The sequence below is a fragment of the Zingiber officinale genome, chromosome 1A (assembly GCF_018446385.1).
Source record: "Zingiber officinale cultivar Zhangliang chromosome 1A, Zo_v1.1, whole genome shotgun sequence".
NCBI classification, from domain to species: Eukaryota; Viridiplantae; Streptophyta; class Magnoliopsida; order Zingiberales; family Zingiberaceae; genus Zingiber; species Zingiber officinale.
The window spans coordinates 32,498,688-32,570,776 of NC_055987.1; the positions used below are offsets into that span (position 1 = coordinate 32,498,688).

The following is a 72,089-nucleotide window of genomic DNA, read 5'->3' on the forward strand; positions in this document are numbered from 1 at the left end:
GAATATCCTCGGCTGCTGGAGCGATAGGGGCAGCCGCTGGCTATGGTCGTCCTGTCCAGGCTAGAACTCCATCAGCGGTGATATCAGCACCGTCTAGTCTACAACTACGGGATCCTAGCTCGTCATAAATAGTAAGAGGAATGACTATCCCCCTGGTCACATCTATACCCTCTATGGTCGAAAAGAAGCGTGTCAAAATATGACAATAGGGCATGTGGATTATCTTGGAAGTGACTGTTCCAGATGCACAAATAATGTTCTGGAACATATGCAAGGCTATATCGATATCTAATCGATGACACAAGGCGTACAAGAAAAATGAGTGTGAAGGCCTCATCTTCGGGACATCCCGAGTTGAGATCGGCAAAATACATGCTGTCAGGACCCTATACATCACGTAGTCCTGAACTCGAAGAGAGACTGACCTGAACTCAGTCAGGCCAAGAGGTCTCTCTTCCCCAAAGAAATACGTATAGATAGTATCTAACGTAATATGGGAGTAAGGATCGCTAAATGGCAGGTCCCTACTGGGGTAGCATAGGAAAGCAGACTCTGAAGCCCTAAGTCCTAGGGTGGTACGTAACAAAGAGGGAGTAAGCTCAATGTCAACACCAGCCACTCTGGTGGAATACCTACTATCATCAACCCTTTCAAGGTTGTGATAGAACTGTGCACATAATTCCTGATTTACTATATCAGTACAGTAAACCAGTTGGTCCAGCTGATAGTGCTCTATCATCTGGATAGATGGCTGACAATACTGGGTAAAAAAGGTCCTATTTACATATCTAGGTTTGATAGGTTCAAAAGTGTAATTAGCAAAGGTATCCCTAAGATGTACAGTAGGGAATCTGATATCTGCTGATGGAAGTCTAGCTGGAGTAGGATCAACGTGACGGCGCTTCCTATTTTCAATGATTTTACCAAAGATTGGCAAAAATAAGCAGAAATCTTATGTAAAATTTGATTGGGAAGGGTTGAGATTATACCTAGGAGGCATTGTTAAGTGTTGAGGAAAGATCAGCGGGTTGAAGGCGCCTTGGTTGCTAGAATTCGCACGCGGAAGACGTGCTCTGCGTCGGTAGAAAATGAACAGAAAGAATCTGTTCATTTCCTAAAGTTGGGGTTTGAAGGCCCCTTAAGCATCTTAAGGCGCCTTAAGAAGTGTTTTGGAGGCGCCTCGGATCGATCCGAGGCGCCTTAGGAAGATGCGGCGGGAAATTTCCCGCTGTGCTTGGAGGCGCCTTCCCGTGTGGGAGGTGCCTCCATGAGGCGTCATGTGTCCTTTATGATTTTTTTATTTAAAATAATTTTGAAATTTAGTTTTAAAATAATTTTGAAATTAAGTTTTTAAAATAATTTTAAAATTTAGTTTTTAAAATAATTTTGAAATTAAGTTTTTAAAATAATTTTGAAATTTAGTTTTTTTTAAAAAATAATTTTGAAATTAAATTTTTTAAAATAATTTTGAAATTTAGTTTTTATAATAATTTTGAAATTTAGTTTTTAAAATAATTTTGAAATTTAGCTTTTATTTAAAATAATTTTGAAGATTTAATTTCTTAGTCATCTCACCCGATCTAAATTGTCAATCAGGGAACCATATAATTGTTGTGAGATGAATTATGGTTGAATTTAAGGGTCTGGTTTAACTTTATGTTAGATTCAGGTTTAGCTTTGGGTTCAACAAGTAAGCATTCTTTGGATAAACTTCTGGGCTATGGTGAGTCACTAGGAGCTCATTAAAGTAACCATGCCTTCGAAGTTTCCCAAATAGTCCTACCCATTGGACTTAATACTAATCCTTGGTCTAACTAGTTAGGATCCATTTAAGGGTAGCTTCGGTCAGTTCCACTTGGCCAAATGCAGTAGGTCGAAGTCATATCTTCCTAGACATGCGATGCCCAAGCTTCCCTAACGTACTATCATCCAAAAACTTCACCAGTACTGTGGGTCAAGTTAAACCTAGCCTGTTTTAATCTAACCTTAATTACCCTGCTGGTTAATCTACTCTTGTTTTACCCATTTCGGGTAGATTAAGTTCAATTACCCTGTCAGGTAGTTCAGTTGGGGGTGCCAGCTAGTCTGGATCCTCCATTTATATTTTGAATTTTAGCTTTTGATTTGTTAATTATAAGTTGATTTCGAATTTCGAATTTTTAATTTGATTTCGGATTTTTAATTTGATTTTTTGAATTTTGAATTATAAGTTAATTTCAAATTTTTAAATTTTTAAGATCATTTTTCTCTTTGCTCCCCCTGGATCATAGCCTCGATATGGTCTATCGAGGTAGTGTATTTGATCCCTCGGGACCCAGTATTGGCCAAGCCCAACTTGATTGATTAATTTGGACTTGGGAACCCATGCTTGGATTGTTTTACTATTTTGTTTGTTTATTAAGGATAAGTAAGATTTATATTTCTTTTTTACTTTTATATCCGAGCCCAGTTCTATTGTAGACGGCTCTTTGTGTCCCAAGAATTAGGTCCAGATTCTTGGAGCCCAAAGAAAACCGTTCTAAGATATTTTTTAAATCTGTTACCTGATTTTTCAAACTAGAATTTTCTTCCTCAAGTTTTTGAACTTGAGTTGAATTTCCAGTCTGAACTTGATCAGGTAAGGAATTAGGGTTAGTCACTTCTTTAAGGACAGCTACTTCCTTTAGAAGTGATTTAATCCTAAGGTTTGACTTAGCCAACTTGTGTAATAAATAATTGACTAAATTATTAAGTCTCGGAATACTTACAGTGGAGTCTGGCCCTTCGGAAACAGATGCGGATTCGTGGCTTCGCTCGGACTCGATCAGTGCGAGTAAACTCGTCTGATCGAGTTCGTCGTCGTCATCCTCCGAAGAAGATTCGTCCCAGGTTGCCTTCAGGGCCTTCTTTCTTCTTTGCTTTTTGGCTTCCTTTTGGTTGGGGCAGTTGGCTTTGATGTGTCCCTTCTGGTTGCACCCATAGCAGGTAACTTCAAACTTTACCTTCGAACTTGGTTGGGCCTCCTTGGATTGTACTGCCTTCTTCAGGTCTTTCTTGTTGAAGCCCTTCTTCTTCTTGTAGAGCTTCTTCACGAGGTTCACTAGTTCGCTGGTCAGTTCGTCTTCTGAATCTTCTGAGTCGGGTTCGTCTTCTGATTCTGGTTCAATTTTTCGCCGTACTCTTGGTTCCCGTGTTCGACAAGTACCTGCAATCAAAGCAATACCCATCTCGGTCGGCTGTGCATTAGTTTGTTCATGAAGTTCAAATTCACTAAACAATTCATCTAATTTTAAGGAAGACAAATCCTTGGAGACTTTGTAGGCATCTACCATTGATGCCCACAATGTGCTCCTAGGAAATGAATTAAGAGCATACCTTATGATATCCCTATTTTCTACCTTCTGCCCGATTCCGTGAAGGGAGTTAAGGATATCTTGGATTCTTGCGTGTAGTGAACTCGCCGTCTCGCCTTCCTGCATTTTTAAATTGTATAGTTTATTAAGTAACAAATCACGCTTACTTACCTTGGTTTCTGAGGTGCCCTCGTGAAGTTCGATCAGTTTCTCCCACAACTCCTTTACGGAAGAGAACGGACCGACTCTGTTGAGTTCTTCCTTGGTAAGACCGCACTGGAGGGTGCAGGTGGCTTTGGCATCGGCTTCCACCTTTTTGATAAGAGATGGTTCCCACTTTTCGCAAGATGTAGGCTTGCCGTCTTCATCAGTTGGTAATTGTAGTCCCGTCTTGACTATCATCCAGGTGTCGAACTGGGTTTTAAGATATATCTCCATTCGCCCCTTCCAATACCCGAAGTCTTCTCCGGAGAATAATGGGGGTCGAACAGTGTTGTATCCTTATTGTTGGGCCATTTAGTTCTGGCAAAAACAAAAAACAAGAAGATCTATTCCAAGACTGAGTCTTGGATTAGTAGTGTAGGAAGAATAAAAAAAACGAGCTCAACTGGTATTGACTAACTTTGAGCAACACCGATTTGAAAAGAATTAGAATTTTAGCTACTAAGCTAATTTCTAATTGATTCCGAAAAACCAAAAAAAAAATACCACAAAAAAAATGTTTTGAATGGTGGTTACACCAATTCAGAACAACCCCGCTCTGATGTCAATTGTTGGATCGAGACGCGCTAGAGGGGGGGTGAATAGCGCTCACGGCTATTTCATTTTTCGAATCGCAAAACTAAACGAAGTAATTAAAACGCAGCGGAATAGAATAAGAACACGCAAACAGAAGGACACAGTGAATTTTACTTCGTTCGGAGCCTTGATCGACTCCTACTCGAAGGCCCGCGATCCTTGATCGCTTTGCGTGGGCAACAACTATAAGCTCGATAAAATGATTACAAGATGAAGTACAAGTAAATGCAAAAATTAATTATACCGACGACAAAAGTAGAATCTCGGAGCTTCGGGTCGTCGTAAACTTGTAGCAGTACTTTCGGGCATCTTTTAGAGCAGCACGTTGGAGACAGAAGACTTGGAAATCGTTGTTGTGAGCTGCTAGTCGAGACCCCTTATAAAGGCTATTCAAGGCGCCTTCTACTGTTCACCAAGGCGCCTTGAATGAGCCGAGTCAGCCGCGGAGATAAGTGCTAAACTGGTCGAACCTTATCAGGTTCAAGGCGCCTCCAACCACTCCAAGGCGCCTTCATGAAGCTGTCCAAGGCGCCTTGGCTTCCTTCAAGGCGCCTCCAATCTTGCTTCGCAGCCAGCTCAGGTTTTGCACCTGAGGCGCCTCCAAGCTCCATGGAGGCGCCTTGGACACTGTTCATCCGAGGTTAACCTTTGTACTTTGGTCCCTGCAAGATACATTAGTCCCAAATATACCCTGCAGCACAAAGTTAGCACATAAAAGATAATAGCTATTATAATGACAGTCTTCGGACTGTCCGAGTCTGACTTCGGATTTCCGACCGGAAACCCTAGGTCGACCCGACGCCTACTGTTCCCTCTACGGGGAACGCGTCCTCACAGCACTCGACGCTTCCGGACTTTCTGCTGGACATCCGCTTCCCGGCTAGTCCAGTCTTTCACCTGGTTCGCGACACCAGGACTTTCCACCTAGGGTTACCACCCCCTAGGAATTTTGCCTGAAGCCATCGACCTGCCAAGACTTTCTGCATAGGGTTACCACCCTCTATGACCTAGGGTTACCACCCCCTAGGGTTTTTCCCTTTGCCTAACCGCAGCTAGGACTTTCCTGAAATACTTAAGCAGACTTGTTAGATCACAAGGTACCTTAACTTTGAATCCTTTGCCATTATCAAAACATGAGTTCGATCGTCGGATGCTTCCCGCATCAACACATGCGAATCAAACAAGTCTAGGTGAAGGAGCTCAAGTATTGAGGTAGTTCTATCTAGGTTGGTTAATTTATGGTTTGACTTGGTTTGTTTACCTTGTTGACAAGCATTACAGGTTGAGTTTTCAATAATTTTTAATTTGGACAAACCTCTAACTAGACCATTTTGACTCATTTTTTAAATGAGTCTAGTGTGAGTGTGACTCAGTCTTCTGTGCCACAACTCAGTTTCCTCTTGTTGTGTTAGAAAACACTTTATTGAGGATGTTCGTAGGTTAATAGTGTAGACATTATCTTTCCTAGTGCCCTTAAGTATAATTTCAAGATTATCAGTACTTTTAACTATACATTCAGATTTGGTAAAGTTAATTGAATAACTACTGTCACATAATTGACTTATACTGAATAGGTTAAAGTTAAAATTTTCAACTAATAATACTTTTCGAATAATAAAGTCGGAATTGAGTTCGATGTTACCTCTTCCGATTACCTTAAATTTGTCGTTGTTGCTGAATGCAACAGATCCTAGATTCTTTAATTTGTGCTTTGTGAACTTCAATTTATCTCCAGTCATATGTCTAGAGCATCCATTATCCAACATCCATTGATCCAATTCTTTATGTTCAGAGGGGTTTGGCCCTTTGGAAACGGATGCGGATTCGTGGCTTCTCTCGGACTCGACTTCCGATTCGTCCTTGCTTCTGGTGTCGTCCCGGGCTGTCAATGCAAGGAATCTTGGCTGTTCGACTTCTTCGTCGTTGGATTCCTCAGAAGAAGATTCATCCCAAGTTGCCTTCAGAGCCTTCTTCCTTCTTGGTTTCTTTGGATCCTTTTGATTCGGGCAGTTCGCCTTGATGTGCCCCTTCTAATTGCACCTGTAGGAAGTCACCTCGAATTTGACCTTTGAGCTTGATTGGGCTTCTTTGGTATGGATGACCTTTTTGACATCCTTTTTGTTGAAACCCTTCTTTTTGTAGAGTTTCTTCATCAGGTTGACGATTTCAGTTGTGAGCTCGTTGTTGTCTTCCGAATCTTGTTCCTCTTCTGATTCTTGTTCGGTTCTACGTTTTGATTTTGACACACATGCTCTTCCTGTACCTGCAATCAAAGCCAACCCTTTCTCGGCCGGATGTGAGTTAGTCTGTTCATGAAGCTCAAACTCAGAAAACAACTCATCTAATTTAATAGTAGAGAGGTCCTTAGAAACCTTGTAGGCATCTACCATGGATGCCCACAAGGTGCTCCTCGGAAAGGCGTTTAAGGAGTACCTTATGATGTCCCGGCTATCTACCTTCTGTCCGATCGCATGGAGTCCATTGAGTAGTTCTTGAATTCGGGCGTGGAGTTGGCTAGCCGTCTCTGTTGGTGCAAGCTGCACCAGAACAAACCTGAGTTTTGATGTTGTCAAAGGTTCACGTTAAGTCTTGTTATGATCTAACAAGTTGACTAAGTGTGCAGGATGTTTTCTCAACCGGGAAAGTCCTAGCTGGAGGCTAGGTGGAGAAATCTTAGCAGGTCGTGGAACCCAGGTGCAAGTCCAAGTGGGTCGAGGCTTGGTAGAGTGATCGAGAGGTCTGGAGGACCGAAGATCGAAGGAAAAGTCCTGGGGAGCCGATCAAGGTTGAGTGAAAAGTCCAAACTAGATCTGGAGGATCAAAGTTTGGCAGGTAGGTTGAGGTAAACAAACTGGAGGAGCGACAGTGAGGTCGGGTTCCCGAAGGGAACAACCTTAGGTCGCTGATCCAACTGAAGAAACCGGGAAGGTTTCCAAGTTGAGATCAAGAACAGTTCTACTATTCTTTTATTTCTCATTATTATACTATTGTGCTAATATCTGTGTTACAGGTTGTTTTGTTGCAGGTTATTTTTAACATTGTCTTGCAGGTTAAGTTGGATCGGTCGACCGAACCAGAGGATCAGTCAGACGAACCAAGTAAGATCAGCACATAAGTCAGTTCAGATCAAAACTGAGCCAGAATCATATCAAAGCCGGATCGGTCGACCGAACCTAGTGACTCAGCAAAGCCAGCTTATCATCACCGATCAGTAGCAATGGAAAGATGGGATGATTGGTCGACCGTACCCAGAGATCGGTCGACCGATCCAATCAACATTAAAGCTACATTAAATCAAGATCACGGCAGACTCTGACGAACAAGGAAAAGGCTTGTTCGGTCGACCGAAAAAGGGGTTCGGTCGACCGAATCATTAAAGATCAGTAAATGCAAAAGATCGAGCCAGCTTCGAACTTCAGCCAGGAAGGAAGGGAGCGGGTTCGGTCGACCGAACAGTGGGATCGGTCGACCGAACCTCCAGTACACCTATAAATTCAGACTTAAAGACAGAGGCCACAATAACAACTTTTCTGATCAAAATTCCAGCTCTGTAATCGTCTCGTCTTCATCTGTGCAGCAAGCTACATCATCCGGAAAGTGCCGACCTAAGCTAAATCTCCATTTTATTTGTTGGTAAAATTTATTTTAAAGCTTGCATTTGTAATTCATTTAAGCAAGATAGTAGGGTGTTACTATCTTGCTCTATTGTACGTTCTGCTTCTTTTCGAAGAATTTCGGAAAGAAGAGTTATAGTGGTTTGCTCACCGGTGTGGTTAAGGGCCGCGAGCCTTCGAGTAGGAGTCGAGCTAGGCTCCGAACGAAGTAAACAATCTGTCTCTTTTTACTTTCCGCTGTGCACGACTTTGATATAAAAGAAAAGATTAATTTTAAAAAAGCGCGATATTCACCCCCCCTCCATCGCTCCAAACGATCTATCAGTCTCACCTTCCTGCATTTTTAAGTTATACAATTTATTGAATAACAAATCTCGCTTACTTTGGTATCAGAGGTCCCTTCGTGAAGCTCGATTAGCTTCTCCCATAGCTCTTTGGCGCTCGAGAATGGACCGACGCGGTTAAGCTCCTCCTTTGTTAGTCCGTACTGGAGGGTACAAGTTGCTCTGGCATTTGCCTCCACCTTCTTGATTAATGCTGGTTCCTAGTCCTCGCAGGGTGTAGGTTTGCCGTCTTTATCAGTTGGTAGTTCCAATCTAGTCTTGACGATCATCCATGTCTCGAACTGGATCTTAAGGAAGTTCTCCAGACTACAACTATGACGGATTCAACCGCCAAATTCCGGGCCAGACGGGGCTCTCACCCTCCTCGGCACACCATTCCAAGGGACTTGGGCCCAATCCGTCGCTGAGGACACTTCCCCAGACTTCGAGAAAAGAGTATGATAACGAAAAGAACTTAATTAGAAAATAGCAATTATGCTAATTTCCAATTGACTCCGAAAAATAGAAAACACCACGAAAAAATTGCGTGATTGGTGGTTGCACCAGATCAACTCTACCCCACTCTGATACCAATTGTTGGATCGAGAAGTGCTAGGGGGAGGGGTGAATAATGCTCGTGGCTTTCACTTGTTTCGGTTTCGTAAAGAAGGTAAGTAATGCAGCGGAAATAAAATAATCAACACGCGAACACAAGTGATTTACTTGGTTCGGAGCCTTGGGCGACTCCTACTCCAAGGCCCGCGATCGTTGATCGCTTTCAGTGGGCAACAACTATATCTCACAAAACTATTACAATCTAAGTATAATTAAAAGCAGTAATAATTATACCGACAACAAGAAATGCTAAATATGAAGCTTCGAGTCGTCGGGATGTTGCTACAGCAGTTCTGGAATGTCTCTTGAGCAGCACACGGAAGAAGGATCGCTTGTTTGTTGATTGTTGAAGGAGTTGCTCGAACTCCTCTTTTATACAGTGCTGGAGGCGCCTCCAATACCATCCAAGGCGCCTCCAATCTTCCCGAGTCAACCGCATGGAACAGCTTCGAACTGGTCGCACCTCATCCACTTGAAGGTGCCTTCAAGCAACTCCAAGGTGCCTCTACGTCGTGGTCCAAGGCGCCTTCAATCCCCATGAAGGCGCCTCCAGCTCCTCTGGACAGCTGGCTTCGGCTTACACCCGAGACGCCTCCAAGCTCCATAGAGGCGCCTCGGACACTGTTCATCCAAGGCTAAACTTGTTCGTTTTGTACCTGCAAGATATGTTAGTCCTAAAACAACATCGTACCTTACAAGACAAAGTTAGAACAGATATAAACATGATAAACTAAATGTTTGACAGTCATCAGACTGTCCGGGTCTGACTTCGGATTTCCGATCGGAAACCCTAGGTCGACCCGATGCCTACTGTTCCCTCTGCAGGGAACACATTCTCACCTACTCCCCTCAGGAGAGATTACCTGGTGCTAGTTCGGTCCTCCAGACCGACTGGACTTTCTGCCTAGGGTTACCACCCCCTAGGACCTAGGGTTACCGTCCCCTAAGATTTTTCTCCACCTAGGGTTACCATGCCCTAGGGTTTTCCTTCACCTAGGGTTACCACCCCCTAGGACCTAGGGTTACCATGCCCTAGGGTTTTCCTTCACCTAGGGTTACCACCCCCAAGGACCTAAGGTTACCGCCCCTTAGGATTTTCCACCTGCCTAACCGTAGTTAGGACTTTCCTGAAGTCTCATTTAAGCACATTAGATAACAAGGAATCTTAACTTTGAATCCCTTTGCCATTATCAAAACTTAGGTTTGATCGTCGGATGCTTCCCGCACCAACAGCGGGTGGTCGCGCGTGGTCGTGGGTGGCCATGTGTGGCCGCTTGTGGCCATGGGTGGCCACGCGTGGTCGCGCGTGGCCGTGTGTAGCCACACGTGGCCGCGTGTGGCCGCGGTTGGCCGCGCGTGGCTGCGATTGGCCGCGCGTGGCCGCGGTTGGCCGTGCGTGGCCGCGGTTGGCTGCGTGCGGGTGGCCGCACGTGGGTGGTCGCCCGTGGGTGGCCACACCTTGCTGTGCTTGGCTGCACGTTGCTGCCCCCGGTGGCCACATAAGCCTGAGGTGGATCACTTCGTGCAGACGTAAGGCCTCTCGCTGCGGCTGCCCCAGCGACAGACCGATGGTTGCGTTGCCCACGGTGGTCGCGACTGCCCCCGGTGATAACGGCTGCCCCCGTTGGCCGCGGTTGCCCCCGGCGGCTGTAGATGTCTATTTTAACTCTTATATAAATTAATTTTATTCTTGATTTATTATGTTAAAGTATTGACTAAATTTGTAATGTTGTTTTTGTAGGTCTCAATTTGTTGTAGATCTTCCCCGTGGCATTCTAGCTTGTACTGGTATTAATCCATTCAAAATTTCATCCAGTAATATTTTATATATATGTGTGTTCCTTTATTTTGGTAAGGTGATCTTTGTTAATTTATCTTCATTAGTAAGATTTATATGTAGTAATTTTTAATAGTAATTAAATATATAAATACAGGCAAAATGCAGAATGAAAGAAGTTGGATATATAATAAGAATTTGCCTAATCGTCAAGGTTTAACTGATGAGTTTATCACTAGCTTGCGGCAATTTTTGAATTTTGCATCTAGTTAAGTTAAGTATATAGATGACAATAAGATAAGGTGTCCGTGTAGAAAGTGTCACAATGGTAAATTTTTAGCCACTGATAAAGTTGAAGAACATCTTTGTAGATTTGGCTTTACCCTGAATTACTATAATTGGACATGCCATGACAAACCGTTCATATCTGATGAGGATTATGGATAGAATATCCAGTTCTCTGTTAGTGAGAATCAGAATTATTATGAACAATTAAATCCATATCAGAGGATGGTAATTGATGCAACAGGTCAGAGTTTTATTCCCGAAACAATTGGTGCAAGTTCAAGTTTCCCTCCAACAGATGGACAATTGTTTACTACTTATACATCACCGTTTAAGGAGTTAGAAGTACCGGATGTTAATGAAACTTATCACAAATTTCAAGAAGTGTTAAGTGCTGTAGATGAACCATTATGGGACGGTTGTGATAGTCAAACTAAATTATCTCTCATCACAAGACTATTAAATATAAAGGCAGATCATAATGTGTTGCAAGATTGCTTTGATGCTTTTGTTCAAGCTTTTAACGACTCATTGTCACATGATCACATTTTGCCTCCTGATTTTTACAGTATGAAAAAACTGGTGAAAGAATTAGGTCTTCTGGTGGAAAGAATTGATGTTTGCAGAGATGGTTGTATGCTATATTAGGGAGATGATGCAGATCTAGATGTTTGTAAATTTTGTAATCAAGATAGGTACAAGCCTACCAGAAGAAGTCAACAGTGACGTAAATCATACAGCTAATTATTTTATTTACCTTTAACTCCTAGGTTACAAAGACTTTATGCATCAAAGGCAACTGCTGAACACATGACTTGGCATGCAACTCATCAAACAGAAGAAGGGCTAATGTGTTATCCATCAGATGTAGATGCATGGAAATATTTTGATAGAACTTATCCAGATTTTGCAAAGGAGATTCAAAATATTAGATTATGTTTGTGTGTTGATGGATTTGCGTCATTTGGTAAATCAGGAAGAGCTTATTCTTGTTGGCCAATTATTTTAACTCTGTATAATCTTCCACCTAGGATGTGCATGAAAATAGCTTATATGTTTTTAACATTGGTTGTGTCTGGCTCACAAAATCCGAAGAAGTTAATAGATATTTATATACAACCCTTGATAGTAGAATTGAAAAACTATGGGATGAAGGTGTTCCTACATTCGATGTTCATACTAATAAGATGTTTGTAATGAAGGTTGTTCTTCTGTGGACCATAAATGACTTTCCAGCTTATGGTATGCTATCAGGTTGGAGTACTGCGGGGATCTTCGGATGCCCTATATGTATGGAGAGATCAAAGTCAATCAGATTGAAACATGGAAAGAAGGCAAGTTATTTGATTGTCATAGATAATTTTTACCAACAAATCATAATTTCAGAAAGAATAAAGATGAATTTACTAAAAATAGGATTGAAAGAACACTTCTGCCATTGAGATTGACAGGTCTAGATATTTGGTACAGAGTGCTTCACTTTCCATCTGTTATTGAAAACTCACATGGTACAACATATGAATATGGGAGTACACATAAATGGACTAAACAGAGTATATTTTGGGATTTGTCATATTGATTTAGTCATTTGATACATCATAATCTCAATGTAATACATATTGAGAAGAATATTTTTGATAATATGATAAATACAATCATGGATATCAATGGAAAAACAAAAGACAATCTCAATGCAAGAAAAGATATACGACTCATTTGTAAAAGACTCACTCTTGATGTTGATGAAAATAGTAGGGGCCAAAGCCAAAGGCAGTTTATATATTAAATAAGGATCAGCGACGCGTCCTATGTGAATGATTGAAATCTTTGAAATTTCCAGATGGGTATGTCTCTAATCTTGGAAAATGTGTCAATATGAAAGAATGCAAGTTAATTGGTATGAGAAGTCATGATTATCATATAATAATGCAAAGACTGATTCCTAATGCTTTTAAAGAACTCTTACCACAATTTGTATGAGGAGCGATTACGGAGTTAAGTATTTTTCCTATATGATATTTGCTCAACAGTTTTGAGACGTTCACACATGGAGAAGTTAGAGAGAGACATTCCAATCATTTTGTGCAATTTGGAAAGGATATTTCCATCCTCTTTTTTGATTCTATGGAGCATCTTTTGGTTTACTTGCCATATGAGGCCAAAGTTGGAGGACCTATCCATTTTCGGTGGATGTATCCATTTGAAAGGCAGAATTTCTTTTTTCTATATTTCAACTCTTTGAATGAAAAAAAAAACTTACTAATTCTAGATTATATATTGATATTTTATATAATTTGTTATATTATCAACGGATTCTTTTATCATTTGAAGAAAAAGTGAAACATAAAGCATGAGTTGAAGCATCTATTGTTAATGCATACATTGTGGAGGAAGTAACAACTTTTGCATCATATTATTTTGAACCTCATGTTCATAGCAAAAGGCGAAGAGCAGATAGAAATGATGAGGGGCCTATTGATCCAAATGTGAACTCTTTTTCAATTTTTAACTACCTTAGTCGACCAAGTGGACCATGTAAACAAAGATACTTAACTGGTAAAGAATGGCGAGCAGCCCAGACCTATATTTTACTAAATTGTCCAAAAGTATCGTCATATTACGAGTAAGTATATATTTTTATTTTATCTTTTTAAATGTCGTAAATTGTTTGTATAATAATATGCTTTTTTGAGTAGGATATTTCAAAACTTATATTCTGGATTGTCGACACAAGAGTTTGATCGATTTTGCAAAGAATAATTTGCTGCATGTTTCAAATCATATGTAAGTAAACAAACTATATTTGGTTGATACATATGCATACTTTTAACAATTAGTGTTTTGACCTTAGGTTTATGGTAATCAAACTCACCTTGAGCAAGAATGGCTAATCCATCTGTCATGGGGTCTAAAATCATTTGTATGCACTTGGCCAGCATATTTCATAAATGGATATAATTTTCATACTCAAGAATATGGAATGGGAAAGAATACCATGAATAGTGGAGTGTGTGTATCGTCATCCAATGAAGGAGGTGCAAGCAATGATTTCTATAGTTTGTTGGATGAAATTATAAAAGTAGAATACCCAGGGCCACAAATGCAAGTTATATTATTTATGTGTCACTAGTTTGACCCTGTCAGAGGGATGAAGGTGCATCCGCATTATAATTTGGTTAAAATAAATCATAAGAGATTTTATAAGAGATATGAACCATTTGTATTGGCACAACAAGCAACTCAAGTATTCTATTCTTTGTATCCTAGTTTGAAACGTGATAAGATTGATTGGTGGGTTGTTTGTAAAACTAAAGCATGAAAAAAAATTGAAGCACGTTGGGAAAACATTACATATTAACAAGAGGAAGTTGCAAACACCTTTCAGATTGAGGAATATATTATTCCAACTTTACAAGATCCTAGCGGTGTAGTGATGTCACGCCCCAAGTAGTCTCTGCCAGAAGAAATTTCGACAACATCTCCCTTGTACGGGTGACAATATGAAACTTCTTACAATGCCCTCAGGACCACATATACCTCGGCCAACACGACCAGAATAATAACAATATATATTAAGCAAGCACCCACGCTTAATAGTAAAAACCAAACATAAGCAACAATAAGGAAAACATCTCAAATATCCTACTCAACTACAGCCATAAAACTTAAATCACCAGCATACATCCAAACAAAAACCCATCGATAATAAGGGATCATACAAAATCCAAGTGCCAAAAGGTACAAGTCTGAAAACGTAGATGATAACATAATAAGAAAACCAAAGAGAATATCCAAAATGAAAATTCTCTCAACCTGGAGGCGGAAACTAGCGACTGGAACTCCTCCGGACAGCCTTAACCTGAAATGGTAATAATGGGAGGTGAGTCCAAACTCAGCGGATACCTAGTTGCATAGTAAATAATAATCAGCAGTAATAAATATGCGTACAATCTCCAGAAGTAATGAAATAATGCAAAACTAAAGATAAGGGAAAAGTTGTACTCACTAGGACCTCCTATCAGGATAACAAGGTCATCAGACAGAAAATACATGTCCTTGTATGCATGTTAATCATATGCATCCATCCAATATGCAGCAAACATAAGCAATAAATACATCATGCATATAATGTCAATGACATGTCCTGGTCACCCCTAACGCCAGTCAGCCATCTCACACACGATGGTGAGACCGAGTGGGTAGGACTGTGACAACCGTGCACTCTGCCGTCACTGCTCCTGATGAGTGACCAAGTGGACGGGATGCTGTCGGAGTACACCTATCCTCCTATCCCAAATCATAAGTGAGGGAGCGCAATGCTCTCATCTCCCTGAGACAATCCAGAGGAGGGATCCCTGCCGGCTACCACGCTACGTTACACTACCCATGAGAGGACCAACGGAGCCAAACAGAGCAACCTGCTGCAACACACCCTGCCTGAATAAAAAACCACTAACCTATGAGTGGTTGTGTGTGCAGATCTATGTAACTGGCGATGTGCTCAACAATAATGGAGTCGACTATCGCACAACATGCAATCATACGAGATGGTGCATGAGACTAAGCAAACAAATCCTGACCATATCTACCTCCATAAAACATGTACCAAAAATAAATGGATCAAATAAACAGATCTAGATACACAGGTCAGATATGGTAAATGACTAGTCTGGTATATCACATGACATGATATGTTACTACCTCCATAACATAAATAATAAACAGGGGCATGAATGTTAAACAGATAACAAACAAAACATGCTTGGAAACAGATAGTGACATAGCGATGCAGATATAAACATAATTATTACTACTTGTTAAAATCTACTAAGAATATCAACATGACATTATCTAAAAGATAAGTCAAGGTACCCGCCTCTAATGTAGATCGAGCTAATCAACCTCTATGTCGAAGTGCTCGTCCTGAATCCGATTCTTGTAATAAATCGTACGGTTTAGCTAAGTTTTATTGTAAACAAATAGCTAAACCAAAAATCCTTATTTATCAGGAACCCTAATTCATTCATTAACCTCGGTTAGCTTCCTAAACAAGTCTAATCCAAGTTTAGTTTAAATTCATTATTTAATCCCTAATTAAATCTAACTCACAAGTTAATTAGGGCTAGCTCCATTAACTCTAACCCTTCCAAATCAACTCCAATAAGAAATGAAATTATCTCTAAAACTCACCTAAATCCTCATCTGTTGACTCACTATCGGAAGTTGCAGCCGCTGGGAATACCAGAAAACACCACAGTTTGGAATTGAGCACACAAATACCCCCACAGATTCCAGATCCACAGAACCCTACACTTGCTGGAAACCACTTACTCTGATCGGATCAAGAAGAATGATCAAGAAATCACAAGAAAATCTATTAATAATTAAATTCCAGTAATAACATGTTCCCATTACCTCTTCTTCGGTGATGGAAGCAAGAAATCAGAAGCTGGTGGCTGGAAAACAATTGCTGCTGGAACCTCGTGGTTTCTGTGGCAGCAGCGTAGATGATCGCCAATGTCATATCAGCAAGCACCAAGAACTACGGCACGATGGAAATCAAAAGAGGTAGATAGTTGAGGCTAGCTCACCCTTGGATCCCCGAACACCTTCTCACGTGACGATCTAGGGCACGGATGAGGTGGAAACTCGGCGTCGGCGATCAAGCTTGTAACTGTCGGCGTAGGAGCTCCATGGTCGGCGATCTAAGGTAAAGGGGAGGTGCTCGGTGATGAAAATGAAAGAGCTCAAGCCCCCGGTGGCCGGCGATCGGCTGGCGCCGCTAGAGCCCGAGAGGAGGAGATAGAATTGGGAGGGGAGACAACATAGGCTAGGTCATGCGAGGAGAGGGGTCGTCTTGGGTCTTGTACGCTCGGGAAGGAGGAGCGTCATGTTGTCGTCGGTTGAGGAAGAGAAGGAAGTGGCGGAGAAGAGGAAAGGGCGTCGCGAGGCTAGGGCACGGGCACGGGTTCGGCGGGGGAAAAGAAAAAGGAAAGAAAAAACAATAAAAAGAAAATCAAACATTTCCTCGTTTAAAATGGGATAGTCTAAACAGGCTTTCCCGGGGTCCAATATTTGATCCCCTTAAACTCGTCATACGAGCTTCAAAAAATTTCCAAAAAATTTCTAAAAATTTTGAAAAATTTCTAAAAATTTCAAAAAAATTCTTTATCATTATTCGCCCTTTTTCGGTATTTTACAAGTGATAAATGTGGATACAAGTGAAATTGATGATGATGATGAGGAAGAGGAGGAAGAGGAGGAGGAGGATATTGATAATGAGGACTTTGATTTTTGATGATAGGTAAGTTTTGTTAGCTTATTTAAAGGAATTTGTCATATTTTTTTTTACATTTGTGGTACTAGTTTTTTTACAAGCACATTTATCTTTATTTTGCAAATTACCAAACTTATAGCTCACTGAGTTTTTTATATACTGTCTCATTTATAATTTTATTTATTTTATCTGTTAATACACTGTATTTGTTCTTACAGGTCATTAGAGGTGACATCTCATATTTTTTTTCCCTCTTCTTCTATAAGCTTTACGTAAAAATGGTAAGTTTTCAAATGTTCTTTTTTATGCATCAAATTTGCAATTTACTTTATCTTATATTGGAATTTTCAGCATATATTTCGCCATGGTGGATGTAGACGGAGATCACAGGATCAGACAGATTCATCACCTGCCAGTGTACCTGTGCCACCCCCTGATCAGGCAGGACCATCTCATGTACCTTCTCCACTGGCTTCAAATTCGTCGCCATCAGTACCATCGCCCATGCAGTTGCTAGTGCCCACAGATCTTCCTAACTCTGCAAGAAACTCATTTGTCAAGTTTAGGAATGATAGAGCTTTTTTTGTTCCCATCATAGATTCGTAAGTACTATAAAATATTTTATGTTGTTATCTATCTTAATTATTTAACATCATTTGTTTGTAATTTAATACAAATTTGAAATTCCTGTACAAGTTGTTCACGAAATTAATAGAATCATTAACAACCATTGGGGAGGAGAATCGATGACATATTCAAGCACTCCACCAGCCACAAAACAACTATGGTGGAGTGAGTTCAAGGTATATTTTCTTGAGTTTAATTCAAATTTAAAGTGAATATATAATACATTATTTTTCTCCATTTCAGCGGTTAAATAATTGGGACTCGAATGATGAAATGGAGATTCGCAGAATATTTAAAAAGAAATATGACGATCACATCAAACATGTATTAAGTCACGCCAAGAGCTTGGGAAAAAAGCCAAACTTCATCACCGAAGAAAATTGGGAGAGGATCACAAACTTTTGGGCAACAGAGGAAAGTAAGCAAAGGAGTAACCTGAATAGAATGAATCAATCTCACAATTTTGGTGACTCATCTGCTATATATGCGGGAGACTCCATTAACATAGATGAGCATAGACGGAGATTGGTAATTTTTTTAACTCTTACAATACTTTTTTTATCTATATCAAATTATTTCATTATTTGTAATCATGTTTTTTCAGACCAAGGAGATGGGGAAGGAGCCCTCTTTCATTGATACTTTCACCCGCACTTTTAGGAAAAAAAGATAAGACTTGGAGTAGGGCGAGAGCAAAAGCAGTAAAGGTTGACATTATTATTTATTTGATCTTAATATATAATTTAGATTTTAGTAGTTAAGTACCTTTGCTGTCTTAATATTATATGTGTTTCTATTATATCTAATCAATATCTTATGTCTTTTAAAAAATAGGAAAAATATGATGAACTCAAGCTAGCCCAAACATGCTCACAAGCTGGTGGTGTCGATAGTCAGGGGTCTGAGGACTTTGTTGGTAATAATTTGAGTTTATGGTTGGAGGCCAGTGGAGGACCAAAAGGAGGAAGGATATTGGGGATGAGTTCCTTAAGCAGAACCCGAAGAATAGTTGGAACATCTTCCTCCTCACCAGCACTTACAATCCAAGTAAATAACTTGACTGAAGAGGTTAGCAATCTGAAGGAAATGTTATCATAAAGAAACCTAGAAAGGGCGCAAAGAGACCTAGAAAGGGCGCAAATGGAGCAAGATATGAGAGAGTTGCGCCGACAATAAGATTTTATCATGCGACACCTTCAGTTGAGCTCCGCTCTAACTCATATTCCTCCGCATGACGATGATGATGATGACGACGATGATAACGATGATGGTGGTGATGGTTGTTCATGATTTTAATTATATATGATGATTATTTTTCTCATAATTAGTATTTTAAACATTAATCCATGGCTTGTTAACTTTTCTAATTTTTTTTTAATTAATATTGTTAAATTTTTTTAACAGGGTTGGTGAGGTGAAATATATGTCGGAGAAAAAAGTAAGTATTAAGTAACACACCGAACATGTTATACTTTTAATTTTATTTATTTTTTTTTTTATCAGTTAACTTTGAAAAGTTAAATAAGGTTATCATTCTTTTTATAGATTTGTTGAAATTTGCTACTACAACATTATTAGTTCAAATTCTGAATTATGATTAAAATTTGCTTAGCCACTAAGTAACCATGAGTACTAAAAGACTAGTATCAACTAATTTACCTTAATTAGTTTGTGTTTTCTTCATTTGAGACATTTTCATATGATAGGAATTTTAAGAATACATCTCATGCTCTCAATATCATATGAAATTAGGATGTTTGTAGCTATTGTTTGATATGATAAAATTGGTTGTATCATAACAATTTAATCTGGTAAAATAGGTTGTATCATATTTAGGATACTTGTAGTTAGCTTCAAGGTACTTCTTATAATTTAAGTTACCATTGCTATGAAATGGATGATTCATACTAGCTTCAAGGTGTTTCTTACCATTTAATTTACCGTTGCTATAAAATCCTAATTAATGCTCTTAATATTTTTTGATTAAATGATTATGAGCCATTTTGCTATTAATTGTACAGGAATTTTTATTTTCTCATTGCAAAGTTATCTTATTATCTAATTATGGGTTGCTATAAATACTACCATACTTTCTTCTTCCAATTTAAAAGGGAGTACATGATATTGGTAAACTTATGAATGTTAAGTAGACTATGCTCTTACATTTTTTGCTCGTTTCTCTTTGTTTCCCTTGGTTCTAGTTTATTTATCATCATAGGTTTTCACTTTGGGATATTAAATTACTACTCTGTAGAGTGAGTCCTTACCATTATTGTCTGTTAGAATGATCTACTTACATGAGACGATTAGAATTTAAGTAATTATCTTTCTGGTTACAAATGATCTGCTTTATTCGTTTGTTTTTATGCAGGAAAAGAATATTTGATGGGGAAGAAAGCTTTTGCGGATAAAGAAAATGAGTTGTATCTTAGTTCTTTTTTTTTTTTAATTTAAATCCTTGTTTAACTTCTTGGATTGTTAGACTTGTATAACTTTTGGAGTGTGGAACTTGTATAATATTTTGGAGTAGCTTGAATAAGAAAGATCTTGTATAACTTGTTGAGACATTTGAATTTGTTGTATTATGATTTGATTTCAATTATTAATAGATGTATGTGAAATATGATATGATAATATTAATTAGGATGTGTTGAATGTATATAATGTGTTATTTGAATTTGTTGTATATATGTATCTATGGATTGAAATGCAGAAATAAATTTTTGTTGAATTTTTTTTTTTTGATTTAGGGATGAATTTGGCAATGAAAATAATTTGTCGCAAACTTATCGTAATTACTGTGTATCGATAATTTCGTGACAAAATCATTTTCGTTCCAAATTTCGCCGAAGAATCTGGGACGAATCTACAGATTCGTCCTAGAATCTGGGACGAAATATGGGACAAAGGATTATTTGTTGCAAATTAAATTAATATTTTCGTTGCCAAATTCATCGTGAATTTTGCAACAAGAATAATATTCATTGCAAAAGTTTGGTGAAAATTGGCGACGAATTTTGCAATGAAAATCTAGTTGGTTGCCAAATTTTGTCACCAAATTAGGGACAAAATTGGCAAAAAAAAAAAAAAAGAAATCCGTCATCGATTTCGTTCCTAAATTCGTTGCTAAGTTTGCAACAAAGCACATATTCGTTCTAAAATTGTATACAATATTGTGAGTTTACGACAAATAAACTTTTTGTGGCAAATTTGGCGACGAATTTGGGGACGAAAATATTATTCGTCTCCAGTTTCGTCCCTAAATTCGTTGTCAAATTTGTAACAAAAAAATATTCGTTCCAAAAGTTAGCAACAAGAGGTTTGGGATGAAATTTTTTTTGTCGCAGAATTTGTCCCAAAAAATTTTACAACGAATTTTTTTATAAATTCGTCCCAGATTTTATCTTAGAACATTGTATTTTTTGTATTGTCTAATTCGTAGGTGGTGAAAATTTAGGAGTCATGATGGAAGACCTAACCGCTGATGTCGATGTCAAGGACAGATCAGATATTAGAATTATAATTAGTCTTAGGGGAGTTTGAATTTAATGTAATAATGTTATTTTCTTGTGACATAGTTTTGTTGGAGAGAAAGAAGGAAGGCTGCTGGAGACAAAGGAAAACAAAGAGTCGACGAGGGAGATAAAAATAACTTAGTTAGAAAGGATAATCTAATGCACGAAGTTTATGTTATGTAGGAAAAAAACTAAAGAAAAGAGGAGAATAACAAGAAGCATAAGACTTGCGTGTGAGATGGTGAGATATGTGAAAAATAATAAAAAACAAAAGAGGGAAGAGAATATTTTTTAAAAAAAATCTTTAACTCATTTAATCCTATTAAAATTGATTTTAGTTAAATCAAGTACTCCAAATTAATCTTAATTTGGACCTGCATATTCCGTATCTCCTCACTTACCTAATATATTTTATTTTATCTTAATTCGATTTTAATTCAGCACTTTCCCTTGGTCTGATGATTCAATTAATTTTATTTATTTTGTAAAAAAAATTCTAATACTCAACCACACTTTATATCTTTATATAATAAGCAAATCATAATCCTTTATGAAAAGGAGGAAAAGATTTACATGGATCCGTAAATGACGATTAGTTTGCAATAAAATCATAGCCATTATGAAAATCATGACTAAAATAATTATAAAAAATCAACCGTTCAAGTAAGGGCTATTCTATGATCTTATTTCATAACCCTCCTTTCCTACCAGAGTAGATGCAACAAAATTTATATACTCCAGTTAAGGGCTGGGCTATAGTCATGACATCCTTTAATTGGATCCGTCTGTGGTTCTACTACCAAGTGGAGCATGTCGGCACACAAGGATTAGTCAATTGTGTAGGTCGATTGATAAAAAGTCTCCGTAGATGAAAGTCGACTGCTGATGGCCATCAACATGAATCCTTCTTTAATTTTTGAATTTATTTTGATGATGAATAAAAATTTTCCGTAGAATCAAACTGATTACCTTCTAGATTAATCAGACCTGAATGATTAAAAAAACATACAATTTCAATGTAAGTTACTGCTTTTTCCTAGTGTTACTGGCAAAAGATGCATTGTAAGTATTGTGAAAAAAGATGCACATTTTTCTATTAATGAAAATTGTTTACGGAGAAAAGTTATAATTTAGACAAATGAGCTAGTTTAAGCATTTTAAATAAGTAATTAAGCATAATAGACTAATAGGTTAACACTGTCATGGGAGTGTATTGTGATAAATTTTACCCAATTTTTCTCCAATTTCTATATCCACTTCAAGTTTTGTTGGATATTGGGGCCTTAAATGGACCAAAACGATTTAGAGGAAGGAAACCATCAATTGTTGAAAGTCGTAATTGACTTTAAAATTGAAATCTACGATTCGCGTAGATAGATTTAGACTATTAATTTGCTCAAAACCGATTAAGGGTGAATGAGAAATTAATGTTTAAAGTCAACCCAAAATAACATTTGTTATTCATTAATAAAGTGCAAAGGAGAATAGTCTCATATCGGAAATTCTCGATGTGTATTCTCTACTTATTAATGAAGATGTGTTAATGGAGTTAACACAAAAAATAAAAGGACAGGTGACCCCTTAGCCCAGGGCGAGCAGGTGCTCGCACCTGTGAGCCCGCCACCCACCACGTGCGCACGTGCGCAATGGGCGCTTTGTAGGCGCACTTTGCACTTCGCGAGGAGCATTGAGGAGCTTAAATTTATGCTCCAGGTGACATTGCAGTGCCTGCGTGGCACTCGGGTGACGTGTCAGGCTCTTACCTGACGTGGCAGTGCCTATGCGGCATCCTCGTGGGCAAAGGGAGATGACTGGACAGTTGACTTAGGGAATGGATGGCTACCGTTGATCATGATGGATCGCTTGTGATGCGATTTAGAGCGTTGGATCGCAAAGAGTAACGATCTGACGGCCTGGGATGAGGCTTGATCTGAAGCATCGAATCAATGGATCCAGATCCGATGGCTGATGACAATAGGCGGGATCTGAGGGTCACAACTCCTCAGATCTGATGGATGAGATTGAAGTGGGCTTGGTGAAGGGTTACAACCCTTCAGAATAGATGATCTAGATCGATCCAGCCCAAGGAACACATCCACTCACCCAAAGGACACTCAACCTCTTCGTTCAGTATAAATAGAACACTCCAGATGATGGAATACTCACTCAATCTTCTATTCTCTTCCTCAAGCATTCATCTCATTTTGTCTATTCAAGAGTCCAAGAAGTCTACTAAAAGGTTCGCTGGTCTCAGAAGTCGGAGTGCTACGATTCCGAGACGTTCGTCGTCGTTGTATCTTGGGAACGAATTGCAACAATCCGTTAAGCACCGTAGCGGAGCAATATCGTTTACGGAGATAGTGTCGAACACTAGCCTCGACGATCAGTTTGCATACTCCAGAAGCTACCCGGAGACAACAGTCGTAAACGATATTTCCTGCAAACTGATATGGATACCAACGACATTCCGACGGCCGTTCCGACCGTCGTTCCGACCGCCATTCCGACAACCATTCCGCACGGAGAAAAGCCGGAGAAATTCACCGGAACCGACTTCAAAAGATGGCAACAGAAGATGTTGTTTTATCTAACAACACTAAACCTTGTACGGTTTTTGCACGAAGACACGCCAGCCGCTACGGAAGGAAGTAAGGCTGCTAGCGATGCGTGGTCTCATGGAGATTTTCTGTGCCGCAATTATATACTCAACGCCTTGGACAACACGTTATATAACGTATATTGTTCTCTGGAGACGGCAAAATTTTTGTGGGAATCCCTTGAGAAGAAATACAAGACCGAAAATGCTGGATTGAAGAAATTCATCGTCGGTCGATTTCTGGATTTCAAGATGGTGGACTCAAAAAGCGTCTCATCTCAAGTCCAAGATATGCAATTAATACTGCATGATCTGGACGCCGAAGGCATGAAGCTGAACGAGACATTCGCAGTTGCTGCGGTAATTGAGAAGCTCCCTCCGTCATGGAAGGATTTCAAGAATTACCTAAAGTACAAGCAAAAGGAAATAGGGCTGCAAGACCTGATCCTGAGGCTACGAATAGAAGAGGATAATCGAAAGTTATCCGACTCCAGAGGAACCAAGCGGACTATAGACGAAATGTCCAACCTGGTCGAGCCGAACGCCAAAAAGCCGAAGCAGTTCAAAAGGAAGGCTCAAGCAAAAAAGTTCAAAGGCTCCTGCTACAACTGTGGAAAGGCAGGACACCTATCCAAGGACTGCAGACGCCCAAAGAAGCCAACCAAGGGGCCAAAGGATGTTGCGAATCATGTTGCAACCTCTCTTGAGGACTTGGATCTCATTGCGGTTGTATTTGAAGCCAACTTTGTGGATACCAACCCGAAGCAGTGGTTCATTGATACTGGAGCAACTCGTCATATCTGTTCCGATAAAGCGATGTTCTCCAAGTATACTCCGATAAATGGCAGGAAGCTCTATATGGGTAATTCCACGACGTCGCCAATTATTGGACTCGGAAAAGTTGTTCTGAAGATGACGTCCGAAAAGGAGCTAACACTCATTGATGTACTCCATGTTCCCGACATCAGTAAGAACCTAGTTTCTGGAGCGGCATTGGTCAAGGCCGGATATAGGCTAGTGTTCCAGTCAGACAACTTTGTACTTACGAAGAATGGTGTCTTCGTAGGAAAGGGGTACCTAGAAAAGGGTCTATTCAAAATGGTTGTAATGCCTGTACTCCGAAATTTTGATGGTAATAAAATAAATGCTTCCAGCTATGTTGTTGAGTGTTTTAATTTATGGCATGATCGACTCGGACATGTGAATAATAATACTCTCAAACGTCTCGTCAAATTAAATTTATTACCAAACGTCAATATTGACGGAACACTCAAATGTGAAGTGTGCGTGGAAGCGAAAATGATGAAACTACCTTTTCATTCGGTGGAAAGGACGACAACTCCTCTAGAGTTAATACATAGTGATCTATGTGACTTGAAATTTGTGCAAACTAGAAGAGGTAAAAAATATTTTATTACTTTTATCGATGACTGCACAAAGTTCTGTTATGTCTTTCTTTTAAGAAGTAAAGACGAAGCCCTAGAGGCGTTCAGAACCTATAAAACAGAAGTTGAAAACCAACTTGACAAACGAATTAAAATAATTCGAAGCGATAGAGGTGGAGAATATGGTGCACCGTTTGATGAATTTTGTACAGAATCTGGCATTATCCATCAAACAACGGCACCTTACTCACCTCAATCAAACGGTGTTGCTGAACGTAAAAATCGGACACTAAAAGAAATGATGAATGCCTTGTTGATAAATTCAGGCTTACCTCAAAACTTGTGGGGGGAAGCAATATTATCGGCAAATCACATTCTCAACAGAATCCCTCATAAGAAAAATGATAAAACTCCATATGAACTATGGAAAGGCCGCGAACCATCGTACAAATACCTAAAAGTGTGGGGGTGCTTGGCAAAGGTCGAAGTACCTAAACCAAAGCAAGTAAAGATCGGACCTAAAACGCTCGATGCGATATTTGTCGGATATGCCCATAATAGTAGTGCATATCGTTTCCTAGTTCACAAATCAGATATTCCTGATATACATGTGGGAACAACCATAGAATCTCGAAATGCGATATTCTTTGAAAACGTATTCCCAAATAAAAGGAAACGTTGAAAGTGATAACAACGGAAGTTCAAACAAAATGACGTTATCGAACTTAGTGTTATAAAAGGACTATTGACGATCAAAGTGAAGAGCCACGTCGTAGCAAACGGGCGAGTTGAGAAATCGTTCGCCGATTTCATGACTTTCATGTCGAAATGGAACCAAGAACATTAAGTGAAGCTCTCTCTAGACCCAATGCTCCAATGTGGAAAGAAGTTGTCAATAGTGAAATTGAGTCTATCATGAATAATCATACTTGGGAATTAGTAGACCTTCCTTCTGGTAATAAACCATTAGGTTGTAAGTGGATACTAAAACGTAAGTATAAAGCTGATGGATCAATTGACAAGTATAAGGCCAGACTTGTAGCCAAGGGGTACAAGCAAGAGGAAGGCCTTAATTACTTCGATACATACTCACCGGTGACAAGGATTACGTCCATACGAGTGCTAATAGTCATTGCAGCACTGTATGACCTTGAAATACATCAAATGGATGTTAAGACTGCATTCTTAAATGGTGAGTTGGAAGAAGAAATTTATATGGAGCAACCCGAAGGGTTCATGGCTCCTGGAAATGAGAAAAAGGTGTGTCGACTTGTTAAGTCGTTGTACGGACTTAAGCAAGCGCCTAAACAATGGCACGAAAAATTTGACAAAGTAATGCTGTCAAACGAATTCAGAATAAATGAATGTGACAAATGCATTTATGTCAAAAACACACCTGAAAGCTATGTAATTATCTGTCTATACGTAGACGGCATGCTAATAATGGGCAGTAATCATGATGTAATCATGACTACAAAGAAAATGTTGACCAGAAATTTTGATATGAAAGATATGGGTCAAGCAGATGTTATATTGGGAATTAAAATTCTCAGGACATCAGAAGGGATAGTTTTAACACAATCCCATTATGTAGAATCTGTATTGAAAAAATTCAATGCGTACGATCTCTCTACAGTGAAAACACCTATGGATCTAAGTCAACACTTAGCAAAAAACCATGGTGAGACCATATCGCAGTTGGAATATTCTCGGATAATAGGCAGTTTGATGTATCTCACAAACTGCACACGTCCGGATATTGCCTGTACGGTCAACAAACTGAGTCGTTTTACGAGTAATCCAAACGACACTCATTAGAAAGCATTGATGCGAGTTCTCAGATATTTGAAATATACTATGCACTATGGATTACATTATGGAAAATATCCCGCTGTATTGGAAGGATATTGTGATGCTAATTGGATATCAGATACAAAAGACTCCAAATCCACTAGTGGATATGTATTCATGATCGGTGGGGGAGCAGTATCTTGGAAATCCACTAAGCAGACTTGCATTGCTCGGTCAACTATGGAATCCGAGTTTATAGCACTAGACAAAGCAGCTGAGGAAGCTGAATGGCTGCGAAATTTCTTGGAAGATATTCCTAGCTGGGTGAAACCTGTGCCTGCCGTACTAATCCACTGTGATAGTCAATCGGCGATTGGAAGGGCACAGAGTAATATGTATAATGGGAAGTCACGACATATACGTCGTAGACATAATACCATTAGGCAGTTGATCTCGAATGGAGTGATTGCAATCGACTATGTTAAGTCCAAAGATAATTTGGCAGATCCTCTAACGAAGGGGTTGAGTCGAGATCAAGTATACTGCTTATCAAGAGGAATGAGATTAAAAATCTACAACTGAAAACGACTGTAGCGGTAACCCAACCTTGTTGACTGGAGATCCCAAGATCTTGGTTCAATGGGACAACGAAGTTACAGAAGTTGTGGTCCAGCACATTAGATAGTTTATCTCTATCCCAATCTTAGGATGAATTTGTGTTGTCCTACCTCATGTAGTGAGGTTAAGCTTATGCTTTTAGTGACTTCTATACCTGATAAGGTGGAGTATGGTAGGATACTCTTGATAGAAGTGTCACCTATGTGAGTGTGAAGACAGGCCGCTTCAATGAAACACTCATGAATCCAAGATGGTATCCATGGCCGAAACGGAACCAACCATGAGAACCTAAAGTAGGTGAGATAGATCTCTGTGTGGGTGTTATTGTCTAAGTATACACTAACAGCTGAGCAGTTCAAGACATCACGTTCACTGCGCAGCCTAGTATACTCGATAGCATTTCACTACGGACGGTTCAAAGCCACAAGCTACCTCTCTCGATGCAGTGACTTATCGATTGGACTCTTGTAAAATGTCAGCATGCATACACGCATTGCATTAATTTCCATTCATGTGGGGGATTGTTGGATATTGGGGCCTTAAATGGACCAAAACGATTTAGAGGAAGGAAGCCATCAATTGTTGAAAGTCGTAATTGACTTCAAAATTGAAATCTACGATTCGCGTAGATAGATTTAGACTATTAATTTGCTCAAAACTGATTAAGGGTGAATGAGAAATTAATGTTTAAAGTCAACCCAAAATAACATTTGTTATTCATTAATAAAGTGCAAAGGAGAATAGTCCCACATCGAAAATTCTCGATGTGTATTCTCTACTTATTAATGAAGATGTGTTAATGGAGTTAACACAAAAAATAAAAAGGACAGGTGACCCCTTAGCCCAGGGCGAGCAGGTGCTCGCACCTGTGAGCCCGCCACCCGCCACGTGCGCACGTGCGCAATGGGCGCTTTGTAGGCGCACTTTGGAGCATAGAGGAGCTTAAATTTATGCTCCAGGTGACATTGCAGTGCCTGCGTGGCACTCGGGTGACGTGTCAGGCTCTTACCTGACGTGGCAGTGCCTATGCGGCATCCTCGTGGGCAAAGGGAGATGACTGGACAGTTGACTTAGGGAATGGATGGCTACCGTTGATCAACGTTGATCAAATAGATATGATGGATCGCTTGTGATGCGATCTAGAGCGTTGAATCGCAAAGAGTAACGATCTGACGGCCTGGGATGAGGCTTGATCTGAAGCATCGAATCAATGGATCCAGATCCGATGGCTGATGACAATAGGCGGGATCTGAGGGTCACAACTCCTCAAATCTGATGGATGAGATTGAAGTGGGCTTGGTGAAGGGTTACAACCCTTCAGAATAGATGATCTAGATCGATCCAGCCCAAGGAACACATCCACTCACCCAAAGGACACTCAACCTCTTCGTTCAGTATAAATAGAACACTCCAGATGATGGAATACTCACTTAATCTTCTCTTCTCTTCCTCAAGCATTCATCTCATCTTGTGCATTCAAGAGTCCAAGAAGTCTACTAAAAGGTTCGCTGGTCTCGGAAGTCGGAGTGCTACGATTCCGAGACGTTCGTCGTCGTTGTATCTTGGGAACGAATTGCAACAATCCGTTAAGCACCGTAGCGGAGCAATATCGTTTATGGAGATAGTGTCGAACACTAACCTCGACAATCAGTTTGCATACTCTAGAAGCTATCCGGAGACAACAAGTTTTTCTTAATCTTCCACGGGACAACTAGAAAAACCTGCTTGGCATAAAATTCCCTCTCCACCACTTTGACGAAGCCATAATTACATTCACTGCCGACTTGGCAAAGAAAATGCACCTCAAGAGCTGCATGATGGCCAAGTTAACCCGCAATTTCAAGTGAGAGAACCTAAGCTTGCGCTTCCAATTGTGGGAAAGATGGTAACCTCCTCTTCTGGATACGTGGGGGAAGATGCTTGGTGTGCTTCTTAGACCTGACCGCCCATGGCAAGAAGACTCCTGTTCCATTGCATGACACCTTCTTGTCGGTGACACTCATGGCAACAGCTCTAGGAGGTGCCAGCATGACAACAGGGGAGCGCAGAGCCAATCCCCAGGCAGTCGAAACCATGGCCTGAGGCCCATACGCGATGGCTCCACTGCTAGGCACCTCTTGGATGGAAGTTGGGTTTCCAGGCTGCCACACGGTCAATGCTGTGTTTGCCTGCAAGGCAGTTGGTGAATCTGCATGGTGAGTGGCAGTTTTAACTTTCACAAATGTGATGATCATCCTCCTATTTGGCGATGCGCACACAACATGCCTTGCGATGTCAGCACTGTGCCCGCGCATAACTAAAAGAGATCTGCAAATATGTAAAGTTATCCAGTGTCCAAATTACAAAGTTTAGGAATCCATTGGAATTATTTGTCAATTCTAGTCTTTTTAGATACCCTTGCTTTAGTGAAAGTGTCAGGGTTCCGTTGTAGTTTCCTTCATGATTGCTGCTAAAAGAATGCCCGAAAGCCATTGTAGTTTCAGAGAGGAGAAACATAGAAATGGGATTTTCCAGATGTGGAGGTTTGAAGTAGGGCTGTGAATGTTCATCCTGCCAAAAGGTTGAAGATGGGAAACCCGTAAGGAAACTTAGCTTCAAACTGAAGATCATAATGCCTAAATATATGCAATTCAAGCTACCTCGTCGAAAAAGTTAATAATGCAGTGGTTGGGCTTCTTACTTTCCGGTATCAAGCGCCATTGAACCAAGTGGTCAACTATCGCTTGCAAAGCTGGGGGAATTGATTCAATGTTACCTATATGAAACAGTTTTTGGTCAAACAGTTAGAGGCTTAGTTTCAATGTTTAAGCAAAATCATTATTTTATTCATGAATGAGCATTGCAGTAAGGGAATATAAGCGGGAGAGACATGGATTGCACAAATGTAGTTACCACATTCATTGAAATCAATGGAACAGAATGTTGTTAGAATGCTTAAATTGAGTATGCACCAAACCTTGCGAGATTTAAAATAGAAAATTTGGAACAATTCTCAGGAATTTGTTGTTTACTTGCTGCATCTTCAGTAGCTGATTGGAACAATGGAACACCAAGTTGAATGATCTCCCTCTTACCCCCTTTCATTTGTTTGTTGAAGAATATAAATGTTTCCCCTGGAAATATATGCACAAATGCAGTTATACAACAGATTCAGAATGCCTTAACCATAAACTTTTGATGTGCCTGTACTTGTCAATCAGAAATGATAAGTTTGTATGGCGTATGTCCTTTCTTTGAAAGGAAAATACATTCAATATATGACAAGCCTATTGCAACGCTGCTTATTAAGTGTGTAAATGTTTATAAGGCCGACCAAATTGCAAACTGTTATTAGCAAAATAAAATCTAAGCATTTTTGATAAAGAAAGAAAAAATCAGGCACCCTTTGCCTATCTTGAGATTCAGTTAAAATCTATACAAACGTGTAGTTTTGTTGACCTTCTAAGTAAAACACCACAAACTTTTGATGAAAATAATGAGTATTTGTAATAATCTTCAACAAAGCAATTTCTTGAAAAAGAATTCTAGCCAGTTTTCCAAAAAATAATAGAATAAAGATCAGAAATTTACCTGAGAGTTCTCCTTTGTGTCCTGCCATACGAAGTTCATTGATGTATCCAACAAGACTAGGTAGCTCTGATTCGCTGAATATGTGTTGGTATAACCTGAGACCTTTAACAACATTGACCTGGCACATAATCACAATAATAAACAATAGATTTATCATAAGGGAACCTCACAAATTACACTAATTATATAATCGAAAAACTTTCTACTTCCTACAGCATCATGTATTGTGTGTGTATCTATGTGTCCAAAGAGGTTAAAGATGAACTCACCATATGCCCCTTCACTAATTCCTTCGCCATAAAACCTTTTGAGATTTTGATCCTCTCCGGGCACACAAAACAATCTCCATGGTCTGCACAAATGTGGACCTTCTGTACCGAAGCGTGCTCCTCTTGTGATCCTAGAACGCTCAAATTTAATTAAACTAATGAATCAATCCATGACAACTCAAAGAGCATGGAAGCTTTAACATAAGATTTTATACAAGTATGGTTCAACACTTCAAGCACACCAATGATTTAGAAAACTGATAATTGGCAATTGGCACAGTGTTGAAGACAGTAAATAAAATTCGAAGCTAATGACAACAATGTCCGGGCCCCCTCTTGGCTTGCTCAATGAATTATTCCTTCCATAATTGGATCACATTTAAGTTGATAAAATTTAGAAACTAGAAGAATAAGCCATGATGTCTACCGAACTCCTCGGCCAGGTTGATCACAATTAAAGGCATGTTCGCCCCATGGGGTTATCTGGAGCGGTTAGTGCATAGAAGCTTGTCACTTGAGAGTGTGGGTTCGAATCGCGGGGTAGTCAGGGCGTAATTCCCTGGTCCCTGTGCACCTCTTCCCACTGCGCACTAACTTCTTCAGCTACCGTGATTTACCTCCCTCGTGAATACCTTGGGCGTGGTGCGGCGGGGGCGCTGGGGGCGAGCGATATAGCCTTTTTTGCCACAATTAAAGGCATGTTCACCCTGGAAGTAGATCTGCCCGGCATTTAATCAGGGAGAAGCACGGTGCTAATCGCGGCGAAGCATGAAATGAGATCAGCTGAAGCATGGCGCAAGATCAGAGCAAAACACGGCGCTAGATCCAGGCGAAGCATGGCGCAAGATCAGGGCTGCTTGGGGTATCGAGCGTGTGATCAAGGTCGTCGAAGAATAAGAGCAAGATCAGAGTGAGCGCGAGATCAGGGCAAGTACATCATTTCAATTTATTTCCCATCCTTAGATGATCCTTATTCCTCTTCCCATTGGTCCCCTTCTACAGCCCAGGTGTGGTCCAATATCCTTCAGTAAGAGAAGCCTGAGCGGCAGCAACGAGATGGGCTCAGCCATCACTCGTCAATATCAACTTCACCCATCAGGTGGCCGCCGCCGCCGCCGCCGCACCGACTCCCACCGCCGCTCAACCCAGGGGCTACCAGGCCTTCAAGAAAACCCTCCCCATCGGATTGGGTTAGTTGACCAACAAACGGACGGTCGGTCTAACAAGTTTGCCGCAATTGGACGGCTTCAAATGGGTTAATTCGATCCTGCCTGTATAGGCACTGCCCCAACCTCTCACATTGGGATGGTAGGACCCACATTTAAGTAGTGGGTTCCACCACCTCATTATGAGAGGTTGGGGCAGTACTGTACAGGTAGGGTGAAATTTACCCTTCAAATGAGGTTCGATGTTTCGCTCCCCTACGAACGAGAGACAGGTGGCTGGAAGGAAGCAAGAGCTCCTTCTATGCTGTGGCTCGGCTTCGTGGCGAAGCTTCCCCACGGCGTCGGGCTGCCACACTACTCCATGTCCGGGAATGCTTTCACTCACAAAGGTTAACTCGATCTCGGCGCCTGACGCCGCCGGGGAGCAGCGAAATGGACGTCTGAAGACCGAAGGGGGAGAAGAGAAGGGATCGGGACCTTCCGATCGAATTCAAAATTGCCGACGATGAGTGGTGGTCGATTTGAAATCCGTTGCGGTTCGAACCATTTTAGGTTTGGGAAAAGTAGATCTAAAAATTTTTAAATTAGTAGGCGTTTACTGCCTAAAACATAAGTTACCTCCGTTGGCGTCACCGTTTTGTGCATTGTTCTTGTATTCCGAAGAATCTCCTCCAGAAGAAAGCTCCGCCATCGCCGAAGCTTCATCGTCGATCCGCGCGATCTCATTGTTATCATCTACCAATTCATCCGAAGTTTCTTGATCCTCAGCTGCCGCTTCCTCTGCAACTACGATCTCAATGTCATCGGCAACCGCTCTTTTCAACGAGGCAGCAGTTTCCGCCTCCGTGGATGGGATTTCGCTCTCGCTCGGTTTCTCCTCCGTTGTCAATGTCTCCAGAGGATTCACCTTCGGCACCACGCGGTTGGACGCCACCAAGCGGAGCTTGGCGGAGACGTCGGCGATGGAGTAGTACTTCTGCATGTGGAGCGCCGGGATCCAGTTGAGACGCCGCCGGTGTACGGCAGCGAAAAACTCCCCGTACTCGTCCTCGCTCCCGATCTGCGCGAGGTGGCCGCATAGCGCGTCGATGATCGCGTTCGCAGCCGCGAATTCGCTCTGGAACCACGAAATCATCGCGTCCTGCACGTACAGCCCCGGCACCGCCACCGAAGCCCTGGCCCCCGCCCCCACCGTCGCCATTCGCCGCAAAGACCCAGCAATCTTCCGTCCTTCCAACCCCTGAGTAATTAGCTAAAAATAGCAGACCAGAGAACGAGACTCCGAACGCAAGACTGAATAAATCGTAACGGAGTGATGTGCAAGGTGGGGCACGTGGCGAGCAAGGACGCCCAAGGACCAAAAGCAAAGCAACCTGGCAATACCAGATCCCAGCGATGCCACACTTTTCCCCTACGAGGCAATTAACTCCTTACCGTTTCGCCACTGCAGTGCAGCGACGATGTCTTCTAACCTTTTGCTATTGTGGAGAGACAACAAGGCCTCCACCTCCACCTCCGGCTTTGGGAATGCCAACTGGTCGAAGCCCTGTTCATGTTGTTCGATGGCTCAATAGTCATTTTCCTTTGTTTGTCAGTGCAAATTTAGTTGAGGAACAAAATATAAGAATGCGAGCTCAGCTAAGTGTTTAAATCGATTTCAGTTGACCCGGTTTGAGCGGTCCAATTCTCTATACAAGAAAGAGAGCTCAGCTAACTGTTTCCCGGTCGTCACGTGTTGTGTCGCCCGATTAATAATTTGGACATCCGGAAGCACGTGAGGCATCACGAGAAGCCATTTAAGAGGGCCAAAATGTGAAGTTTCAATATAAAGCCTTGTTAATTCTCGAGACGACGCGTGCTCTCCGTTGATTGGTGCAGCAAAATAACGCACGTTTAGTTTGCATCCGAGAGGGCAATAATTAGAGTTACGTTGGACCCGCAACGGAGGCAACAGATGGTTGGCTGATAGAGGCGGGTCCCGCACGAAGGTAAACGAGACATGGTGGGTGAGTTGATAGATGCTTGTGCACAATGCACACATATGCAAGTTATCGTATATGCAATAATACAATAATACTTGTAAAATTTGGCAGTACGTTTCCTCATTAATCATTACTTGTCATTTGATTTAAGTTAAGCTTAACAAATGATGCATCTTACATATCATTTAAATTGTCGCATTAGGTGATATCATCTCAATCTCAATTGGTTCACTATCGTCAATCTTATGATAAATATAGATAAATAAATTATGAAATCATTTGGTCCAATAAATATTAAAATCAATTTTTAATAGATATAAAATATTTCATTAGATATCCGACTTATAAATGGCTATTATGTTAAAATAAAATATCTTTCATAATTTATTTATTTATATTTTATTGTAAAATCATCTATTAAATAGCTTGGAATCCGTTATGACTCCAATTTGAATTGCCATTTGAGTTTGCTAGGAGTGAATAAACGAGTTTTTTTTAGAAAATGTTTAAAAAAAATTATTCAACGTACTCAACGGGCATGCAACGTCTCATGAATGACTTGGGCCGGTTTCGCCTGTGGGCCTTCTCTAAAAACAATTGTCATCCGGCCCATAGTCATATTGTTACTTGTTAGCTTCCAGTAACCTCGGCGGCTCCCTGCTTTCTCCTCTCCCTGGCGTCTCTCTCCTCTCGATTTTTGCCGCAAAGATGGTACGTTGGATTCCTACGGCCTCTTTTGTCATCCTCGATTACCACCCTGCTGTTATCGTGATGCCGTTTTCCCTCTCTTTATCTTGATTTGATTTTCGTTTCTTGGTAGCTTTTCTTCTCCTACTTCAAGGAATTGGTGGGTAAAGAAGTGACGGTGGAACTGAAGAACGATCTCGCCATCAGAGGAACCCTCCACTCCGTCGATCAATACCTCAACATCAAGCTTGAGAACATCAAAGTCGTAGACGATGACAAATACCCTCACATGGTAGTCTTTCCTCCCCGTCTCTTTCTTCTTCGCGTAAAATTTACTTCTTTTACTCCCCCATTTTTCTCTGTGTGTTTCCTGTTTTTTTATTTGGTCAGCGCAGGCGCATATTTGTGTTTAACTTTGGACTAGTGCCTGTTTTGGTTTGCGCTGCTAGTGTATGGGATTAGATTTAGGGTTTGAGGTATGTTGGCGATTGCTAGCTCATTATTGGTTCTGAGTCTCCAAAAGAAAACCTTTTGGAGGTTTGACATAATCTACAAGTGGGCACTAGACTTTGAGGATTCCTTGAGAACTTATGCACATACTAGGATGCTATCAAAAAATCCCCGCCTAGGCTGTCAGCGGCAGCCCACTGCCCCACCTTTTGCCAAGGTGGTGACGTTAGGCAGTGAGGCATTAATCGGCCGCCTAGGCGGCTGGAATGCCGTTGGGCACCGCCTCCTTAGTGGTGCTAGATTTTCTTTGTCTCAAAATACTGGCAGAATCGATTCGACAAGGTTTTCGCGACAAATAGAACCTTGCCGAATCGGCTGATTGATTCAACGTGTTGATCGATTCAACACGGTTTTGTTTGTCACAAAACGTTGCCGGATCGATTAGCTGATCGATTCGGCCAGTTTTTCACGACAAACTTCTTCCCCTTGAGTTGATCAGCTGATCGATTCAACAAAAGAAAAAAAGCAGAAAACGTAGATTTATAAATTATAGGGTTCTATTTTAAACTTTTAATTGGGATTGTCAGCCGTCCTAAACCCTAACCCTCATCGTCTTCTCCCTCCCCTTCTTCTTCTTCTTCATTCCATTTTCCTCTCCGACTTGCCCTAGTTGCTGCCTTTACTCCCACCCCTTCTTCTGAAAAATCAACGAGTTGCAAGGAGCTTGCTGCCTATCCTCTTCCTCCTTGAGTCTTCATCAAGGAGCTAGTTGTCGCCAAGGCTGCCAAGTGCTAGCAACGAAAGGAAAGCAGCTCTTGTTCCTTCATTTCCAACCGCAACTGTAGATAACCTTTTCTCCTGCTAGGTTAGTAAAATTGTATCTTCGATAAATAATAACCATTGCTTGTATGTTCTTCATTTCCAGCCGTTGGTTAATACTTAATAAAATTCAATTGTACATTATTATTTAAATCTTGTATGTTATTGCTTGCCTTGAATTGAGAATTGTCATCTATGAGTTTTTTGAATGCTTGATAATCATTGCTTGTATGTTCTTTATCAATGATTTTTTAAATGCTTGACATGTAGTAAAACATCGGGTACTATATCTTCTCAAGCATGTAATTCAATGTCGTCGATTGCTACCCCTTTGAAGCGTAATTCAAATGATATTGGATGGGAATTTGCGGAGATGGTGGATTCTACAAATTTGGATAAGTTGAAATGTAAGTTGTGTCATAAAATTACTAGCGGTGGAATTTATAGGCTCAAATAACATGTTGGCAATATCAAGGGAAATGTTGCCCTGTGTAAGAAATTCTCGAATGAGGATAAATTAAAGTGTAAGAATGCAATTGAAGAAGCAAAAACAAAAAAAAACAACAAAAGAATATCAATGAAATGGAGGTGAGAGAAGAAGTTGTTCTTGAAAAATATGAGGAAAACGAAGGGACTCTAGGGACAAGAAGGAACCCGCTTACTTGGCCCTATGGACATATTTGCATCTGTTTTTGATTCCGAATCTTCATTGAGTAGAAGACAATAACAACAAAATATTATTGATGCACTTTGGAAGCAAACAACACACAGTGTGCACCAATATTTAGCTCGATGGGTGTACGAGTCCGATATTCCTTTTCATGCCATTGACAATGATAGCTTCAAGAGGCTTGTGGAAGCGATTGGTCAATTTAGTCCGGGTTATTGTCCTCCTACTCAATATTTATTAAGGGAGCCCTTGTTGATGGAAGAGGTAGATAGAACTCAAAGTCTATTCAGAAGCAAGAAGAAGAATGGGCTTTGAATGGTTGCTCAATTTTGACCGATGCTTGGACCGATCGAAAAAGAAGAAGTATCATGAATTTGTATGTCAATTGTAAAGAAGGCACAACTTTCCTTTCTTCTAGGAGCATCAAATGAAGTACACACTGGGAATTATATATTTGAATATGTGGACAAGTGCATTAAAGAAGTTGGGCCCCAAAGTGTAGTTCAAGTGGTAACGGACAATGCTTAGAATAATATGGCGGCAAAAGATTTGTTGAAGGAGAAGAGACCACATATATTTTAGACTTCTTGTGCAACTCACACTGTGAATCTTATACTTCAAGGAATTGGGAACCAACCAAAATTCAAAGGGGTGATTGAGAAGACAAAGAACTTGACAATTTTTATTTATGAACATCACAAGACATTGTCAATAATGAGAAAGTTTACCAAATAAAAGGGACATAGTGAGGCCGGGAGTTACACGATTTGCAACCGTTTTTCTAGCTTTGCAAAGTTTGATGGAGAAGAAAAGTGAATTAAGATCTATGGTTGCTAGTGAAGAATGAAATGCATGCAAACATTCAAAAAGTGTAAAAAGGAAGGCAACACATAATATCGCTATGAGTGTCTCTTTTTGGAATGAAGTTTTTGCTTGAAGGTGTTTGCCCCTTTAGTTAAGTCGCTTCGTCTTGTTGATGGGGATAAGAAGCCATCTATGGGTTTTGTATATGGAGAATTACTTAGAGCGAGAGAGAAGATTAAAGCGACATTCAACAATCAAGAGCTTCACTATTCGTCCGATTATTGATATTATTGATGAGAAAAGTCGTAATTGGCTTGATAGTCGCTACATTTGGCGGCCTACCTCTTGAATTCTTATTACTCCTTCAATGATCAGAGCATAGGAAGTGAAGAAGTGGTCACGAATGACTTATTCACCTGTGTTGAAGCATTCTTTGCTAGTGATATTGATAGCCAATGTTAGGTAGTAAATGTAGAGTTGTTGAAGTATATCAACAAAGCGGGGGGATTTAGAAGATCATTGACTATAATTGGATGCACAAGAAATGATGAGAAATACGATCCGAGTAAGAGCTAAGTACTTATTTTATTTTGTTATTTTTATTGCTTGCTTGTTGTTTTTTGATTTTGCTTATTGTTATTATTTGATTTGTTTTTATTTAGTTGGATGGTGGCATCTTTTTGGATATGGTGTACCTAAATTACAAAAGATGGCTAAAAGAATCCTTTTTCTAACTACAAGTTTTTCCGATTGTGAGAGAAATTAGAGTACTTTTGAGGGGGTAAGTACTTAATTAATAATTTCTTATTGAATTATTGCTTATTGACTTAATAATTAATATATTTATTTAATGTAGATCCATACAAAGAAAAGAAATAGACTAGATACTGGAAGGTTAAACAATTTAGTCTATGTTCAATTCAATGTCAAGATCATAAACAAAAAGAGAAGACAAGAAGAAAAAGGAGTAGATGTACTATTTGCTAGTGAAGCAACTATAGCACAAGGATGGATTGTTGATGGTGGAGATGAAGATGTTGAGACAAATATTAAAGATGTCAGATAACTTCATGAAGAAGAATTTGTATCGAATGAAGAAGAGGAAGATGACATGGATTTTGAATTTGAATCCGATACAGAGCAAGTGTTGGAGAAATATGGAGATGAACTAGAAGAAAAATTAGGGATATAGGAAATTATATGAGTTATTTTGTAACTTGTAAGAAAACTTTTGCTATTTTGTCAGTTTCAGACTTTCAGTTTGTAGTTTGTATTTTACTCTTTTAGACTAGTTTGTGTACTTTTGCTATTTCGGTATTTCTATTTCCATTTATCTATTGGGATCAAATTATGTATTTCATTATTAATATTTCGGAATTTCTATTTTGTATGCTATGCCTTGTCAGTTTCAGGATTCTGCGACAAACAAAATCTTGCCGAATCGATTAATTGATTGATTCGGCGTGATCTGATCAATTTGGAAGGATTCTGTGACAAACAGAATCTTGCCGCTAATCGATTCAACACGGTTATGTTTATCGGGAAAATCCTACCGGATTGACCAGCAGGGTTTTCCGAGAAAAAAAATTCTGCCTATGTAGACACTTAGGCGCTAGGCGGCAGGCAACCCACCTACCGCCTAGCTTCTTTTTTAACATTGGATGCATAGCATGAGCTTTATTATTTTTTCCTTTGTTTTTTTCTTCTTTCTTAATAAACAACAAATGGTATTTTGTTGCTAGGATACCCAAAGCTAGATGTAGTTGGTGAACAAATTTCTTAAGAGATATACTCATCTAAGATAATTTTGGTATCTCCAATCTCCTGCTGCTGACCTCAGAGGGTTTATATGGTTTCTGAAGATGAAGTCACTGGGGTTATGTTGCACTACCTTCTTGGTCAAACGAATTAGAGAGTTGTTGAATGGATGAATACGAAAATTTTGGAAAACAATTACATTACATCAAGCATTTGGTTTCATAATTCTCTTTTGATTTAGTGAATTCTCTAAGAGGCATAATGTAGTTCTGTAAAAAATAGTTATTAGCTTCTGTCAGTTTGATAGATGCTATGTAAGAATCCCACAAATCAATAGTATCTATTCATGTTTGTGATTTCACTGCTTGGATTCCATCTTGTTTTATGAAAAATCCACAAATCAATAGTATCTATGCATGTTTGTGATGTCATTGTTGTGGATTCCATCTTTTTTTATTTAACTATGTAGTCGCTTTCTATTTTGCTTTTAGATGATGTCAAATGTGATTGCGTGTTAGATTTTTCAGAATATGATCTTGTTTTAAAATTCTTTATTGAACACTTGATTAGTTTTATGGGTTATATGGCACTCGTTGCGGGCAGGAATCCTTTGGTCCTGGACTAGTCCTGACCTCCGCCCATTCATTGGTGGAGTGGACTGTATCCCACCTGTTAAACAGGCGACGTCTAACTCACCCCACCAATGAATTTGTAGGGCCTCCCCTGGTTGAGCAGATCCTGGACCAGAGGATCTGGCCTCCACTGGTTGCTATGTTTAGAAAACCCTTTTTTTACAATTATTTTATTATTTAGCATGTTTTCGTTTTGCTAATTACAAATCAATGAATGTATTTTTTCTCAAATCTCAAATTAGTTATTAACCATTGCATTATGTTGGTAAATGTCTAATCAAATACTATTTCTGAGTTTTCAGTACATATGTCTCATTTGAACTGCCCCATGCATTTAAAAATTAGGTATAATTTCCAAATCGAGTGGTCTTTCTCTTCTTATATCTCTTGTTTTATTTTATTGTTTCCTCAGATTGACCCTGTTCTGTAACATATCATTTATTTAGGCCAAATATAAGCTTCCTAATTCCCGCTACAATTTGTATTCACCTGCGTCCATTCCTGCAGGCTTTGTGATGTAGCACCGAACTCAACTCAGTGGGTGTAAAATTATTATTAACTGAACTCAACTCAGTGGGTGTAAAATTATTATTAACTGAAAGGTGATTTGATACAAAGGATCCTAACCACTTTTATACACCGGCCACTTTGATAGACCTGTGATGAGATCGGTTGTACTTAAAAGTTAAAAATACAACTTGTTTGCTTCCTCAATCTAAATAACTTGGTTGAAATTTTAAAGTAACAGAATTTTCTCAATTAAACCCTGTTTCACCTTGTCACTGGAATACTTAGTTATTTGTTGTTTCACTAATGAATTTGGGAGAAATTACAAATAGGGAATTGTGATCAAGAATTTAATATATCATATGATCCATTGTGATCCAGTGAAATTGAGGGTAAGCTTGTTAGATGTAGTGAATGTAAGGCATTTGAATAGGTGGGAATATCTCTTAGTCTTTGCAGCCTTAAGGTCTTCATAAACTTTTAATCTTTGGCTGATTTGTTTGAGAGCATAATTGTTTGAGTGGTTTTAGGTGTCATTAGGCAATTGGAAATATCAATTACAAGGAAGTTAAATTGATCTGACTGCTGAATAATTTCTTTCCAGTGGGGTCTTAGATATAAACAAGCTTCTCTGTAGTGAATCATTACTGGTTTTGCATTTATTATTGGCATCGGTAGACCTTCTCCTGAGCTGATCTCATGTTCTTTAATCATCGCAGCTATCAGTTCGTAACTGTTTTATAAGGGGATCAGTGGTACGATATGTCGAACTCCCCCCTGATGGTGTGGACGTCGACATCCTCCATGATGCAACAAGGAGAGAAGCTCGTGGAAGCTGATTCTGCAGCTAGGAATTTTCAAATAGCACTTTCGTTGCTGGCCTTGGATTTTTTTTTTTTTGTCGACTCTTGCCACTTGTGCAAATGCAAATTAGTATCTCATGTTTGCACCACATTATACTGTGAAATAGTCTTAAACTGCTCTCGGTTTCAGGATTCAACGTTTTCATTATTCAGCCAGTTTTTTGTCTACTGGAATAAGACCAGAAGTTGTTGATTTTTCTTGCGATTACCTCGTACACAATATTTAGAACATAGAAATTCTGTCTAAATTTTGCCATCCGTTAGGGGACTTGTTGGATGAACAATCATTTCGCTAAATTAACAAAAGGGGCGATCTCAAAAAAAAAAAAAAAAAGTATTATAAAATTATTATACGTAAAATATGATTATAATGAAAATTATTTTATCTAGATTGAAATTATAAAATATGAATGTTATTATATTAAAATATTCTTTTGATTAAAATTATTTTTAACTCTATTAATATTATAAAAGAAGTATTATTTTATTACATTAAAATTATTTAAATTTAATTAAAATCATTTAGATCAATCAAAATCATTCTAAATTTAAATAATTTAAATTAAATTGTTAAAAAATAATTTAATATAATAATGTTATATATATTTGTTTTATTAAAATATTATTGTAATAAAAGTGACACTCATATTTGAAATTCTTTCTTTTATTTTTTTTTAAAAGAAACACTTTATTTTTATAAATTAATCATATTTTATTCTTTTCAAAATTATTTAATCTTGGTAAATTAATCCCAAAATCAAAATTTTCAATTTAAAGAGCGGGAAAATGAATTATTTGATATTCTCAGTCGAGATAAACTCATAAACCCGCGAACTGGCCTATAAAATAACAAACAAACAAACTAAAATCGCTAATTAAACAAACAACCGACGAAGGAAGAAACGATCGAGCGCGCGATGGCGGCGGCGAACATGAAGATGAAGATGCAGCTGAGGAAGGGGAGCGAGGTTGAGGTCCAGCAGTGGGACGGCGATTCCTACTCCTGGCTCTCCGGCGACGTCGTCTCCGGCAACGGCCGCACCTACCTCGTCCGCATCCACGGGGCAACTACGTCCCAGGCCGCGGTACTCGAGCGAGTCGCCCGAAAGTTTATTAGGCCGACGCCGGTCCCGGTTGGCCTCCACGCCCTCTACTCCTGGAGCACCGGCAACGAGGTGGAGGCGTTCGTGGACCACGCCTGGTGCCCGGCGGTGGTTACCGCCGTCGGCTACGGGAAGGTCGTTGTCTACCTTCACGGGAAGATGAAGAAAATCAGAGTCCGCACGTGCGAGCTTCGGCTGAGGAGGCAGTGGGACGGCAATCAGTGGACGCTTCTCGATAAGGTAAATCAATCACATATAGATTCTCAATCAATTAACGCTCTGTTTTTTTTTCTGTGATCATTATTAAGATTTATGATTCGATATGTATCTCACATGTTTATCGTGCAGAAACCAAGGGAGGCGATTATTTCCCGTGAATTCCCGGCGGCGGCTGATTCACATAACGTTGCCGGCTAGCAGAGTACGTAGAATCTTCGGCTAAGAGGAGGAAGAGCAGAGGGGAGGAATTGTTTTACAAGATTCTGGTTATTCTTCTTCCATAGGACGTTGCAATTGAGTAATTAGGATTCATGTATAACTTTTTCAGGTTTAGGGTTCTGAATGTCCTTCCATTTCCACCTTGTAATTAATTAGGATTTCGAATAACTTTTTCAGATTCTGATCGTTCTTCCTTCGTAGGAAATTGTAGTTAACTCGGTTGAACGATAATATTTCTGTATTCATTAATATCACTTTGTCAGAAACTCCTTCCTTGTAAAATGCTATTACACGATTTCAACACCCTAAATTTGACTTTGATCATGCGACTTCAATGCCTGTAAAATTTGATTGATCTAACTAGGATCAAGTAAATGAATACATCTTAAATATTTTATACATTGATACGGCGAATAAGATAGGGTCCTAAGAATATGGGATAAGACTGGCCAATCGACTATGAGCGAACAAACATTTTATTCAATCAGACTAGGCATCTAATCAGATCCTGAGTCCTCTTAGTTTGATTGGATCCCGAGTTTCCCTAGTTTGATTGGACACTTATTATCCGATCGGACTCCTTGTCTGATCGAATTCCGAGTCCTCGAGGTATCTAACCTTCCGCAGTTGACCAGACCCATTAAAGAGTGACGTCTGATGGGATAATAGAAGGGACTCGGCCGACCCACCATTGAAGTATACCAATCAATAGCCTAATATCCTTTTTGTCATCTTGTGTAACTACTGTTAGAAAATCGTTGGAATATTCCATATGCGATTCGTACAGTAAAAATTTCTACCTTGCAGGTGCATAGGTGATGAACATAATTTAGGAATGACTGTGATATGTTAAATTAGTTGATCATAGTTTAAAAATACATTGATATTCATACAGAGATAAAACATCGCTATATAATGGGTCTCCACCTACAAACACAAGTAGGACCGACCTTGAGACATGTCATCTAGGGTGGCGGACTAGGGCCTCCGATTTTTTAGGGTCCCTAAATTTGACATACATATATATTATATATTATATATATACAATATATAATATATAATTAGATTGTTTTAATTCAAAATCTAAAAAGTATATTGATGGATTGTATTAATAAAGGCTCAAATATACTTATCATTAAAATTTAAAAATCTAAAAAATACTAAAAAAAAAAGAAAAAAAGAATGAAGGTCAACGGTGTTTTTTTTTCTTTCCAAACTTTATTTTTTATACATCTCTTTTTTTTTATTAATTTGTTTACAGGAGAGTGAAGTCTGAATCTTGAATATTAATTTCCCCCCTCTTTTCCTTTGAATCTCTTCTCATTATAATAGAAAAGTCTATTCTCCAATTAAAATTTTAGTTTTATTAATATTATCATTCATCAATATATAAACAGCTTGAAAATTTTATTAATTGAAAATGAGGTATTAGAAAAATTTAATTTTGAAGACCTTATTGATGATTTTATTTTTCAAAATGCTAGAAGATCTAGATTTTTTCCAGGATTATTTGATATATATCTTTTTGTATCTGAAGGTATTGCACTTTTTGGAGAGGCTCAAGAAATATATTTGGCAAAATGTTGTATTTTTTAGAGAATCTTGAGAAATATATTTTATATAAAGTTTATCATATTTTAAATGAAATTTATTGATTTTCAAAATTTTCTATTATAAACTCTATTTACTGTATGTAAGTAAAAAAAAAATCTCCAAGTCTCTTTTTCTCTTTTGACGGTTTCGCCAAGGGCCCTTAAAAGTCAAGATGGCCTTGAACGCAAATAAATTTTGCTAGCAGAATTCACTATTCACAGCCACTCTTCTTCACTCTTTAGTTTCAGCTCCCTATCTAACTTGATTGTTAGAGTACTTATATTTGGGACCTTTCCCTAACCTAGTCACTGACGTTTTCTTCCTCCTTCATTCTTCTTGACGTGTAGGCTCGCTCAAGGTGCCAGGTTCCTCTTGTTCGGAGTCCCTTTACTATCAACCTCGAAGTCACTTAACAAGCATGTCAACTTTCTTAATTTCAGATAGGATCATACATGAATAAAAAATAAACTCCAATTAAATCTATTCCAATCGTGTGGGAAATAAAAACAATATGATATGAACAAATCCTTCTAATCAAAGAGACGTTGAATATAATTAGTCATTGCAAAGTTCAATTATCTGTATAGACGGGTCCGGTTCAAGGCGTACACCTCTAACTGTTGGAAATGGGGATAGTGGGGAACGTGGCCCATGTTTCCCACTACACATAATGGAAAAGTCTATTATGCCCCTAGTGTATTTCCCTATATAAAGGGGGTCCGTCCAAGGCTCAGGGGGTGTGAAATTGCGAGTGTGCAACGAGAGTAAGAGGAGAACATCCAAGGCGGTGGGATTTGGTTTGTGGAATTGCGGAGGGCTTTCCGATCCTGTGATCGCTCTTCCGATAGCAAGTTTCGTCATTGCCGATTGCAGATCTGCGGGAGATCGCTGTAAGTTTTTACCGCATTTAATTAATTCGTCTATCATGCATTTAGAATATATTTTCTACAATGGTATCAGAGCGCGTAGTTATTTCTAAATGCTTAGAGACGAATTATAAAATCGTTGTTCGGATGTTTTTTCGATTTGTCATTTCCCGTCGCTGTTTTGCACGACTAATGTGTCGTAGCATACACGTTGTGCCAAATTTATAAAATCGAGACCGCTGGATTTGCAGGCGATGGCAGTCCGTGGCCGTGGTTAGCGTCCTGGCTGGCCGGCTATGTGTTGGTGGCTAGGACAGGCAGAACCACTGTCGGCGATCTCGTCGGGCCTAAAGATGACTAATTTATGGTACCGGAAAGGACCGGCTGCCACCGGCAGAAGGCTGGCATGGCCGGCAACTGTGTTTGTCGCAGTTGCGGAGTGGGCAGCGTGATTGGAGAAGGCAGCGTGTGCAGCGTGCGAACGTGGGCAGCAATGCGGCGGAGAAAACGGCGATGCGAAGAAATAACGAAGCACAGTAATATGAGGAAAAGTTTGATTTAAATAAATCAAATAAAATAAAAGAAGAAAACGTGAGCGAAAATGTCGCATGCAGTTAAAAAAAAAAATGAAACTTTTGTGTTTCGAATTTTTTATGCAGAAACATGTTTAAAAAACAAATGCATGCATACTGTACATGTTAATGTATGCCTATCGTAACAGTATTTTTTATTTTGGTGCATGCAATAATTAATTGAATATTAGTTTCAATTAATTCCCATTTATAATAAATGGTCTAGAGTAATTTTGGTCCATTTAGATCCGGTTCAGGTTTAAATCATTAGTTGGTTTAACCGAACCAATTTGATCCAACCCCGAAATCAATTTGGGTTGATTAATTAGACTTGGACCAAATATGATCAAATGACCAGATTTGTTCTAATGGGTCAAATTTGATCAAAATAATTAGATTTGTTCTAATTGGTCGGACTTAAACCAATGGACATTGGTTTGATCAAACGGACCTGAGTTTGATCAATAAGTCTGAAATTGGTTGAAATGGACTTAGAGAAAAGTAACAGAACATAGGTACAAAAATCCCTGTCCAATTAGATTAGTTCTAATTAAGGACAATGGACTGAGCTTAGGATCTGGATCCCTAATCAACCGATCCAATGAATTTGACCAATTAGATTAGTTCTAATTGTCAACTTGAACTCCTGAAAATCGAGAAGATTTGTTTTTCTTGATTATTTATGTTGGTAGTATGCCTGTATAAATTGAAATAAGCCGGTTTTGTACTGGTTAGTCGGTTTTGTACTGACTTATTTATTTTCAATTTTTCAGATGGCATGGACGATTACCACATCGCGAAGTGCGACGAAATCAGGCTTCGGGGAGGAGATTCAGGAGATAGAGTATAACTCTGCTTATGGAGTCAACGGACACATTGGACGGCTTGATGATCTGTTTTGGAAACTTGAGCGAGAAGAGTTTCCAGTCCTGGACAGTTATAGGATTTGGGCTTTGATGCAATTATTGCCAGAAAATCCTAGGATGATAGCAGATTATATTTGGGGGCGTCACCAAGAACGCGTCACATATTCTGTATTATGTGAGGAGCTGCTTCATCATATGACTGAAGAGGATCCTGAAGAGTTCAAGAGGACCCGAAATGATCGAGGAGGAACCGAAGAGGATCCATTCTGGATCCAAAAGAAAATCTTGAAGCTGTCCACCTGGATTACCCCAAATGAGTTCAGCTGAGAGGGATTATATTGGCCACTCACTAGTGTCTGTCCTAATGGGAGTGTAGTTGTCTATCTAGTTTATTAGAGTTATATTATTGTTACTTTATTATATATTAACAATTTATAACATATTTTATATTAATGATATGCTCATTTATTTATGTTGTTTGCTTGACATGATGCATGATTAGTTCATGATGTATTAAATGATTAGTTCATTTAATTAAAAAAAAACATGATATATTAAATGATTAGTTCATTTAATTAATGAATTCATGATATTATAAATGATTAGTTCATTTGTTGGGATGTATGTAATAGAATTGATTAATATTAATTTGATTGGTCATACGGATGATGAGTGAAAACATAGTTGTCACTTGATTTTGTAAACCAACTTAAAGTAATATTAAGTCAAACATAAATTTCATACATATGATATATACTGAATACTAAATAATTTGTTTATTTATGATAGATTATGACAACCAAAAACATAATAGCTGAACTCAACAAAGGTGAAAAACTTAATGGGGATAACTACGAGATCTGGCACCTCAAGATACAATATGTACTTGAGGAACAAGAAGTTCTAGAGGCTGTAAATCAGGTTATGGAAGTATCTGTAGATGGTCCCACTGCACAACACAGACGAGATCTTGATGCCTATAAGGCATGGAAGAAAAAGGACTCCACTGCAAAGGGTATATTGATTAGTTCAATGGTAGACGACCTAGCTTTTGAATATGAGTCATATCTTACGGCTCATGAAGTCTGGGTTGCCCTTAAAGAAAAATACAGTGGAGTAAGTCTGAGCAAGTTTCGACAGCTGACAATTAAATTTGACAGCTACAAAAAGCGTCCGAATGTGTCAATGGTTCAACACCTCAGGGAGATGTCGAACATGATTCGGGAGCTTAAAACTGCTGGTCATGAGTTGACTGATGAACAACAGGTTCAAGCAGTTATACGTTCACTTCCAGATTCTTGGGAAACCATGAAGCAGACCTTAACTCACAGTGAGAGTATCAAGACTTTCACTGATGTCTCACGCCATGTAGAATTGGAGGCGGAGAGAGTTGAATCCGCAAGGATTTCTGGACAAGCCTATGTGGCTGAAGGTTCTGCAGGATCATATGGATCCAAGAAAAAGAAATGGTTCAAGAAAGGGAAGGGAAAGAAGAAGGAAGCTGCTGGTGTGGGACAGGGCCCAATCAAGAAGATAGTCAAGAAGACTGGAAAGAAACCTAAAAACAAGTTGACTTGTTTTAACTGTGGCAAAAAGGGCCACTTTGCTCGGGAGTGCACTGAGCCGAAAAAGGTAAATCCAAGTGTGTCTTCTTTTCAAGAGCATTTTGTTGCTAGTTCAGTGTTGTTAGCTGATTCTTATCCTTTGTGGATTATAGATTCGGGAGCAACCAACCATGTAGCTCGGGAACGAGTTACATTTGTTGAGTACCGTCGGGTACCAGCTGGCAACAAGTGGATCTATGTGGGAAATAATGCAAGAGTTGAAGTCAAAGGAGTCGGCACTTGCAAACTCAACCTACGTGGTGGTAGAGTTTTATTTCTACATGATGTCCTGTATGCTCCTGAAATTCGACGGAATCTTGTTTCCGTTACGTGTCTTCTTGATTTAGGGTATTGTATTAATTTTTACAGTCGGTCTGTTGAACTTAAGATTGACTCAGTGTCAATCGGATATGGTTATTTAACAAATGGTTTTATGGTTCTTGATGTAGAACTAGATGTTAATTATGCTATTGATGGTTGTTTTTCAAACATTGCTTTAACTAGTGATGCAGATATAACTGATGAGGTTTGACATGCTAGATTAGGACACATAGGACAAGAACGTATGAATCGATTAGCTAAAGAGGGTTTATTGGGCACTCGAGCTAAGATTCAATTGTCTATATGTGAGCATTGTCTTGCTGGAAAAGCAACTAGGAAACCATTTGGTAAGGCTATTAGATCTGAATCAACATTGCAGTTAATTCATTCGGATATTTGTGGTCCAATGAATGTGAAGGCTAGACATGGAGCTTCCTATTTCATTACATTTATTGATGATTTCTCTAGGTTCGGTCATGTGTATTTGATTTCTCACAAATCCGAAGCATTAGATTGCTTCATTCATTATATGAACGAAGTTGAAAATCAAACGGAACGTAAAGTTAAGACTTTACGCACTGACCGTGGTGGGGAGTATTTGTCTGATATGTTCAAGACAATATGTAATGATAGAGGGATTATTAGACAGCTGACAATCCCTGGAACTCCACAGCAAAATGGGGTAGCTGAAAGAAGAAATAGGACTCTTCTTGAAATGGTTAGGTCTATGATGGCGCAAGCTAATTTGCCAATCTCCTATTGGGGAGATGCATTATTAACTGCAGCCTATATACTTAACAAAGTGCCTTCAAAGTCAGTTCCATCTACCCCATATGAACGTTGGACAGGCAGAAAACCAGATTTGAGTAATCTGAGACCCTGGGGGTCAGCTGCTTATGTTCATGATAGTTCTCACAAGTATGGAAAATTGGGGCCTAGAGGTAAGAAATGTATCTTTATAAGATATCATGAGACCTCCAAAGGTTATGTTTTCATAGGTGAGCAACTAGATGGAACCATCTCCGAAATAGACTCGAGAGATGCGACTTTTCTCGAAACAGAGTTCCCAATCAGAGGTGATGTTGATAAAAATGTTCCTCTATTTGAGGAGGATGAGATATTATCAACAAGAGAGGTGTCAAAAGGGATACCTGAGTCTAGTCAACCGAGTGGGAGTGATATGCCGAGTCATGAGTTGACTTCTCAACAGCCCAACTTACGGAGAAGTGTTTGTAAGATCAAACCTAAGAAGAGGTTTGATATTGAGAATGAGGCATTGGTTACACTTCCAATTGATGACGACGAGCCTCAATCCATTGAGGATGCATTGGGATGTAGAGTTAGAGAAAAATGGAAAGTTGCAATGGTTGAAGAGATGGAGTCCATGATTCAAAATCATGTTTGGGACTTAGTCGATCTTCCTCCGGGCCGAAGGGCTATTGGGAATAAATGGATTCTCAAAATAAAGAGGAAAGCAGATGGATCGATCAACAGATACAAAGCTCGTTTAGTTGTAAAAGGATATACCCAAATGGAGGGTATTGACTTTGAAGAGACATTTTCTCCCGTAGTGAAATTTGTATCAATAAGAGTTATTTTGGCCTTTGTGGCACATTATGACTTAGAATTACATCAAATGGATGTAAAAACCGCTTTCCTTAACGGTGATCTTGACGAAGAAATCTATATGGTTCAACCAGAAGGTTTCATTGCTGAAGGCCAAGAGCAAAAAGTATGTAGACTTAGAAAGTCTATATATGGGCTAAGTCAAGACAATGGAACATAAGATTTAACGAAGTCGTTTTATCTTATGGTTTCGAGATGATCAATGAGGATCATTGTGTTTTCCTGAAAAGGGAAAAAGGAAAATATGTCATTTTATCATTATATGTTGATGATATGCTGATAGCTGGAAATGACATAGGATATGTGAATGAAGTCAAGAAGTGGCTGTCATCACAATTTGATACAACAGATATGGGAGAAGCTGAATACATCTTAGGGGTAAAGATCATAAGAGATCGTCCTAAAAGACTTTTGGGTATGTCACAAGAGTCTTATATAAATAAGATGTTACATCATTTCAGCATGTCTAATTGCAACATAGAACATACACCTATTGTGAAAGGTACTGTGTTGAGCAAGAGTATGTGTCCTAAAACTCCAGAGGAAATAGCTGAGATGAATAAAAAACCATATGCCAGTGCTATTGGTAGTTTGATGTACACTATGTTGTGTACACGTCCCGATATCAGCTATGTTGTGGGCTTGGTCAGTCGCTTCCAGTCAAACCCAGGACCGAGACACTGGAAGGCAGTAAAAAGGATATTCAGATATCTGAAGGCGACAACAGATTATTGTCTCTGTTTTCAAGGATCAGATATGAGTCTGAAAGGTTATTCAGATGCAGATTGGGCTGGAGACCTGGATGATAGAAAATCCACATCAGGCTATGCATTATTGCTGAATGGTGGCGCCATCTCCTGGAATAGCAAGAAACAAGCTTGTGTAGCTTTGTCGACTATGGAAGCTGAATATGTGGCATGTTCAGCAGCTGTGCAAGAAGCAGTCTGGTTGAGAAGGTTTCTGAAGCATCTGAAAATTACTGAGGATAGTGGGAGTCCAGTAACTGTCTACTGTGATAGTCAAGCTGCAATAGCTTTTTCCAAGGATCCCAAATATCATAGCAAAGGCAAGCATATAAAAATTAAATATAATTTTGTAAGGGATATTGTGGCTAAAAGAAAAGTCATTCTTGAGTATGTCCCTACACGTGTTATGCTTGCAGATCCTTTTACTAAGCCAATGACTAAAGAGTCATTTAAAGAACATGTAAAGTCTTTGGGACTTCGTAGAATGTAACAATATTGAAATAACAATCAGACTTTGTGTTATGATTGTGTCATTTGCCATAATTTATTCAGTGTATATGTTGTATTTGTTACATTCATGTAAGATCTCGGTGAGCATGTTGGCAGGTGAAGATTGGTCCACTCACATGGACGATCATCTCTGTTTGTTAAATACAAATAGAGGTAAGACCGTTACTTATGAAACAGCTTACGTAGCTGGAATTATGAAATTAGAGACAGATTCATAAGTTGAGGTCGCCTTGATAATTGTGTCAAGATGAGATCATTTATGTGTAAATAATGATCGAAGTAAATGAACCCACTATTTACTGAACCTGTTGAAAGCCAGATTAGAATTCATATGTTGAATTCAGGATTAGACGTTAGGTATGTCTAGATCGAAATCTGTACGATGTTAAATTTGAAGACAACATGCACTCTTTTTCGTAAAGAGAATAACATCGTAGCATGTGATTCATACCACATGTGCTATTGCGACAATAAAGGTTGTAGGAGAATGAATCCCTGTTTCTCTACTATGTGAGACCTTTGAGATTATATGTTAATCTCAATTTTTGCCTTAGTGACTATTTAGCTGTCTACTTGAAGTTTTGATCAGTGTCTGCTACTTTAGCGTGTATCCTATGGCTATGGATGATTCGGTCTATGGAGCATAACTAGGAAAGCGACTGATTAAAATGAATTGATTCTAGCTAAAAAGGAAGATTAAATATATTTACATCTTTTGTTGGTATTCACTGGTCGACCCATTTCTATTATGTATGGAAATGAATGTGAATATTGGATATGGGACATGCTCATGACATAATGGTCATTATAAGGGATTAGAGATGTTCATATCGATGTAAATAGAAATTATTTAATCTGGGTAAATAGCAAGACATGGATATCTTCAAGATAATGGCTGTGTGTCACTTGAAGATTGGATGGATTCTGGATAAAGGCTATGTGCCACCAGGAAAGTGGCTAAATGCCATAAAGAGTGTGTCTCTAATTTATTTGAGTAGCTAAGTAAAGTGTAACAACTTTATTAGCATTGATTACTCAAAGAGCGGCTAAGTCAAGGTGTAACAATCTTCTTAGCAACTATCGCTCAGTGTGCTTGCTGTCGCACGAACCATTTTCTCTAAGTATGGATTGGATGTTCTCATATGGTCTGTGTGACCAAACTCTCTAATAGTCTATGTGACTTATTAAGTCTTTGTGACTTACCTGAATGAACTAGTCTTAGTGACTTACCTTGGACGAGTGGGAGATGTTGGAAATGGGGATAGTGGGGAACGTGGCCCATGTTCCCCACTACACATAATGGAAAAGTCCATTATGCCCCTAGTGTATTTCACTATATAAAGGGGGTCCGTCCAAGGCTCAGGGGGTGTGAAATTGCGAGTGTGCAACGAGAGTAAGAGGAGAACATCCAAGGCGGTGGGATTTGGTTTGTGGAATTGCGGAGGGCTTTCCGATCCTGTGATCGCTCTTCCGATAGCAAGTTTCGTCATTGCCGATTGCAGATCTGCGGGAGATCGCTGTAAGTTTTTACCGCATTTAATTAATTCGTCTATCATGCATTTAGAATATATTTTCTACACTAACTCTCTAAGCCTATGCCTATGCCTGTATTTTATTGAGCCCCCAAGAATAATAATATTTTAATATTATTTGTATTATTATTTTTTTTCTTTTTAACTATATATATATATATATATATATATATATATATATATACATATATATACACTTCATCTTCCAATGTCCTATTTTCTTAAACTCAAACGACTCATCGGTGATCTCACACTCTTTCCCTTCCCCGCTAGTGATCTGGCTCTTAAAGGACGCTCATCTCATTCCTTGTAAGTAATTTCCTTCTCTTCCTTTCTCTTCCTCAATAAGAATGGGAAGTAAGGGTTCCTCATATATTCAATGAAAAACAGCGCTCATCTTCTTCCTCAATAGGAATAGGAAGCAAGCGTTCCTCATCTATTTGCAAAGCAGCCTCTTCTTCTTCCATAAGAAACCTTAGCTGATGTGGCAAATATAAGAGCCTACACATGGAAAGGTTAGGTCAGGAGTTAAGCCACTAGGTCAAAAATCAAGCCAAGGTGTAAATCGAAAAGATTGGTTTAGGTTATGACATAGAGAACCTGGTGGCACCCAACTCCCTCAATTCCGTTACTCGACTCTCACAGCTAGGTAAGTCATGGCCAACTTCCTCGGTCCGGTACACCTGACTCCCCTAGCATGGTCATATGACTCCTCCTATTTGGCCAACAAACCTCTTCGACTCGGTCACTAGACTCTTTCAACTCAGTCATCTGACTCCTACTCGATCAATAGACCTCTTCAACTTGGTTTACCAAACTCCTTCAGCTCGATCATCCTCGGTTGAGATTTACATCCTATGTGGCTTGTTGTACCATTTTTATCGGATAACGTGAATAATATAGCCGTTTCTCCCAGAAGATGTGGGCAAACATGTGGATAATGGAAAGGTATGACTACAACCCTATATAAACTCGTCCGCTCTTGCGAGTGCAAGTACCGACATACAATCATCTAGACTCTTAATTACTCCACAACTTTTACCTTTTCCTATCCCCTTTGCTAAGTTGAAGGTCGGAGTGGTCACACCAAGTCCCATCTTAGTGACCATTCTAACATATGTTGAGTGTTGTAGATATCCCAAATATTTTTTCATTAATGAAGCATCCAAGATCGCCCCCTCAGCAATTGCCTCCCGTTAACTCGCCATATCGTGATCTCAGACATGAATAAATTGGCATCCTTTATGAGAACGTTTGAACTGAGACGTTGAGATGGTGGAACTCGGTAGAACTGTCAAGGGTCCTAGCCACATAGGAGACATAGTTCGTGGTGAGCCTTGCATCATGGCTAGGGAAGAGTTCCAAGTATTTGTTGATCAAGCGATGCAACAGGTTCTTCAAAGACTCCCACCTACGAATCCGACTCTTGATGAAGTACTGACTGCCTCGACTAAGGTGTCTCTCATTCCTCGTCGAGTACCACAAGGCCCGGCGGGTCCTCCCCCTTTTGTTGTTACTAATTAACGTAACAAGACTATGATTCTACCCGAAGAACATTCACACGAATCGGCGATGGGCGAAACACCTTCTGGAAATTGGAAAAAAAAAAGAGTCCTTGCATGATGAGGAAAAGAGTTCCCAAGGCACGACTTTCGCAAGTCGTGTCCTGAAAGATGAAGTACGTACCACATAATTTCGCCTATGTTGACGCCTAGGCACTAGGCGGCAGGCAACCCACCTACTGCCTAGCTTCTTTTTTAACATTGGATGCATAGCATGAGCTTTATTATTTTTTCCTTTGTTTTTTTCTTCTTTCTTAATAAACTACAAATGGTATTTTGTTGCTAGGATACCCAAAGCTAGATGTAGTTGGTGAACAAATTTCTTAAGAGATATACTCATCTAAGATAATTTTGGTATCTCCAATCTCCTACTGCTGACCTCAGAGGGTTTATATGGTTTCTGAAGATGAAGAGACTGGGGTTACGTTATGTTGCACTACCTTCTTGGTCAAACGAATTACGTTATGTTGAATGGATGAATACGAAAATTTTGGAAAACAATTACATTACATCAAGCATTTGGTTTCATAATTCTCTTTTGATTTAGTGAATTCTCTAAGAGGCATAATGTAGTTCTGTAAAAAATAGTTATTAGCTTCCCTCAGTTTGATAGATGCTATGTAAGAATCCCACAAATCAATAGTATCTATTCATGTTTGTGATTTCACTGCTGTGGATTCCATCTTGTTTTATGAAAAATCCACAAATCAATAGTATCTATGCATGTTTGTGATGTCATTGTTGTGGATTCCATCTTTTTTTATTTAACTAAGTAGTCGCTTTCTATTTTGCTTTTAAATGATGTCAAATGTGATTGTGTGTTACATTTTTCAGAATATGCTCTTGTTTTAAAATTATTTATTGAACACTTGATTAGTTTTATGGGTTATATGGCACTCATTGCGGGTAGGGATCCTCTGGTGCTGGATCAGTCCTGGACTTGTCTTGGACCTCCGTCCATTCATTGGTGGAGTGGACTATGTCTCACCTGTTAAACAGGTGGTGTCTAGCTCACCCCACCAATGAATTTGTAAGGCCTCCCTTGGTCGAGCAGATCTTGGACGAGAGGATCTAGCCTTCACTGGTTGTTGATGTTTAGAAACCCTTTTTTTACAATTATTTTATTATTTAGCATGTTTTCATTTTGCTAATTACAAATCAATGAATGTATTTTTTCTCAAATCTCAAATTAGTTATTAACCATTGCGTTATGTTGGTAAATGTCTAATCAAATACTATTTCTGAGTTTTCAGTGCATGTCTCATTTGAACTGCCCCATGCGTTTAAAAATTAGGTATAATTTCCAAATCGAGTGGTCTTTCTCTTCTTATATCTCTTGTTTTATTTTATTGTTTCCTCAAATTGACCCTGTATCATTATTTAGGCCAAATATAAGCTTCCTAATTCCCGCCACAATTTGTATTCACCTGCGTCCATTGCATTGCTGCAGGCTTTGTGATGTAGCACCGAACTCAACTCAGTGGGTGTAAAATTATTATTAACTGAAAGGTGATTTGATACAAAGGATCCTAACCAATTTTATAAAAGTGATAAAAGAAAATTATCAGAATTGATCGGATCAAATCATCAAATTAAATCAAATTAGTTTTAAAATTATTCTAATAATTCTGTTATAATTATTAGAATAATTCTCAGAATAATTTTTAGAATTATTATGTTATTTATTAATTGATTAATTGACCGAGTACTTATTTAAACCCTATATATTGTATTGTCTTGAGGGCAAGTATCAACAAAAATAATAAGATTAATTATTACTCTCCTATTTTATCTTCTTTCTATTCTTCTTTTAACATGGTATCAGAGCCATGCATGATCCTTCGTTCCTTCTCGTTCTCTTAATTTTCCCTCACAAATCCTCTTCCCTTCCTTTTTTTGCCGCCGCCCAAGACAAAAGAGGAGTTTCTTTTTGAAACCACAAAACAAGACGACAAAAGGGCTTATCCTTTTGTGCTACCGCCGCTGTCCACCGAACGCCGACCAAACCTCCACGTTGACAACAAGTGGTTGCTCCAGCCAAGGCTTCTATTTCCTCCAAGGGGAGTTTCTCCAGGCGAAAGACCCCCTTTCTGGCGATCCAGTCTCTCTATAAGATAAGTTATTTTACTTTAGATGTCAAATACTCAACACTATCAAGGAGGCCAAAAACAAAATTCAGTCCGATGTCAAATTTGTCGCATCATTGGCCATACTGGAAATCTATGTCCTAAAAGATTTGATTAATCTCTGGTAAAATGTCAAATTTGTCACATCATTGGTCATCCTGGAAATCTCTGCCCTCAAAGATTTGCCTCAAATTTCATTGGTGGTTCTACATTCTCAAGACAATCGTTTATTTCACAAGCATATCCTAAAGCTCTCTCATCTGTGCCTACTTACGGTAAAACCCTAGAGTTTTCATCTACTGATTGGTATATTGACACTGGAACAACTCATCATGTCACATCGGATTATAATATCCTTACAGACATAATGTCATATTATGGCTCAGATACGGTTCAAGTAGGTGATGACTCAGGTTTGCAAATTGCTAATCTTGGAAACACATATATTCATTTATCTAATCGAACTTTTCACATGCGCAATATCTTTCATGCTCCATCTATCACTAAAAATTTACTTTCTACCCGTCAGTTTTGTCTTGATAACAATGTCATTTTTGAGTTTCATCATAATCATTATCTTATAAAAGATAAAGGAACAAATGCTATTGTGTTTCATGGGAGAATCAAAAATGACCTCTACTATCTTCAAAGTTCTTCAATCAAAGCTTTTGTTGGTGAACGCACAAATAAACCAGCTTGGCATGCTCGACTTGGTCATCCTTCTCTTTATATTGTCGAGTCAATCATCAATAGGTATGATTTACCTACTTCCATTACCTCCTCTCCATCTCATTCATGTAGGGCCTGCATGGAATCTAAAAGTCATAAGCTACCTTTCTATTCATCCGATTATGTTTCTAATTTCCCACTTGAATTAATTCATTCTGATGTTTGGGGCCCTGCACCTGTTTTATCTAACCAAGGTTTCCAATATTATGTTACTTTTATTGATCATTTTAGTAAATATACTTGGCTCTATCCTATGAAAAGAAAATCTGTTTTATTGGATATATTCTGTAAATTTCAAAATCAAGTTGAACGATATTTTAATTGTAAAATACTTTCTTTTCATTCTGATTGGGGAGGTGAATATCAAGCTCTCCATCGTCATCTTGTCTCTTGTGGAATTGTTCATCGAGTCTCTTGTCCTCACACTCCATAACAAAATGGCTCTGCTGAGAGAAAACATAGACACATAGTCCGAACTGCCTTATCTCTTCTTCATCATGCATCAGTTCCATGTAAATTTTGGGATGAAGCTGTTACCACTGCTGTATATCTATAAATCGACTCCCTACTCCATTGCTCAATCATAAATGTCCTTTTGAAACACTTTATAATCAAACTCCTAATTACACTTTCCTTCGAATTTTTGGTTGTGCATGTTATCCATGGTTACGCCCCTACTCTAAACACAAACTTGACTCTCGTTCACTACAATGTGTTTTCCTTGGTTACAGCAATTTGCACCATGGTTATCGTTGCTTACATATACCAATAGGTCGAATTTATATTTCACGACATGTTACTTTTGATGAGACTCTATTCCCTTTTTCAGTATCTTCTTCGATCTCTTCTCCAGATACAGGTGACACCTTCTTAATACCACCTAATATTGTCAGAAATGATGGCATCCTAGGTCCTGCTCTGCTCTCTAATAACTCCCCTATACCATCAGAATCACCTCAGGATGCTGCTCCAATCTTGGAAGCCTCGCCGGTCGAAGATAATATGCTCTTTAGTTCTGAATCCTCGGATAGTGCAAGTCCGTCATCTACATCACCATGTCAGCCTACTTCCTCATCACCATCAATAAGTGATTCAGATGATAATGCTCCTCGTCGTATGCTTCCCATTAGTGACATTTATGAACGTTGCCCACTAAATGCGACTCGATATCATCTTCCACGGGCTCTAGTGGTTTCTTCGAAATCAATTGAACCTACTTGTTTTACGCAAGCAAACAAGGATCCAAATTGGCGTAGTGCAATGGCTACAAAATTTGATGCACTTCTTCGTAATGGAACATGAAGTCCAGTTCCACGCACTTCCTCAATGAATGTTGTGGGCTCTAAATGGGTATTCCGTCTTAAGTATCAAGCTGATGGCTCTCTTAAACGATACAAACCTCGACTTGTAGCCAAAGGTTTTAGTCAGCAACCAGGGATTGACTTCAATGACACTTTTAGTCCAGTCATCAAGATTACATCTGTCAGACTATTATTATCGATAGCTGTTAGTTCCAATTGGCCTGTACGTCAATTAAACATCTCAAATGCGTTTCTCCATGGTCATCTTGAGGAAATTGTATTTATGGAGCAATCACCTGGGTTCATTCATCCACAATTTCCATCTCATGTTTGCTAACTTAAGAAATCCTTATATGGTCGTCGACAAGCTCCTCGTGCATGGTTTCATCGACTATCCAATTAGTTACAATCTCAAGGATTTTCTTGATCAAAGACCGACTCGTCTTTATTTCACAAATATAATGATGGGTCTATGATATTTTTTCTTATTTATGTGGATGACATCCTGATAATCGGTAATGATTTCAAGGGCATCATAACTTTATTAAGTCTTCCCAATCAAGAATTTCCTACCCGAGATTTGGGCATTGCTCGTTTTTTTCTTGGTATTGAGCTTATTCCACATAAGGATGACTATCTTCTCTTTCAGAGCAAATACATTACTAGATTTCTTCAAAGAGCCAAAATGGATAGAGCACGTCCGGTCTCTACACCAATTGCTATAAACAACTCTCCATCTTCATCCTCTCCTGCTCTGTCTGATCCACAGATTTATCGAAGTATTGTTGGAGCCTTACAATATGTCACTATCACACGCCCTGATATTACTTTTGCAGTAAATCGTGCTTGTCAATTCATGCATGCTCCAACTGAACAAAATTGTGATAATGTAAAAAGAATATTTCGCTATCTCAAAGGTACTATTTTACAAAGTCTTCTTTTATATCGTCAATCGTCTCGAGATTTACATGCCTATAGTGATGTGGATTGGGCAAGTTCTCCTGAAGATAGACGCTCTACTAGTGGATATGCAATATTTCTTGGACGAAATCTTATCTCATGAAATTCGAAGAAGCAACCTACGGTATCTCGTTCAAGTACTGAGGCAGAATATAAAGTTATAGCAAATACAACGTCTGAAATTATTTGACTTCAATCACTTCTCTCTGAACTTCATCTTGCATCTAATATTGCACCAAAAATTTGGTGTGACAATATTGGAGCAACATATCTCACAGCAAATCCAATCTTTCATGCTCGTACAAAACATGTGGAGATTGATTTTCATTTTGTTCGTGAACGTGTGGCAACTCAACAATTATCCGTCTCTTATATTTCTGCTGAGGATCAAATTGCTGATATCTTTACTAAGCCATTATCCAGACAACGTTTCAACAAGTTAGCAAGCAAACTCAACGTCCAAGATCTCTCGTTAAGTTTGTCGGGGGGTAAAAGCGATAAAAGAGAATTACCAGAATTGATCGGATCAAATCATCAAATCAAATCAAATTAGTTTTAGAATTATTCTAATAATTATGTTATAATTATTAAAATAATTCTCAAAATAATTTTTAGAATTATTCTGTTATTTATTAATTGATTAATTGACCGAGTACTTGTTTAAAAAAAAGGTAAATCCGCTACCTTAGCGGCCCCACTAGTGCCAGCCCCACGGATATGGAGGGAGGTTCATGCAGGTACACAGGCCATATGCGCATGGTGGGGTAAACCCCAGGTTGTCAGTTCCTGAGAATCGACTCCTGGCTATTACGCCAGAGATATCATGCGCCCACCGTCTGCGCTACGCCCTGGGGGCCCGAGTACTTGTTTAAACCCTATATATTATATTGTCTTGAGGGCAAGTATCAACAAAAACAATAAGATTAATTATTACTCTCCTATTTTATCTTCTTTCTATTCTTCTTTTAACATTTTATACACTGGCCACTTTGATAGACCTGCAATGAGACCGGTTGTACTTAAAAGTTAAAAATACAACTTGTTTGCCTCCAAAAAAATTCAACAAACTCCCCAAATCAATCTAAATAACTTGGTTGAAATTTTAAAGTAACAGAATTTTCTCAATTAAACCCTGTTTCACCTTGTCACTGGAATACTTAGTTATTTGTTGTTCCACTAATGAATTTGGGAGAAATTACAAATAGGGAATTGTGATCAAGAATTTAATATATCATATGATCCATTGTGATCCAGTGAAATTGAGGGTAAGCTTGTTAGATGTAGTGAATGTAAGGCATTTGAATAGGTGGGAATATCTCTTAGTCTTTGCAGCCTTAAGGTCTTCATAAACTTTTAATCTTTGGCTGATTTGTTTGAGAGCATAATTGTTTGAGTGGTTTTAGGTGTCATTAGGCAATTGGAAATATCAATTACAAGGAAGTTAAATTGATCTGACTGCTGAATAGTTTCTTTCCAGTGGGGTCTTAGATATAAACAAGCTTCTCTGTAGTGAATCATAACTGGTTTTGCATTTATTATTGGCATCGGTAGACCTTCTCCTGAGCTGATCTCATGTTCTTTAATCATCGCAGCTATCAGTTCGTAACTGTTTTATAAGGGGATCAGTGGTACGATATGTCGAACTCCCCCCTGATGGTGTGGACGTCGACATCCTCCATGATGCAACAAGGAGAGAAGCTCGTGGAAGCTGATTCTGCAGCTAGGAATTTTCAAATAGCACTTTCGTTGCTGGCCTTGGATTTTTTTTTTTTGTCGACTCTTGCCACTTGTGCAAACAAATTAGTATCTCATGTTTGCACCTTATTATACTGTGAAATAGTCTTAAACTGCTCTCGGTTTCAGGATTCAACGTTTTCATTATTCAGCCAGTTTTTTGTCTACTGGAATAAGACCGGAAGTTGTTGATTTTTCTTGCGATTACCTCGTACACAATATTTAGAACATAGAAATTTCGTCTAAATTTTGCCAACCGTTAGGGGACTTGTTGGATGAACAGGCATTTCGCTAAATTAACAAGAGGGACGATCTCAAAAAAAAAAAAAAAAAATTGTATTATAAAGTTATTATACGTAAAATATGATTATAATGAAAATTATTTTATCTAGATTGAAATTATAAAATATGAAATGCTATTATATTAAAATATTCTTTTGATTAAAATTATTTTTAACTCTATTAATATTATAAAAGAAGCATTATTTTATTACATTAAAATTATTTAAATTTAATTAAAATCATTTAGATCAATCAAAATCATTCTAAATTTAAATAATTTAAATTAAATTGTTAAAAAATAATTTAATATAATAATGTTATATATATTTGTTTTATTAAAATATTATTGTAATAAAAGTGACACTCATATTTGAAATTCTTTCTTTTATTTTTTTTTAAAAGAAACACTTTATTTTTATAAATTAATAATATTTTATTCTTTTCAAAATTATTTAATCTTGGTAAATTAGTCCCAAAATCAAAGTTTTCAATTTAAAGAGCGGGAAAATGAATTATTTGATATTCTCAGTCGAGATGAACTCATAAACCCGCGAACTGGCCTATAAAATAACAAACAAACAAACTAAAATCGCTAATTAAACAAACAACCGACGAAGGAAGAAACGATCGAGCGCGCGATGGCGGCGGCGAACATGAAGATGAAGATGCAGCTGAGGAAAGGGAGCGAGGTTGATGTCCAGCGGTGGGACGGCGACTCCTACTCCTGGCTCTCCGGCGACGTCGTCTCCGGCAACGGCCGCACCTACCTCGTCCGCATCCACGGGGCAACTACGTCCCAGGCCGCGGTACTCGAGCGAGTCGCTCGAAAGTTTATTAGGCCGACGCCGGTCCCGGTTGGCCTCCGCGCCCTCTACTCCTGGAGCACAGGCGACGAGGTGGAGGCGTTCGTGGACCACGCCTGGTGCCCGGCGGTGGTTACCGCCGTCGGCTACGGGAAGGTCATTGTCTACCTTCACGGGAAGATGAAGAAAATCAGAGTCCGCACGTGCGAGCTTCGGCTGAGGAGGCAGTGGGACGGCAATCAGTGGACGCTTCTCGATAAGGTAAATCAATCACATATTGATTCTCAATCAATTAACGCTCTGTGTTTTTTTTTTTTTTGTTTGTGATCATTATTAAGATTTATGATTCGATATGTATCTCACATGTTTATCGCGCAGAAACCAAGGGAGGCGATTATTTCCCGTGAATTCCCGGCGGCGGCTGATTCACATAACGTTGCCGGCTAGCAGAGTACGTAGAATCTTCGGCTGAGAGGAGGAAGAGCAGAGGGGAGGAATTGTTTTACAAGATTCTGGTTATTCTTCTTCCATTGGACGTTGCAATTGAGTAATTAGGATTCATGTATAACTTTTTCAGGTTTAGGGTTCTGATTGTCCTTCCACCTTGTAATTAATTAGGATTTCGAATAACTTTTTCAGATTCTGATCGTTCTTCCTTCGTAGGAAATTGTAGTTAACTCGGTTGAACGATAATATTTTTGCATTCATTAATATCACTTTGTCAGAAACTCCTTCCTTGTAAAATGCTATTACACGATTTTAACACCCTAAAATTGACTTTGATCTTGCGACTTCAATGCCTGTAAACTTTGATTGATCTAACTAGGATCAAGTAAATGAATACATCTTAAATATTTTATACATTGATACGACGAATAAGATAGGGTCCTAAGAATATGGTATAAGACAGACCGATCGACTATGAGCGAACGAACATTTTATCCAATCGGACTAGGCATCCGATCAAATCCTGAGTCCTCTTGGTTTGATTGAATCCCGAGCCTCCCTAGTTTGATTGGACACTTATTATCCGATCGGACTCCTTGTCTGATCGAATTCCGAGTCCTCGAGGTATCTAACCTTCCGCAATTGACCAGACCCATTAAAGAGTGACGCCTGATGGGATAATAGAAGGGACTCGGCCGGCCCACCATTGAAGTATATCAATCAATAGCCTAATATCTTTTTTGTCATCTTGTGTAACTACTATTAGAAAATCGTTGGAATATTACATATGCGATTCGTACAGTAAAAGTTTTTACCTTGCAGGTGCATCGGTGATGAACATAATTTAGGAATGACTGTGATTTGTTAAATTAGTTGATCATATTTTAAAAATACATTGATATTCATGCAGAGATAAAACATCACTATATAATGGGTCTCCACCTACAAACACAAGTAGGACCGACCTTGAGACATGTCACCTAGGGTGGCGGACTAGGGCCTCCGATTTTTTAGGGTCCCTAAATTTGACATACATATATATTATATATTATATATATACAATATATAATATATAATTAGATTGTTTTAATTCAAAATCTAAAAAGTATATTGATGGATTGTATTAATAAAGGCTCAAATATACTTATCATTAAAATTTAAAAATCTAAAAAATACAAAAAAAAAAAAAAAAAAAAAGAATGAAGGTCAACGGTGTTTTTTTTTTCTTTCCAAACTTTATTTTTTATACATCTCTTTTTTATTATTAATTTGTTTACAGGAGAGTGAAGTCTGAATCTTGAATATCAATTTTCCCCCTCTTTTCCTTTGAATCTCTTCTAATTATAATAGAAAAGTCTATTCTCCAATTAAAATTTTAGTTTTATTAATATTATCATTATCAATATATAAGCAGCTTGAAAATTTTATTAATTGAAAATGAGGTATTAGAAAAATTTAATTTTGAAGATCTTATTGATGATTTTATTTTTCAAAATGCTAGAAGATCTAGATTTTTTCGAGGATTATTTGATATATATATCTTTTTGTATTTGAAGGTATTGCACTTTTTGGAGAGGCTCAAGAAATATATTTGGCAAAATGTTATATTTTTTAGAGAATCTTGATAAATATATTTTATATAGAGTTTATCATATTTTAAATGAAATTTATTGATTTTCAAAATTTTCTATTATAAACTCTATTTACTGTATGTAAGTAAAAAAAAAAAAATCTCCAAGTCTCTTTTTCTCTTTTGGCGGTTTTGCCAAGGGCCCTTAAAAGTCAAGATGGCCTTAAACACAAATAAATTTTGCTAACAGAATTCACTATTCACAGCCACTCTTCTTCACTCTTTAGTTTCAGCTCCCTATCTAACTTGATTGTTAGAGTACTTATACTTGGGACCTTTCCCTAACCTGGTTGCTGATGTTTTCTTCCTCCTTCATTCTTCTTGACGTGTAGGCTCGCTCGAGGTGCCAGGTTCCTCTTGTTCGGAGTCCCTTTACTATCAACCTCGGAGTCACTTAACAAGCATGTCAACTTTCTTAATTTCAGATAGGATCATACATGAATAAAAAATAAACTCCAATTAAATCTGATCCTATCCGAATGCTGAATCAACGGACGCTGGGCACGTGGCGCTCTCCGGGTTGCTGATGTAGATCTCCGGCTAGTCTCACGAAGCTCCGGCGAACCTGCACAGAAGTCGGGCCGGGAAGGGGTTCCCGGCGGCGACCCTCCGACGCTCAAGTCAGGTAAGCAAGTGGTGGAAAAAGTAGCTCCAAAGCTTGTAGAACGCGTACCTCCGGCGAAGTCTGAGACTCTTTATATAGAGCGGTGAAAGAGCTTCTACACGCCCACCGAGGCGCGTACGTGTCCTCAGCCCATACCTCGGTATGTGTTTGTCAGAAAGCTTACCTGACGCCATACTGCAATAGTCCCATCGCGCCTTCGATGGGACAACAGGAGACCCCGTTGTCAGACTAGGAGTATGGCTTAGCCATACGACTTGACGGCTGTCAGCAGATGTTCCTGTCCCTATTTACCCACCGTCGGCCAGGACGTCCATCCGGCCGGCTAGACGAAGAGCGCCGTCCGGACGGCCCTAATTCCCTGCGCCGGCCGGGCGGCGCGCCCATTACGTCCTGCCTTCTCTTAGGCCTTCCGCTCGGTCATTATTTACTGTTTCATTGAGCGTCGGAACCCCGATCCCTGTCAGGGCGCCTTTTACTATCAGATGTTTACTGGCAGACCGATCGGCTTGCCCTTTTCTCATGAGTCCGGTCGGCTCACCCTTCTTCGACGGACCACCTGGCCTTTTGACCTCCACATGACGTTGACCCCTCGATAGGGGGTCCCGGGCTCTTACCACCGGATCACTTGCCTTCCCCTCGAGTCTAGTCGAAGGAGGCGAAGTCCAACTGACTGGACTGCCGATCTGACTGAGCAATGATCACTGCATTAGGCCGCTCGGCCAGGCATAGGGATACTCATCCGTTCGGCGGTATCTTGTCCGTGCCTTGTGTTCTCTTGGAATCCATGTCCGATGCTCTCCCCTACTACCCATCACGTGCGCTGCGCACGGTAAGGGGAGCTCATTAAATGCGGCCAGTATCCTGCTGACACGTGGCGATCGTGAGTTTGTCAGCGTATGGCGGTGGCGTCACTTCCGATGGGACAGCCGCCGTTTGAAATGAACGGCTAGATGACGACCTCGATATCGGCGACCTGGATCGGACGGCTGAAATTAATAGCGGCCGCCCTTATAAAGCTCCGACTTCCGCTGTCCGCCGCATTTCGGCCTCATCTCCTCCCGACGTTTCGCTGCTCCTTTCTTCTCCGGCGACCTTGCGTTCCGGCTCTCCGGCGACCCTACAGCTTCTTCCGATCATCTCCCTTGCCCGTAAGACTTCCTCTTCCTTGCTGCCTCTCCCTCTTCTCTCTATTAGCTATTTCTTTTATCATCCCGCACTCTTTCCTAGTTTTATTTCTCCTTCCTTCCATCACACGTCCATCCCTGGCCTTATACCATGACCAACACCTCACAGCCGACCGGCGGTGCTCCGGGTCTTTGTTATTCGACCATGGAAAGCCGGTTCGACGAGGAGGACGCCTTGCGCCTCACTCGAACCTATGATCTGTCGACCGACCACCAAATAGTGTTAGCCACACCGGCCGATCGGCCTCATGAACCGCCGCCCGGCACCGTTCTATTCTTCTCAGACCAATTTTTGGCCGGGCTACGTTTTCCACCCCACAAGTTCTTCTTACAAATCTGCAATTATTTTCGCATTCTGCTCGACCAGGTAGTCCCTAACTCCATTAGGCTGTTGAGCGGAGTGATAGTCCTTTTTAAACTGAACAACATCTCCCTCGACCCTAAGATTTTTCACTACTTTTTTTATCCCAAGCAAGCCGAGTGGGGTACCTTTATTTTCCAATCTAGGATAGGTTTCGTCCTTTTTGATAATATGCCGAGCTCCAACAAACATTGGAAGGAGCACTTTTTCTATGTGCGTTTTCCCGAGCCGCCAACTTTTCGTACCAAGTGGCAGACGGCGATGCTGGCGCAACCGGAGCTCGGCAAATTTAGAGGTGATGCGGCCTACCTTCATGCGGCCGAGCGGTTGGTGGGTCAGCGCTATCACATTGACAAGCTGCTCCTCTCAGGAGTAATGTATATATTCGGCCTGTCTTCCACCCAGCCGATCTGCCTTGCAGCATGAGTAAGCGATTCTCATCCCTCCTTTTTCTTTTGTTCTAATTGATTTAATTTTTGTTTCTGCAGCTGAAGTTATGTGGCGTGCTAAGGCGACCGAGAAGCTCAAATTGAAAGCCACTCAGATTGAGGAGGTGGCGAACAAGGAGGTCGCCGAGCGGGGCCTTGATCCAGCCGATCCGACCGGCGAATTAGGCGAGGGGACCCAGGATGCCCCTGAAGCCTTAGCAGCTACTACCTCTCATGACGAGGCAGCGGGCGGCACAGAATCTTCTACCCGAGCCGAGGTGGAGGGCCGTTCGGCCGATGATATTCCGCTACTCACTCGGAAGCGCCGACGACCGGAATCTGCATCTGCCTCAACTCCACTTGATGAGCCACAGCCCGAGCGGGGCGCGGATGCTCCGTTGTTGTCCGGGACGGTTTCCCTAGAGAGTACCCCGACCCCACATGGCTCTCCGAGGGCAAGCTCTGAGGTGCCACCGTCCAACCCTTTAAGAACTTTGCGCCGTATCAGGCGTTTGGGCGAGTTTCCTTCCTCGTCCACCAGTGGGCCATCCGGTAAGGACGATGCTTCTCAGAGCGAGCCGAGCGGCTCGAATTTAATTAAAACCGTTCTGCGCCTCCCCTCAGAGGAATACATGGCTGCTGCTGATCGGCCAGTGGTCCCCGAGCAGCAGATTACCCTGACGGGCCCTCTTGGAAAAGCTTGGGAGGACGCTCGGCGCCGAATAAAAGCGATGACTCCCGGGCAGCTCGGCGACAGCAACCTCCAACAGGCCACCGGGGTATGCTCTTTTTCTTTGTTCGTGTATTTGAATTAAGTTTTTAACCTGTTCACTTTTGCTCGTAGAACTGGGTGGAGCAAATTTCCGTTAGCAATCGGTTGGCCGAGCTGGAGGATGAATTGAAAAAACTCAAGGCCGCGGGAGACAGCCAGCAGTCGACGGCCGCTCTGGAGAAGGCCAAGAAGTTACTGGAAGCCGAACGGAAACGGGCTTCCGATCTGGCGAGCAAGGTCGTTCGGCTTGAAACGATGGTCAAACAACGAGATAAGGAGATCAAGACGGCGACCACTCGGAAGCGACAGGCCATCGATGACATGGACCGAATGAAGGTGGAGATCAGAGGGCTGGAGCAACGCATCAAGGATCTGGATGCTCTTCTGGCCACCGAGAAGGAGAGCCGCTCGGCCGATCTTCAAAGATTTGATGGAGATTTGAAGGATCTCCAAGCTGCCAGCGACGCTGCCCACGCCGAGCTCAAAGAGTATCAAGAGGGGGAGTCGGCTCGCTCCGACGAGGTGAGGAAGGCATTCGTCCGCTCGGATGCCTTTGGGGAGAAATTTACTGACAAGATCTCCCTCACCTTTGAAGAGGCGATCAAAGCGGCTGTGGATCACTTAAAGGCCAAAGGCCACCTGCCCGCCGAGCTGACCATCCCTCCCGAGGACCTCGCGACCGTGATGGGCGCCATCCCTGATGCTCTTTTTGATTTCGACGCATGAGGAGTGTTTCTTATGAACTTTTTTGTATCCCCGCCGTTCGGCCAAACTTATTTTTGCTGTAACTTTTTTGGGTTAGCCCTGTGCTTAATAGATAATCTTTTCCTTTCCTTCAACTTTTGTTTTGTCAAGAAATTTTTCTCTCGTCATAACTAAAGTGCTCTTTAAAACTCCTCCGCTCGGCACCACGCTCTGTCAGACTAAAGTCGACTGTTTTTAATAACGTCTTTCATCATGCGACTGAGCAGCCGCTCGGCATGAGAATGCCCTTCGTTGGTATGGTAATTATCTTTAGTTCTCATTGACCAATTTTTGCTTTGTGCCTTACCCTCAAAGGGGTTTTCCGTATATTTTTGATAAGCGAGCCGCTCAGCTACTCAGGGGTCTTAAAGAACGAGCTTTGTCGTCGATCGACTTCTTACCGCCGGAATATATTACATGGATGGCTCTTCCGCTCGGACGTTTACAGACGCCGACTCGTCTCTTGATATTTAACGTCGGAGCTCGACGGTCTTCCGCTCGGACGTTTATAGACGCCGGCTCGTCTCTCGATATTTAACGTCGGAGCTCGACGGTCTTCCGCTCGAACGTTTATAGACGCCGGCTCATCTCTCGATATTTAACGTCAGAGCTTGACGGTCTTCCGCTCGGAGGTTTATAGACGCCGGCTCGTCTCTCGATATTTAACGTCGGAGCTCGACGGTCTTCCGCTCGGACGTTTATAGGCCGGCTCCTCGATATTTAACGCCTGAGCCGGCGGTCTTCCGCTCGGAGGTTTATAGGCCGGCTCGTCTCGATATTTAACGTCTGAGCTCGGCGGTCTTCCGCCGGACGCTTTATAGACGCCCGGCTCGTCTCTCGATATTTAACGCCTGAGCTCGACGGTCTTCCTTCGGACGTTTATAGACGTCGGCTCGCCTCTCGATATTTAACGCCGGAGCTCGGCGGTCTTCCGCTTCGGACGCGTTTATGACGCCGGCTGTCTCGATATTTAACGTCGGAGCTCGACGGTCTTCCGCTCGGACGTTTATAGACGCTGGCTCGTCTCTCGATATTTAACGTCGGAGCTCGACGGCCTTCAAGGCTAATTTTGACGCTGCCGATCGACGGATCCATTGGCCATCCTTTGAATTAATTTTGCTTCCTGCATTACAAGGACATGGGCGACTAACATATACAAAAATGATTTACATTCGTGCACCTTTCACCCCGCTCGATAAGGCTGGAGATGATTTGCACTCCACGGTCAATCCAGCTGCCGCCCGTCTTCATCCTCCAAGTAATAAGCACCCGAGCGGAGCTTTTCAATAACCTTGAAGGGACCCGCCCAAGGAGCCTCTAGCTTGCCGACATCGCCGACCGGCTTGACTTTCTTCCAGACAAGATCGCCAACCTGGAATGATCTGGGGATTACGCGGCGGTTGTAATTTTGCTTCATCCGCTGCCGGTACGCCATCAACCGAACGGACGCCTTGGCTCACTCCTCGTCGACCAAATCCAGCTTGATATTCCTCCGTTCGGTGTTGCCATAATCATAGCTCTGGATCCGGACGGGCTCAACGCCGACTTCAACCGGAATGACCGCCTCGTCGCCATACACCAAATGGAACGGCGTGACGCCCGTCCCTTCCTTCGGCGTCGTTCGGATGGCCCATAAGACGTCCGACACTTCCTCCGGCCAACTTCCTCCCAAGTGGTCGAGCCGAGCGCGCAGAATACGAAGAATTTCCCGATTAGCTACTTCAGCTTGACCATTGCTTTGGGGTTATGCTACGGACGTGAAGTGTTGCTCGATGCCATAGCTTTTGCACCAATCTTCGAGCAACTTTCCCGTGAATTGCCGCCCATTATCGGAGATAAGTCGACGGGGGATGCCGAACCGACAGATGATGTGTTGCCAGATGAATTTTTTGACCATCTGTTCGGTGATCTTTGCTAGCGGCTCAGCCTCCACCCACTTGGAAAAATAGTCGACCGCCACTAGCAAAAATTTCCTCTGCCCGGTCGCCATCGGAAATGGACCAACAATATCCATTCCCCATTGATCGAACGGACATGAAACGGTTGATGCCTTCATTTCCTCTGCCGGTCGGTGGGAGAAGTTGTGATACTTCTGGCACGAAAGGCACGTAGATATTGTCCGAGCGGCGTCTGCTTGTAAGGTTGGCCAAAAGTACCCGACCAAGAGGATCTTCTTGGCCAACGATCGTCCACCCGGATGCCCCCCGCACGATCCTTGATGTACGTCTTGGAGGATGTAAGCTGAGTCCTCCGAGCTCACGCATTTCAACAGCGGGCGTGAGAAAGCCTTTTTGTAAAGCTGATCGCCGATGAGTGTGAACCGATTGGCTCTCCTCCTTAGCAGCTGGGCTTCATAATCATTGGATGGTGTGGCGCCCGAGCGGAGGAACTCTATGATGGGTGTCCGCCAGTCGCATGGAAATGTGAGGCCTTCCATTCGGTCGACATGCGCCACCAACAGTACTTTTTCAATTGGCTGCTGAATGGCGACCGACGTTATTGAGCTCGCGAGTTTGGCTAACTCATCGGCTGCTTGATTTTACGCTTGGGTATCTTCTGACAATAACTTCTCTAAAATCGGCTTTGAGCTTCTCAAGGCTTGCAGAGCTTGAGCGAGAACTATTGATTCGAAGGTGCCGAGAGTCGCTGGCGCCAATCGTGAATCCGGTGAAGCGTTACCACGACCGGCCCCACATGCTGCACGCGGCTATGAGGGCCTCATACTCTGCTTCATTGTTGGTAGCTTTATAGTCCAGCCGGACGGATAAGTGCATCTTCTCTTCTTGAGGGGAGAGTAACAATATTCCAATCCCGCTTCCGAGCCGAGTGGACGACCCATCCACATATATTCTCCACATAGCTTCCGGCTCCGGCCTTTGCACCTCAGTCACAAA

General features: G+C 40.2%; 4 protein-coding genes and 2 long non-coding RNA genes across 7 annotated transcripts; 4 read left to right on the forward strand and 2 right to left on the reverse strand.

The window, feature by feature from the left end:
• Positions 1 to 14,301: 14,301 nt before the first annotated feature.
• LOC122001994 lies at positions 14,302 to 16,717 on the reverse strand. The gene is made up of 4 exons (XR_006117552.1): positions 16,336 to 16,717; positions 16,160 to 16,234; positions 15,935 to 16,076; positions 14,302 to 14,603 (listed from the first exon to the last, which is right to left on the reverse strand). It is a non-coding gene; the product is annotated as an uncharacterized LOC122001994 (long non-coding RNA).
• A 12,466-nt stretch (positions 16,718 to 29,183) lies between these two features.
• Positions 29,184 to 34,174, reverse strand: LOC122022879 (RNA demethylase ALKBH10B-like). The gene is made up of 7 exons (XM_042580994.1): positions 33,177 to 34,174; positions 31,393 to 31,523; positions 31,124 to 31,241; positions 30,565 to 30,666; positions 30,193 to 30,308; positions 29,949 to 30,103; positions 29,184 to 29,860 (listed from the first exon to the last, which is right to left on the reverse strand). The coding sequence occupies exons 1-7, from the start codon at positions 33,757 to 33,759 to the stop codon at positions 29,407 to 29,409; spliced, it is 1,659 nt and encodes a 552-aa protein (XP_042436928.1). The 5' UTR covers positions 33,760 to 34,174; the 3' UTR covers positions 29,184 to 29,406.
• Positions 34,175 to 35,116: 942 nt separating this feature from the next.
• LOC122022890 (sm-like protein LSM2) lies at positions 35,117 to 41,907 on the forward strand. Its single transcript, XM_042581005.1, has 3 exons — positions 35,117 to 35,251; positions 35,361 to 35,519; positions 41,587 to 41,907. The coding sequence occupies exons 1-3, from the start codon at positions 35,249 to 35,251 to the stop codon at positions 41,704 to 41,706; spliced, it is 282 nt and encodes a 93-aa protein (XP_042436939.1). The 5' UTR covers positions 35,117 to 35,248; the 3' UTR covers positions 41,707 to 41,907.
• On the forward strand, positions 35,539 to 41,070 carry LOC122022899. Of its 2 annotated transcripts, XR_006123085.1 has the most exons (3): positions 35,539 to 38,535; positions 38,633 to 38,751; positions 38,827 to 41,070. It is a non-coding gene; the product is annotated as an uncharacterized LOC122022899 (long non-coding RNA). The 2 variants fall into 2 exon arrangements; XR_006123084.1 differs by having other exon boundaries at positions 35,539 to 38,751.
• A 740-nt stretch (positions 41,908 to 42,647) lies between the features above and the next one.
• On the forward strand, positions 42,648 to 43,250 carry LOC121997343. The gene is made up of 2 exons (XM_042551700.1): positions 42,648 to 43,073; positions 43,182 to 43,250. Exons 1-2 carry the CDS (start codon positions 42,648 to 42,650, stop codon positions 43,248 to 43,250), a joined length of 495 nt encoding a protein of 164 aa, XP_042407634.1.
• A 19,589-nt stretch (positions 43,251 to 62,839) lies between these two features.
• On the forward strand, positions 62,840 to 63,451 carry LOC121997349. Its single transcript, XM_042551714.1, has 2 exons — positions 62,840 to 63,265; positions 63,383 to 63,451. The coding sequence occupies exons 1-2, from the start codon at positions 62,840 to 62,842 to the stop codon at positions 63,449 to 63,451; spliced, it is 495 nt and encodes a 164-aa protein (XP_042407648.1).
• The last annotated feature ends 8,638 nt before the right edge of the window (positions 63,452 to 72,089 follow it).

Coding starts and splice junctions, on each gene's coding strand:
- LOC122022879 (XM_042580994.1), bottom strand. CDS start 33,759: ATGGCGACGGTGGGGGCGGGGGCCAGGGCTTCGGTGGCGGTGCCGGGG. Junction 30,309..30,564: donor AGCTACTGAAGATGCAGCAA/GTAAACAACAAA, acceptor TGTTTCATATAG/GTAACATTGAATCAATTCCC. Junction 30,104..30,192: donor TTATTAACTTTTTCGACGAG/GTAGCTTGAATT, acceptor ACCTTTTGGCAG/GATGAACATTCACAGCCCTA.
- LOC122022890 (XM_042581005.1), top strand. Junction 35,520..41,586: donor ATGACAAATACCCTCACATG/GTAGTCTTTCCT, acceptor TAATCATCGCAG/CTATCAGTTCGTAACTGTTT.
- LOC121997343 (XM_042551700.1), top strand. CDS start 42,648: ATGGCGGCGGCGAACATGAAGATGAAGATGCAGCTGAGGAAGGGGAGC. Junction 43,074..43,181: donor AGTGGACGCTTCTCGATAAG/GTAAATCAATCA, acceptor TTTATCGTGCAG/AAACCAAGGGAGGCGATTAT.
- LOC121997349 (XM_042551714.1), top strand. CDS start 62,840: ATGGCGGCGGCGAACATGAAGATGAAGATGCAGCTGAGGAAAGGGAGC. Junction 63,266..63,382: donor AGTGGACGCTTCTCGATAAG/GTAAATCAATCA, acceptor TTTATCGCGCAG/AAACCAAGGGAGGCGATTAT.